Raw genomic sequence first — 60948 nt, 5'->3', positions numbered from 1 at the left:
AATATGAATAATAATAATAATAATAATAATAATAAAAAACCCGGTATAATATTTAACTACTTTTATTTTTGTATTTAAATTTGATCAGATGTAGACTACGTAAGTTGACAAAAGGCTCATTTGACTGCCTCAAACAAAGGTGTTCTTGTAGTCAAAAAGGTTAAGCACCCTTCTAGACAAGCAACTAACTTGTTACCAGCTTGTCATAGCAGTTTGAAGCTGTTTTTCCTGGACCAGAAAAAAATAATAATAATAAAATAGCAGCGACTACTATCGGACCAACTACCAACACTGACGCTCGTCTGTCTCGAGGCCAAATAAGCTTCACACATAGACCACACATCGACCGGAAATTCCGACAAAATGATGCTCACTTGTTAGATTACTTAATTTTAGACAAAACCTCTTTACTGGTCCAAGTGTTCGTAAACTGTGACGCAAAAATCCTCCCCGTCTCTCTCTCTCTCTCTCTCTCTCTCTCGTCATCTCCGTCCGAGCAGAGTCGCGCTGCCTCGCATGGACCCGAGATTTTAACATCGCATCAACACTCTCTCAGCAGTTGTTCCCTTTCGGAAAGACAAAAGAGAAGTTTGATCAGGTGTATCTCTATCTCTTCAGCAGGATCTTGCGTATGTGTTTTAGTAAAAGAACGAAGACAGCAGTTGGTTTGAGGATCGCAGACGAGTGCCATCCCACGAGTTCTTCGCAAAAGACTTCTTGAGGAATAATGAGGAACATTTGGATATTCCTGACACTTTCAGCAGCTGTCTGCTTGTCCGGCGACAAGGTGAGTTTGAGCAGAGTTAATGTTGATATTTGCGCAAATCTACTTTTGTGAAACACACCGCGCAGTGTTGTTTTGATGGACATATATGTTGTGTAATGCATCTTTTGGTTCAGCAAGTGTGACAGCTTGGTCCCATCATGATCATATAGTGATATGAATGTTATCAGATGCTCATCATTTTACAGGGCTGCGCAAACGGCTGGAAGATTTTTTATTTTTAAGAGATCCCTGAGACATGTGCACAATACTTCTAAGAGGATTCACTTGAAGTTTCATGTCACTGGACCGTCCTCCAGAGACACATTTTAGTCAGCCTTGAGGAAACCTGATCTCCTCCTGAGAGAACTTGAAGGTTTCTCAGCCATTTTTTAATGCTCTAAAAATTCATTATGGGTAGATTGTTCTGAAAATTGGCCATGAAAATATTCCACTCTGTTAGGGACATGACAATAGTTATGACAACATGTTAAAAATGTAAATGTTAAACAATAATGAGCTTTTCTTGGATAGTATATGTCCCTTATGTCATCAAATTATTTTTTATTTTAAAAACAATAACAAAACAATTATTGATGAATAGAATATTTCTTAATTATTAAGAACAGGTATACTTTTTGCCAATAGGGTTGTAAATTATAAACATTTTTGCTCAAAAACATAGCTGTTAGTGCTCCTCACCTCACAAAATAAGACAAAGTATGCCAAACATTTATTGTTGCTGTCGAATTATTATTTATAATGACATGTCTAACAGGGTGGAAAATCTTGTGCTAAGTTAGCCATAGCTCATTGAGTAATCAACATTTAGCTAGCTAACCTTCTACAGATTAACATAACTTTTATAACTATGTCTGATTTTTGATAGGACAAACATTCTCCATAATATAGCCTAACAGGCTCGAACTTTAAGGGTGGGACAATCAGGATAACATTTCATAAAACAAAACAAAAAAAGTTAGGAGGGAAAGTTGAAGCTTACTTCAGTTTGTACAGCTGAATTCCAGGGGGAAAAATAAATTATGTCACTTCTTAAAAATTAGAACAATGAAATTGCAGTCGGTTTTGGAAGGCGAGAAAGTATGTACTAACAGGGTGGAAAATGACTTCAGGGACACGGCAATTGAAGAAAATTGTAAAAATAATTACTATATTTTCACATGATTTATATGTATGATTAGAGGGTGTTCAGCCTAGTCTATAACATAATTAAAACATATTTTGATTTTTTTTTTTTAATCATTTCATGGTTTATATTTCTTGTGGAAGTTGATTACTTTGCACTGAGGACATAATAAAAATGAATTTATATATCAGTAAAAAGGTGTGTAAAATACAAAATATTATTTATAATTTCCATTCTTTCTGTTTAAGTGACAAAGAAGACCTAAATACACAATTTAAGCCATATCTTATAAATATGTGACTCATTTTAGAGAAAGTATGATTAAATAACTTATTGAGACATAAAAGTGCCTGTATAACAGGAATGACCCACTGAAAATGTTTTTTTCAGCATTGTGATTCTCTTATCTCAGTACAGTAACAATGTTTCATAGACATTCGTTTAAACCTGTTTTTATACTACATGGTTTAAAGTTAAACTCAATAAATAGCTATAAAACATATTATTCATGCATTTGACTTGCTCAACCAAGCTGCAACACATTTAAACACAACATCAAGCCTATTATTCTTGTTAAGCTATCACAAATATTTAAAATTAAAACTCACCACTGACAGTAACAGTCAGCTCTTGTGCCTTTTGCATTTAAATCTTTATCACAAGCGATCCCGCGGGTCTTAAAGAACTTTGTTTTTCTGCCTCCACAAGTGCATATGTTGATTGCCTTGTCTATCTAAAAGTGCACTTTTTCTTGTTTTAAACCTAGCCAAAAAGCCACGTGTTGACTGTGAAACACAGTGGACAGGCCTGTTTCACACATACTCAGTCTGGAGTGCGTATGCGTTGCGTATTTTTTTACTAACCCATGTTTACGGATTAGAGCGTTCACACTGCATGTGGTTGAGGTGCGTCTGCAGCAGTGCAGCGATCGTTTACGTACAGAGTCTATTTTTTCTGTGCTGCATGCACTGAATTAAAGTGACAGCGCATTGTTTGCGTTAAAAATGAATAGGGTTGACACGGAAATGCAGTAATTTCAAAATAAATTGATACAGTTAAAGCCTACTGTGTTTCACAGTCAACACGTGGCTTTTTGGCTAGGTTTAAAACAAGAAAAAGTGCACTTTTAGATAAACAAGGCAACATAATATATGCACTTTCACAGAGGCAGAAAAACAAAGTTCCTTAAGACCCATGGGATTGCTTGTAATAAAGAAAAGGCACAAGAATCGACTGTTTCTGTCAGTGGCAATGTTTGTGATAGCCCAACAAGAAAAGTAGGCTAATTGTTGTGTTTAAATGTTTTTGCGGCTTGTTTGGGCAACTTAATATACAAACCTAGAAGTCAAATGCAGTTTTTTATTTATTGAGTTTAAACTAATGTCTATAGATCACTGTCACTGTACTGTTATAATAGAGTATCACAATGCTAAAAAAAGCTTTTATTATTAGTATTTTTTTTACATGATTTGAAATCAAAATAATGGACAAATGTTTTGTTTGTGTTTGTTGTTCTACTTCTGCACCACATACATAATGCACACAGACTGCATACACACTGCAGACGGTGTATGTGTGAACAGGCTTTAGACTGCAAAGCAACGCAGTACATTGATTTCCGATAGCAACACTGCTTTCAAAGTGCTGTCAAGCAATTTGCAGGTTGCTTGAAGACACAGATTTGTATGTTAATCACCTTTAACTTTCAACTGTGATGAAGCCCATCAAGCCATCACAGTGTAATTTTACAGAAAGACATTTAAAGGTTGTTAAAAGCCTTTGTGCTGGCTGTGCTTGTTCATTGTTAATTGATTTGTTGTGCAAGTAAAGCAACTGCCCGCCTGTTTCAGAACATCCTGAAATAAGGTCTTTCTCTCTCATTTTAAGCCTTTAAGCGATGGTTTTACAAACTCTTTGTTTTGACCGTGAGTTCAAACAAGTTGCACCATCTACAGTTTTATCAGTGCTAATCATTCATGGTGAATAAATATGAACAACCATATTTAAGTATGAGCCAATCAGTTTCTAAAGGCGACATCTTATTTCTGCACTCTAAGTGGTATAGGAATTCTTTACCTCAATATGTTTTCATTGAAATGAGAAGTTAAAGGGTTATTTCCTGATTAGATTAGAGGTCATGAAATTAATATGAAAATGATACTAAGGGGCTCCTCACTGGTTTTCATTTAATGTTTCCTTTCTTTTCATTCAATTTTGAATGTATTTCATGTTTCAATTTCTTAACAGTGAGCCTTCTCATAATGGGAAGCCTCAAGCCCTCAAAGTAACAAACTGCACCAATTACTATTAAAGGGGCATTGCGTAGGTTCTGAAATTTCTAACCGTTACTGACACCAGTGGCCGTTAGAGGAACTGCAGCTAGTCTCATGCTTGTTCTCAGTGCGCACGCTCTTTTTTTTTTTTTTACTTACGGGGATTGTCCGTGGGTGTCTGAATTGTGCTGGAGGCTGGTCGCTTCTTTCCATCCGCAGAGTCCATTTGAAAACACTATTGCCGCTGCTTACTATAATGGCTGGCGTGCCATACGGTTGTAAGCCCAAGTAGACGAGAACGCGCATGACGTCACATTTTGTGAATTTTCGCGCCAATTCGGGCCTGACTCCTCCACACACAATTGAGCCTACTGGCTGATATAGGCAACCGTGGTGGACAGTCGAGGTGTCATTCTTTTTTTACATCATGGTTGGCTCATACATGTACAAATGAAAACTCTATCTTAAAGATTTTTTAAAGAAGTAAAAACCTCCACATAGCTCCTTTAAATAATTAATTTTTAAAAAATCAGCCACCTCTATTGCAAACAGCACTGGTGTAATATTAAGTGACTAAGTGTTGATGACAGATTATGCGAGTGACCTTTCTTGTTGTGCTGTTCCACAAAATAATGTCATCGTAACATGATGTAACCAAACATAAACCACATCCATTGCCAAGACAACATGTTATGACAGACGTATGACTGTGCTGATGCCTCATTCATGACCATAAACAGACTCCCACTCAGAACACCTGTGTGCACTTCTAGTAAAGCCAGTATCTGAACAATATTTGTGGGCTGATAGCATATACAATCCTGGGCAGAGGAAGTCGTGAAACAGGGATGTTGTCAAACAGTGTATGTGTGTATGTGTGTGGAAACCATAAGAGAATGGAATCTAATGAAGTCTGTTCTGAAATTCTGAACCCCTCAATTAGCTTAGCAAATGGTATATTTTTGAGGGAAAGCTTTTGTGGGGTAAGAGAAGCAGAGTTTTGTATTGGATTGAGAGAAAAATCTCTCTCTCTCTCTCTCTTTATATATATATAATTTTAGCTATCTGTCTGTCTATCTATCTGTCTGTTGGTTGGTCTGTCTGTCCAGCCTTGCTTATACATTTTTAGTAGTGAAAAGAATACATAGCTGGGGAAGGAACAAGTGAGAAAAACAGACAGAGAGAGGGAGAGAGGAAACTTTGTACAGAGGTGGTGGGCTGTGTGGTCTGATAGTGTGAATAACAAGTAGCACTAAAACCCCACAGTGCAAACTAAAAGAACCCTTAATAAACCTAGAGAGGTCAGTTTAGAGTTTACACCAGCGTTCTGGCCTCTTTGATTTAGGCTCATTTTAATTACAGTCAATTTACATTATTATAGCGTATATGAATACATGAATATCTGCAATGAGGTTACCAGTACAAAAGCTGTAATTGATAATTGCACGGTTTGGAACATTATTCTGTCACAATGTCGTGATATATTAATGTACAAGCTAAAAGAACATTGTAGGAAATGCGCCAACAGTCCAAGTGCTGTTTATCCTTACTGAAGACCAATTTAGCATCTGAAAAGAGCAGCGTGTCTGCCAGAGGCATGTGGTATTCTCATCTGTTGTGGGTGTGCTTTCGGAAACACATCTGTATTCAGTGTGTACAGAAATGTGTAATAGACATGTAACACTGGGTAAATTTGCTGTCTGTGCATGTCTGTCAACAGATTTATGTGGGTTCCACTCGCAGTTCTAAATCTGGAGCGTTGTCAGTCAGTGCTGTGTAGGTGTAATAGTTTGCAATTTATAAAAGTATTTGATCATACGGTTTTAAGAATTACGCTTGTATCAGCAGCAATAAGGAGATGGAACATATGTCAGTCGGTTCAAATGAAAGTGATGTTTTTTGTGCCTGTATTTGTCAGAGCTCATCTGATAAATCCAGATAGCATATTGTCCTGAAGTGATTTATGGTCCCAAAGGTGTTTCTGTCCATGGCATGCCAGTGAGTTGACATAGCAGAGCCTGCAGACAGATTAGGCCACTGTCTGCAGTTCTTTGGAGGTATGCGTCGACGTGAGAGTCCCCAGCCCTGCTTAAATCCCATAGATGGATGTGCTTCTTTTGTCCAGAATGCAGAAACATCCATGCCAGATGTTTTACGCACAAGATGCAGATGTTCCTGTGCTCTCTCCGTGGGAGTAGCTTGTGTTTCAGCAAATACTAGCAGTGAAAGCCGTAAACAGAGGAAGTGTGAGAACAGCTGGGTTATGGGGCATTTAGCCATTTGCTCATGCAGGGCTCCAAACAAAAAAATCGAGTAAGGAGCCATTGGCTCCTATAAGAAAAAAACTTAGGTGCCAAATTATTTTTTTAGGTGCCACAGAATAAACATGTTTTATGCGTTTTATTTCAATTATTTATTTTACATTTTAACTTTTTAATCATACTGACGTGTTTATGTCTCATCATTTCTTGACTTTATCAGCATTTTAATCCATCTTGTAGATGACCTGGGAATGAAGGTTCACTTAAAGTGGCAGCTAAATGTCTTTTCCAACTTGAAACATACAGTCATGCGTTGTTTATTACACAAAATCTGTACCAATATCATGGACCAAAAGCATCACTTGGCCCCTGAGTATAGTTTGGGGTCCGACCCAAAAATGCATCCTGTAAATGTTGTCATACTCTCTTAAAAATAAAAGTGCTTCATGAAACCATAGAAGAACCTTTTTTTCCTGTCTAAATGGTTTCATAAAGAACCTTTAACATTTGAAGACAATAACAGATTATGAAAAGGTCAGAAAGAGATTGTTCTTCAAAGAGCCTTTGACTAAATGGTTCTTTGTGGAACCAATATTGTTCTGTGAAGAACCTTTTAAGCTCCTTTATTTTTAAGAGTGCATGTCTTTCACACTTTCAGTCTGATTTTCTTAATTAGCCTAGTAAAATTAAATTTTATAGGAGGAGTTGAATCATGTAGACCACAGTTACTCATTGCGCGGCTCACGAGCCGCATGCGGCTCGTCAAGCTATAACTGTCGGCTCGCATAGTAGCTTACAGTATCACACTGCCACTTGCCTTCAGAGCATGTGAGGCGGGAGCGAGCGGGGAGCGCGAGCGGGCGGATCTTGGACAGAGCGCAGAGCGGCAATTTCAAAAGGACGGTGGACGGAGCATCGCATTTCCCGCTCCAATTTCGCTCTGCTCACACCACGAGTCTGAAGCATGCTTATTCAAGCCTGACCCTGAATCCATTAGTCTTGCACAGTCATCAACAGTAGACTATTTTCAAGCAAAACTCGGCTCAATAATGGAGTTCAAAAAGTAAAATGAGAATTCATACAGGTGTAGCTTATCACGCCTCAGTCAAAAAATGCGCCATGAAGAAGAAAAAACATGTAGGCCTAGCCTCGCACTGGACTATAAGTCGCATTTATTTAGAAATGTATAAAAAAAAAAAAAAAAATCTTATGGACGGGACAGTTCTCCGTTACGGACGTGAGCGCTCTGACAGCGGCACTAAGACTGCTTTAAAACTTTCACTGAGACCTCAAACAGAAAGCACAAAGCCTGTCTTTAAATTTGATTTCGTATTGTATTAATTGTATCTTAATTTTAATCAAGGTTTCATCAACCAATTGTCTGGATTTAATAAGAAGTTGGCCTAAATAGAAAATAGATAACCACGATACGAAGAAGCCGGTGTGAACCTGGAGTTTGTCTCATGAATGAACCGAAACTCAGCGTATAGCCTTACGAAGAAGCCGGTGTGAACCTGGAGTTTGTCTCATGAATGAACTGAAACTCAGCGTATAGCCTACTTGCCTCACAGACCCGACAAATATGCTATATATAAAGCTTGAAATGTCTACTTTTAAACAAAACAATTCAAAACGAAAGAAAACAGACTGCTCTCCCTCCCGTATGAAATGTGCATTTCTCTCAGGCGCGTTCACTACTGCGAAGATCACGAGTCAGGATAGGCTATTTCTAGCCGACAGACATAAAAAAATTAAATGTCTTCTGCTATATTTTACATATTCATAATCATTAATTTTGCCGGTTCGTTGTGACAGCTTTTAGGTGCCCTTAAATGTTACATGAATGCATCAGCACTGAAAACATAGAGATTTTTTTTTTTTTGGGGGCATTTTGTTTGACATGCATGCCAGCTTTCGCTCATCCCACTATTAAAGTAAATCTGTTCTTAAACGAGAATGTATTGGCCGTGTTATTTCTTTTTTGTGGGATGTCCAATTTATATGTAGAAATGCACATTTGCAAAGGTGACTTAGTATGTTGTCGTAAAAGTGGCTCGCCTTTTGATTTTGCTCTGCCAATGTGGCTCTTGTGAAAAAAATAGTGAGGATCACTGATGTAGACAACAGGTTAAGTAAAAATATTAAAATTCAATAGCTCATAAATATAGCAAAATGCTCCTCTTTATAGTTATTTTTCTAGCTGACTGATGAGCTTATGGACACCGAAAGGTTACTGAGGTTAATATTACGTTGCAATGTTTACAAGCTTTACACGTTTTCCGCAGTTTGAAAGTGTTGTACTGTAAAATCTCTTATAAAATAGCCTCCCTTTTGATGTTAATTCATGTTCATTATGTACTCTAGTATTAAAGAGTACATACCTGCCGTTCACATGTCCCGTCTTTTGCACGCTCAAGTTCGTTATTTCAAATGTAGGCGCGCGGTATGTGTGCGTGCTCATAATGGAAGCGACGCGCTCGTTTTTTTCCAGGTGCGCCCGCACCGCATCGAGTTAAAAACATCTCAACTTTTCAGTATCCTGCAAGCATACCGCGGGTCATGTGACAAGAACCAACCAATCAGCTTAATCCTTTCCAGTACCAACGTTGAAAGTCCAGCCAAGATGAAGGAACAGCTGATCATAGCTGTATATGGATAGCCATTTTTAAATAAATTTAGTAACAGAGCTACTGCAAGTGATTTTTAGTGCTGCAAATCCATTTATCCTTTGCTGAAATTTACGCGTCTTTATGGAGAGAGCAGGTCACGGTTGCTTAGCAACGGCAGACGCCTCAGGAGCACAAGAGCCCGAAGGCGTTTGGAAAAAAATCAGAAAGCGGCGCGCCTAGCGTTTTCCATGCGTTTTTAGGCGCGATATGTGAACGGCCCCTTAATGAGCACCAAAACTGTATTTATTGTTTGAATTTTGATATGAATTTTGAATAATTTTAAAGCTGATACTTTGTAAATTAAAAATTAACAAAGCACAAAGCTTTTTGCGATTACTGGACGGCAAGTGCACTTCAAATAATGAAGTTCATCCATTAACAGAACACAGCATGGACTAAGATCTTGTTAAGAAGAAGCCTTATGATTATAAACGAGAACTGTTAAGGATATTGCCAATATCCACACAGATGACAGCTTTACCTGTTGTAGTTTGTTCAAGTTATGAACGAAATAGACGCTGTTTTTCTGCACTTTCTCTTCAAGTCTCCATCATTTCTCTCTCTCGCGCGTTTATCAGGTGTGTGTCAGCGCTGCTGCGCGGCAGATGAGGACTGTTTAAAACTCTTTTTCCCACTAAAACTTTGATGCGCATTTTCTCAATGCGCGAACATAACAAAATATGTGAATGCAAAACAATCAGGAAAAAAGTCATTACATGCAATTTTTTAAGAGATAGCATGTAAACACATGGGCCTAGTCGCCAGTGGCGATCTCAGCAAAAACTTCACTCGCATTTTAATATTTATGGTCGCAAATGCGTTTTTGGGGAGTTGGACTACGCTTGAGATGATATCTGATATTTTAAGAGGCTTATTAACTATAACACAAAAAATCCACTCACCCAAAAGACCCTGAAAGAAAAACTGTGTGTGTGTGTGTTTAAAGCTTGATGATCAGATATGCACTGCATAGCAAAAGATGCATCATCAATGTATAACAGCTGTTAAGGACTCTTAATATGCATATTACCATATATTTCAAGCTATATTTGGAAATCTGTCATCTGCACAGAGGATTCTTTAAAACCTGCCTCCTTTAGATTGCCAGCAACACCCTTTATGAGCAACATCACTGAAAAAAAAAAAATACATGAAACATTTGCAACCCGTTTCACTTGTGTCATGTTTTCTAAGTTGGAATTGCATATTCAATAAAAAATGTAGGGTTTTTTTTTATTCTGAAAGATGGACATTCCATACCAGAAAGGAACATTTGTGCATTTGCTCAAATGATGTCAAAACATCTATTTGGTTATTCATTATCAAATAGTACACGCGACCAGGTGATGTCAGCGGTAAAGGAAAGTTGTTTTAGAGGAAAAGAAAGTTGTTACTGTACATTTTGATAAAAGATTGTAAAAATAAACTTCATAAAGGTCATAATAAGACCAGGAACCTGCATTATGAAAGCTAATATGGTCGGTTTTGGCTTCATTGTGTTTTAGGCCTTTTCTTTTTTGAGCATCATTCATCTGGAGACATTTTAACATGTCAAGTCCACATAGTGAGAATCTGATCACACAGAATTTCAGCCTCTGAAGGAACTTTGGGAAATATTTAACATATGGTACAACCACAGAGTAAGTCTAAAATTGGTAGACCATAGGCCTCTGGGTTCTGTGATGTTACACAGTCGCTTTTTTGCCTTTAGATTTGTTTTGGTGAACCTTATTTAGCTGAAAGCACCCTGCAGGCCAAGGGCATGACCACGCAAAGATACCCTAGATAGTGAGGCTTTCATGTGGCCGATCAGAGTTTAAGCTGACATAGTGCTTGATCTCTCACATCCTCACTCTCCCTCTTTCTCTCCACACTCTACGTTTATCTACCAAAGCAAAGTGTGTTTGGAGTTTGAGGTATATTTTTAGAAACCAGCCTCTTTGCTGGGCCAAGCGTTTGACATTTTATAATGTATTTTGAGGTTGGTTTTTATGTGAACTGATGGATTTTTCAAGCTTGTTCTGAGATTTCCATATAATCTTTCCCAAAGAACCAGTAAATTGTTAGAAATTAAATTAAATTAAGATTAAGTCATTAGTTGTAAAAAAAAATAATAATTATAAATAAATAACTGATAAATACCTGCATATTACTTTCCCCTTTTAGATAATAGATAGGAATGCGGAAAACAGTTTACAGTCTGCAAGATTCATGAAAGATTGTCTTGATATTGACTGTGTGACGGTGTTTCTTTGTAATAGCACAGAGAAAAGTCCACAAAAGACTCCACCAATGTCTGCTCAGTTTTTAGAAGTAAGCAGTAAATTTGAGCCTGGTTATCCCTCCAGAGGGAAAGGGTTTGGCCGGCCTCCAGCAGCACAGACAGAGGAACGCTGCTCAAAATGAGAGAGGCTCATGGCTCAGATTTGTCTTTTTTAAAGGTGCTGATCAACTGCATGATGTCAAGCCATGTTTTTGCACCAACTGCATTTTTTTTTTTTTTTTATTAAAATGTTACATTGATTAACACTGATTCAGTCCTTTGATAAAAACTAAATGAGAAGTACAATGAAGATGAATTTTAAGTTTCTTAAAAATTTTCTTTAATGTGGACACTCTTTTGTCTTTGACCCCACGACATCTGATCTCATAACTGATTTATACTACAGTATGTACTGATTTACCCTTCTGTCTGATTTAAGTCGCTGTATCAGTTCTCAGATTTCATTGTCCGCTCATGTGAACGGATTTACTGTATGTGAGAGCTCAGGTGTGTTTTGTGCTGTAAATCAGTGGTCTGAATAACCAGGTGTGCACTTCATGACCCAATGGGTTACCTGAGCTCCCCAGACGACTGTCAAATAAGAACCCACATGAGCCCCAGGTGTGCACTGACACAATGGGACATACTGTGTGGAGAAATGGGAAAACGAGGTATGAGGTTTTATGTTACTGAAAGACAGTATGCCATGACTTTCTAAAGGTTGTTAAAACGTACAGCCAGGCAATAACTTCAGGTGCTCCACATGATGTTAATTACGAGTTGAATAGACTGATTAGTGGTTAGTCTAACGCTCAGTAAATTCACTTTAATGAAGTGTACGATCATTAAAGAGAACTCTGGAAATCCAATTACTTTGGAATTCAGAGATGCCTTTGGGAAATGTCTTAAAATTGCTTCATTGTTATTACATGTTGCAAGAATGTAACTTTAAAACTGTACATAGACCAGGTCATGAGCTCTTAGTCCTTTGGAAAGACCCTGGACCATTCTCATATTCACACAGTATATCTTTATGACAGTATCTGTGTGTTTCCACCTGTCCTCCAGATGCAGAAGACCACACATGCTATTTAACTGTAATTTTTTCACTTTTCTTCAGTATAACTCAGCAGTCTAGATTAATATAGGGATATAAACTCATGCCATGTCGAGCTCATCCCACTTTCCACTAATAGAGTAAAGTTTGAGGTTCCATTACATTTTTAAGGCAATAGAGGCGCATATTCAAGGATTATTATTGTGATAACTACTAGAAACACTGCTCCAGTTAAAAGTTTGGGGTTGGTAAGATTTGAAAGTTTTAATGCATTTCTTTGTTCAAAAAGTAAAAACAGTAATATTGTGAAATATTATTACAATGTAAAATAACTGTTTTATGTTTAATATACGTTCAAATGTAATTTATTTCTGTGATGGCAAAGCAGCCATTACTTCAGTCTTCATTGTCACATGATTCATCAAAAATCATTTTATATGCTTATTTGTGTTCTGCTTAATATTTCTGTGGAAACAATGATACTTTTTTTCTTTGGAATCTTTCGTAGCATCATAAATGTCATTACTGTCTCTTTTGATCAATTTTAATCAAATACATCTTTGCTGAATAAAATATTACGTTCTTAAAACAAAACGCTGACCCCAAAACCAATAAACAATAGTGTATGTTAGATAAGCTATTATCTAATGTAAAATTAAACAATATCAATTCCTAAAAAAAAATATCCAAGTGATTTTGGTCTGTCCAATGCCAGAGGTCTTTACTGTCTTAGCTTAACCAACAGTCATGCAATGACATAATCTATTAAACTGACATTGAAAACAAAACTATGGAGCCCCACAAATGGCATGCAGAAAAAAAAAAAAAAAAAATTGTAGGCTAAATCGTATGCACAATTTACTATTACATTCCCTTGATTTATAAATTGTGCGCACAATTTACTAATTTATTCCCTCGATTTATAAATTGTGCACATGATGTATTAATTGTTACCTTGATTTGCTAAATCGTTCACACGATTTATAAATTGAGGGAACGAATTAGTAAATTGGTTGTACAATTTACTTGCATGTCATGTGCTGGGCTCCATACAAAACAATACAAATTTTTTTTATTAATCAATCTCCCACATTTTGCATGCAACCTTGTTTTTGTGTAAATTTTCCACAAACATTTTCTACATGTGTTGTAGTGTTGATTTCATCCATCAACCATTCAACCCTGTTAACCAAGTTTAATTATAAGCCATATATCCATTCAGTCAGTCATTCCCTGACCGTTTTTAAAATACAAAAAAAGACCTTATTTTAAAATTTTCCATTCTTTTTTGTGTACCCTCTATTTTTCCCTCTTTCTCCTACAGACCTTCTCTCCATCCCTTCATTTTTCTCGTTCTGTTTGCTTCACTCCTTTACCCCATCCACTCCCGACAGTACCTGTATTTGTGAAGGCATTTTAGGAATACCAGACATGTCTGCAGTCTGAATGGACGGTATTCATCCTGGTTCCCACTTTCCATCCAGCTTATTCTGGACAGCTATGGCAACCTGGTGAATGTTATTGTGTATGTGCGGTGAAGTGTGAGTGTTGTTACTCTGTAAGTTTAAATCTCTGCAGCTGGCCAGGCGTTATATCATTTGTGCGTTGAAAGCTCAGCCGGTTGGGGTTAATGTCACGGCCACAGCTGTGTTCTCACACTGTCCAGTAGACCTGATCATTACCGGAGCTCTGGATGCCTGACACATGCACACAGGCCACAAATCACCAGTCAGTCTTCAGGGGTGACAGCTACAGTAGTGTGAACAACAAGGTTTTAGTCCATGAAACACAGTAGCTATGTGTGGTTTATTGTATTGAATGTGCATTTTCAGACAATATAATATTAATATAATATTAATTTAATAAAGGGGCCACTTTAAGAATACTTTTGAAAAGTGCACTGTAATAATCTCAAATTAAGAATTTTACTTAAAAGTACTTTTGTTTAATACATCATCCGCTGGAACGCCACTATCTCTAAAGTTTTAAATATGGAAATTTCTCTAAGAAAAAAAACACATCAATTCACTTCAGGAGGCCTTTATTAACCCCCTGGAACCATGTGGGACTCTTTTTATGATGGATGGTTACGCATTATTGGACTTCTTTTGGACTATAAAAAAAAAAAAAAAAAGAAAAAAAAACACCCATTCACTGCCATTATAAATTTCGGAAGAGCAAGGGAATTTTTAATAAAACTATGATTGGAGTCGACTGAAAAAAGAAAGTTATATACATCTAGGATGGCTTGAGGGTGAGTAAATCATGGGGTAATTTCCATTTTTGGGTGAACTATCCCTTTAAATATATTCTCTTAAAGTATATTATTTTTCATTTTTGGAAATGAGGATTCATTTTTAAAATTATGTTGAAGTGCACTTCTTTTCACAAGGTGTACTTTTTTTTGTAACTTGTTTACTTTGTTCATTTTGTAAATTTGAATATAATAAGGTCTAAATGTAATAACAGGACTGTTCTTTGTCTTTTTACTGTTCATTAGCTTTTCAGCCAGTTATCATTTATTCGCCACAGAGAAACATTAAAACTGTTTTTTTTTCCTTTCCATTTCAAGGTTTCTTTCTCCTTTAATTTGGTGTCTTGTTGTTCAATTTTTTTTGTCTATGCACACATGAGCAGACAGAAAAACATCTGTATTTTTCAGCACATTCAGCTCGTTAGCCAATAGACATTACACAGTGTCTTATTATTTGCTCTTGATTTTTCTTCTTCTCTTCTTTCATATTTTTTCTTCTTCTGTAAAATTGATTCATATTCATTTTGAAACTTAATATAAAAGTGAATGCCTCAGATGTTTCTATTGAATGTCTTGTCCTTTAGTATCATCTTGCAGTTTGAATGTGACATTTAATGAAGAAATGGCTTGAAAAATGGAATACGCTGAGAATACTTTCTGAAAGAGAAATCTGGCAGTTAGATGAATAACATTACCACCACTTTTAAGCATGTAAAAAGCATGTATACATCTTCTAATACTTTAACTGAAGACTTTACACCTTTCTAACCTAGCATTATTTGCATATGAGGTCAATATCTGGCACTAACTGCTTGTCCATCTTAGGAAATTCCTATTTATAATTTGAGTTTTCCTTGATTGTTTCTCCTAGATGCTAAAACAAAAAATCAGTCTGAGGGAACTAACAATTGTTTAGTTTATAATCGGTTTTCTTGCATAACTAGACTATAACTGTGTTGAAAACTGACACAGTATACCGCAAACTGTATAGAGAACTTGCTTCTTGGTGTCACCTGTGTCAGTGTCCCTTAATATATATTGTGACGAGTCAGCTGCCTCCTCCCTGATTGGGACCGAATAGGGGAGTGCGTGCGGCCGCCGGACTCCGCCCCTTACCTGGACCCTTCCTCCATGAACACTGCCCGACCAACACGAACCCTAATAAAAGCCTCTCCGAGGCCTGACGCCACGCCCACTGTGTCTGTCTTGTGCTCCTCCCGTGACAATATGAACATAATGACATGACCTTTCTCAAATCGAGCCGATCTTAGGAAAGTGCTACAAAATTGCTTGCTCTGAAAAGAGCTGTTTTTGACCAGTGTTGGGAAGGTTACTTTGGAAATGTAATAGGTTACAGATTACAAGTTACCCTATTTAAAATGTAATAGTAGTGTAACTTTTTAATTACTTTAATAAAGTAATGTAACTAATTACTTTTGAGTTCTTTTTGATTACTTTTCTAAATTTCTAATGAATGTTTTTTTGCAACTGTAAGTCATTTTCAAACATTTAAACCATGCAGGTGTAACCTTAAATTAGTGCTCAATACTGTCAGACTTCCACCATCCTTCATCACTTGAACTAAGATTATCACATGTGAACACATCCACCACAAAATCACTTTAGTACTGCATTTTACTTTGTGATTGATCTGAAGTTCAATGCTGATTTAAAATCTAAAGAAATAGTTTATAGATAATGTTTTTGAAACCAAATCTTTGCGTACAGGAAACACTGTAATCTAACAATGGTTTGGGGAAAAAATTGTTAATAAAAAAATACAAGCATATACATCAACTCAAACACGGTTATCTAATAAGCATGTGTTATATTTTCTGTACTAAACTCCTGAAACGTTGGCGTCTTTGAAACACTGCTGTCTCTTTGTATGATGATAGTTTCTCAAAATAAGTAAAATGCTCATGAAGTGACTCACAGCTGTTCTAGAGATTATGTTTGTGTTCAAAAATTAGGCTGGGAAATCTCACACTCATACACCCACAACACATTGACAACCCTATTTTGTGTATGGACCTGACATGAAAAAGATTTAAATCCTTAGGTTGGGGACATGCAATATAATTTAGAGTTCTCTCCTGAACTGCACCTTCACTTCCATTATCCATCCATCCTCTCATGACTTTAATACTGAAGATTTTCGCTTCTCTGCTCCAGCTGTGTGCTTCCACAGTCCACTCTATTCTCTCTCTCTCTCTCTCGTATTGATTACTTGGAGTCTGATCCAAACCGTTTGGCGGAGGCGCGGAGAGCGCGCGCGCCCAACCATTGTCAGTCACGACTAACCGATCCATGATTTATTAGAAATTTATTTATTGAATGGCGGATTCGGAAATATTCACTTTAGTACATTTGGCGTGCAATACAATAACAATATTAAAATAGCGGGCCAAATCTGCCAGGCCACAGGGAATTGTCCTGGTTCTCCCGATGGCCAGTCAGTGCCAGGTTTCCACAGACACGCAGAAAGTGCTGGATTCATAGATTGTCATTTTGCAGCTCAATATTCACAGACACTCCCATATCGCATTTTGATTTAAGTGTAGCTACTGACCTACTTTTGATTTATTCTTCCAAAATGTGGCATATTCCGTCCGCGTTAGGCGTTCCGTTTTTATGACTGGATTCTACGAACCAGACTGTGTTTTCCGCATCGCGGAGATTATGGGCCATATGTCTTAGTGCAATTTGGGAAAGAAATAAGCTGTATGAGGATGTGTAAATATTCAAATGTAATCCCCTTTGTAATCGTTAAAATTTTCAAAAGTAACTGTAATTTAATTAATCATTTTTTCTTAGTAACTGTAACTAATTACAGTTACATTCATTTAGTAATTAAATTACGTAACGCCGTTTTTGTTATCTTGCATTGTAACACACAGCATTATTCTATGTGGTGAAAAAAACTGGAGAAGAAGAAGGGCAGATGAATACCGAAGCTAGAGAATCAGAAATATATTTCTCCATAGCCTCCCTCTCTGGAACAGAGAGTGAATATAATTCGCCCTTAGGCGGAGTCTTACCTGACAGTAAGTCTATGGCACAGTCATAGGGACGATGCGGAGGGAGAGAAGCAGCACAAGACTTACTGAACACTTCCTTCAGGTCGAGGTACTCCGCAGTCACGTTAGACAAATCCACTGCTTCCTCCTGAAACACAGACACAGAAACAGACGGACAGGCAGACACAAGACAAGACTCATGACATTTTTTACTCCAGGCCAAAACGGTACGCAGTTGCCAGTAGGGGTGCATCGAAATTTCGGCCGCCGAAAATTTTCGGCCGAAATAGCATTATCGGTTTCGGGCCGAAATAAAAAAAAAACAGCCGAAAACGTAAACCGAAAATGAATGTCACCCGCCCCTCCCATCCGTGAGCAAGCGCTTAGGTTTCACTCACGGTCGAGCTGTTATCACGCGTCTGCCTATCAAAGATTAAGCATGTCAAAGGGCTGTCACAATCAAAAAAAGCTTGTCACAAAAGCTGCACAATCGATCGGACCAACCAACACAAGTTTCGAAAACGAAAACAGGGAATCGATTTTAACGGCCTTCTCTCGGAGCGCGTCCAGCTCGTCACTATACGCTCGCAGCGAACGCGCATCACACAGCAACTGCAGGTTCTGACACACACACACACACACACACACACACACACACACACACACACACACACACACACACACACACACACACACACACAGAGCCTATTAGTGCATAATATCAATGTAGCCTTCAGTAATGTTTTTCATTGATGTTATGCCAGTCCACATTGCTGACTTGTGCGCGTCTCAAGCGTCCTCTTTACGTCCTCCTAATGCCTGTTTAGTTGTCGGTGGATTTGCCTATATTTGGCGTTGAAAAACGGATCAACGCCAAATATAGGCAATTTACTAACGATTCAATGAACACTTTGCCTATGTCTCAAAAATCGAACAGGATTTTTTTTTCACAAAAGTGACAGCCCTATACGAGAGGACACCAAAGTTGCAATATGTAACATTTGTTCTGCAAAAATCTCCAAAATTGTTGATTTTTTTTGCACAATTTTAAAAAAAACTATTTTATTTGATGGAACATAAAACTTGAAGAATAATTATTATTTATATTTATTGTAAAAAATATTTTATGTTTTGTTATGTAACTGTTAATAAAAGTTTGATTATTATATTGTGATTTTTCAATTCAGATCCATTAAATCCAAGCAATATATATATATATATATATATATATACGTTTTTAAAAGAAGCCATTTTCGGCTTCAGTTTCGGTTTTCGGCCAAGTGCATCCTAAATTTTCGGTTTCGGAGTGGTTGCCATACGTGATGAGGTTGATGTCTTCAGTCGTGAGTGAAATGACGGTTAGTCTTTGGCCATTGAGGGCGTGAACAGCGATCCTGTGTGTGAGTGGTTTGAAGTGAATCTGAAGTTGTTGTGCAAGTGCGTAGTCCATGAAATTACCCTCAGCCCGGGAGTCCAGAAGTGCTTGAGTGTCATGAGTGTGTGCTGACCATCTCAGTCTTATCGGGAGGAGGGAATATGTAGATGAGCTCTTCTCGGAGGAGATCCCACCCGATAGTAGCCTCATGCTTACTACCGGGCTTGGCCTTTTAGCGGACAGATGTAGGCGTGATGAACGGCCCCCCCGCAGTAGAGGCAAAGGCCCAGGGATCTCCGGCATTCTTTCTCCTCCCGGGAAAGCCGAGCTCGCCCTACCTGCATGGGCTCATGATCGTAGAGGGGGCTGGGCTCATCTACCCTGAGTGCTAGCTCGATGAGTCCGTTGAGCGAGGTCGGAAGGTCCATGGCGTAGATCTCCTTCTGGACGTGGTCAGCCAGCCCATGCAGGAATATGTCCCACTGTGCCTCCTCGTTCCAATGACACTCTACTGCTAGGGTGCGGAGCTCAATGGAGAAGTCCGACACAGATCCCTCTCCTTGCCGCAGTTCAGCCAGCTTTCTAGCCGCCTCTCTCCCGGCGACGGCCCGATCGAACACCCGCTTCATCTCCGTGGCGAGTGTCTGGAACGAGGCACAGCATGGATCTTGGTTCTCCCACACCGCCGTTCCCCATAATGCCGCCCTCCCAGTGAGCCACGACAAGACGAAATTTTACATTTAGCTGACGCTTTAATCCAAAGCGACTTACAATTGCCACATATGTCAGAGGTCACACACCTCTGGAGCAACTAGGGGGTTAAGTGTCTTGCTCAGGGACACATTGGTGTCTCACAGTGGATTTGAACCCAGGTCTCTCACACCAAAGGCATGTGTCTTATCCACTGTGCCAACACCACCCCCATTTTAATTACAGTTGGTCTGTTTTCTTCTGCAGTTTTCCTCGTGCAACTAAATTTGTGAAAAAAAAACAGTTTGTATTTCTCTCGATTTGTGCTTATATGACAAAAAATAAATAAATAATTGAAATGACAATAATCGTGATTAATAATTGTAATTATATATGTATTAAAAAAAAACTAATTATTGTGATCAATCATTTGAACATTGCCATGCATCCCTAAGTAACAGTGTGGATTTAGTGCACTGCTTACACATACAGTACATGTAGATTGATTATCGGTATAAAGTCTGGTTCACTTTGCAATTTATTATTTTCCTGTCTTCCTGCTGTCTAGAGCAATCAGACTGACATGGAGAACAACCAAACACAGTTTGTTTTGTTTGCACAGTTTGAAGCATTTAGGTGCATGTTTGTTTGAAATATCAGAAAACCTAGAAGAAACATCGAAAACTCTGCAAAAATGCGCATGCATAAAACCTCACAAATGCTCACTGAGATGATACAGAAGGAACAGACACAATACGTTTTCATGAAATTCTTCTGGCAGGATAATTTTTATTTATTAAAATATCTCACAGTTCACTGATGCATTCATTATATGTTTAGCTGCAGGACTACACTACTTTGCACTACATTTTCCGGCATCTTTGCAGAATTGCAGTATGAAGAGTGTAAAAAGTAACACATCTTTAGCAACAGTGTGAAAGTGAATAGCACAACACCAGTATAGTGTGGACAAGACTCCTATTTCAGGTATTTAACAAAAAACTCATTCATAAAACCCACTGATTTCCAGGACGATGGAACTAAAAGTTCAATAATTCAAACTTATTTCCAGTTTTTAAGGCTTAAAGGCTTATCAAGGCTTCATTACCCAGAGGAAAAACCAGTGCTAAGCCCCATTCAGTATTAAAAGTGTGAAAGATTGCTTAACCCAAGGTTAAAAGTGGCCTGGGGGTAAAAAACAGTGTTAACCCAGGGTTAATCGCAGTGGGTAAAACCTTTAAAGAGGACATCGGATGGCCACTTTCCACTTGTTGGTATGATTCTTTAGAGGCTTGAAATGTCTGCAAAATATTTTGGTTAAAATTCCTCTGTGGTCATGTAAAACAACACCCTTTTTACCTTGTCAAACACAGCTCTGAACACAGCAAACCGTTTCGGTGCATGTCTCTTTAAATGCTAATGAGCTCTGCTCTCCCCAAGACTGATTTCTTCTTGAGGTGCAGCTGGATCATGAACATCCTTGAATTTGAAGTTTTTAGTCAGTGGTCGTTGGCAGGGATTGTGCAATTTGACGTCATATTACTCAGAAAATCAAAACAGTTTGATAATTGAGACTGTTAAAGTTTTTTGGGGATTAAAGAGAAAGTAGTGAATTAATTTTTATCAATGTAGTGTGGTTGTGTTCACACACTGCTAAGACACATTAAATGCAAAGTGAATTTTGCATCTGATGTCCCCTTTAAGTATATTTTCAGCTAATTAGCTATTACAGACTGCAATATGCAACTTACAGGTTAAATGCAACCTCATAGGTCAATCTTGAAGTACAGTACTGTAGAGCTGAAGATCTTTGCCTGAACCCGACGGGATGAACTGAACCCGATGTTACGATTTCACAGAGGAATTATTTTATTTCTTTATTCCAACTTCCAAGTGGTCTAGTCTACGTTAGTTATGAATAAATTATGTTAAAACATGTATAAATGACTCATTCTTGACAAAAGGCAAAAGAGCTGTGTGCGCGCGCACATTTGAATAATGTCGGGCTGTAAACGGGTTCAGGCTTTTAAAAAGCTGTCAATCAAAATGTACTTGTCGGGCTCGGGCCAAAACCTGTCAGGCTCGGGTCCTGTCGGGCCTAACTTTTAAGGCCCGATTACAGCTCTAAAGTACTGTATGTCAGTTCATTAAAGTGAAGCAGACAACTGAGGTCACACTGGATTTAGCTTTGTGTCGACAGGTAATCTGCTCTGTACCTCTGATCAGAGAGAACCACAGCAGATGTAGGCTCTGTCTGTGTTTTCCATCAGGAAAGATGGTGGCCTTATGGCATCATTGTGCAATAGGTGTCAGTCTGAACTAGGAAAGCACACCACATTTTCCTGCAGCTGGACCGGAGCAGCAGACTATGTGAAATTACACAGCCAGGCCTCAAGGGCATGGAGAGGAATTTCAAAAGAAACACAGCAGTATGCTTCATATTGAGATTATATTAAGGGAACCGAATGCAGTCGGGAATGTGTAAAGGGGCCGTTCGGAGTGTAAAAATCATATAAGGCTGGCAGTGTAAGCTTCAGCTTTACCAGCAGCAAAAAAAACCCTGCTTTGTCTTGCGTATTCAATGTCTTCAATTCAGTCTCTAAACTGGTAGTTTTTTCTCTTCTTTGCTGTATCTTCTTTGCTTATAAGCCTGTTAGACTCTATAGCCAGTGCTCTTTTATGTTAGGCAGTTTATGTGCATTCCTGACTTACTATTTTTATGATAATTAAGACCACCACAATGATATACCCTGCTTTTAAACAAACACTCTTAACCCCTGGAAAATGTTAGTTCATGTTGTAAAATTTCATGTAGTGTGACTCCTGCAAATTGAATCCATTTAAAAATAATAAAACAAATTTTTTATATAAAATATATACACACACAGACACACGCTCATATATATATATATATATGAGCGGGTGTATAAAGATGTGTACACTCAAGACCCTGATATACTCACTGCAAAGTTATGTTTTTTCTTACACACACACACACACAAAATTTTGACATGGAAAAGAGAGGTTAAGAAAACATCTTATTGTAGCGATATAGTATTTGTATATTTTTGATTTCAGCTCTGGAATTCGGCATTCCAGTCAAGTAAAGTCATGTCATGTTTAATTATATACCATTTTATACAAAAGATTGCTTTAAAAGCAGCTTTACAGTATTTGGCATGAAAAAATGATGTCTGTGATGCTTTCAATTAGAATGACAACTTCAGTTTCTATAAAGCAGCTCTCCAGCAAACTTTTCCTGGAAAGTTTGCTTTGGCAAGATGTTTCAAATTTTGTTCTAAATGATGTCACACTTTTTCTTTTTGTTTGAGGTATAACCGGCTCTTTACGTGTATTTAAAGTGCACAGCCACTCAGTTACTTATACAGCCACTTATACAGTTTATTTATGACTTCATAAGATTCATCAGATTAACATTTTTACTATTAAGACTAACATTAGTGATTTAGACAAACAGAAAGAGCTGCTTTTCAGTCCAGACTGAGTCTGTCTATGAATATACCACCCATTCTACAAGAGGTTGTTGACTTGAGAGAAAAATAGCTGCATTTACAATCACTAGCTCAGTTTATCATATTTGTGTATTTTGCCCTGTGTCTCTTGTGGTAAGATTGTGAGGGAAGCCTGACTAGACTTAATTAATTGAGTTTTCACAGGGTGTGGAAACAGACAGAGCCACCTGGAAGACTAGCATTTAGCCTCTATCACTGTCATTCTCCATGTGAAGGGCAAATTAAATCATATTAAATTACAATATAGATTTAGACCTTTTAATGCTGCCATGGACAGCATTCTAATTTCTTAGCCTCTTTGCTTCCTGTCTTTGAATCATTCACCTCAATTTCAGTCAGCAGTAAATGTTTTCCTTTTATGTACTTAAGACCTCTGCTTGCCAAATCCAGCATATGTGTCAGTACTTTCTCTCTGCTTTCAACTCTGTGACTTGGCAGCTGCGTACAGCTGGCAGTACACTGTTTGTAACATACGAGTTGGTGACGGTGTGCTGAGAGAGAGAGACACAGTGTGCTTGGCTGCTTGGCAAGCCTGTTAGAGTGAGAAGAGTGAGTTGGTTGGGAGTTTCAGAGTTTCCTGTCCAGCTGTATCATTGGCACGGGCTGAAAGAGGGGGACTCAGACCCTCGCACAATACAGCACTTGTGTTGCAGTCCGGGAACTTAGGAATGCGGCTCTCGCCTTCATATGGCTTACAGGAGTTTGTTTTGGAATGAGAGATATTATCCAACACACTCTAAACTTCACTCGCTCACTCCTTCTCTTTTCCTCACTTATGTCTCTCTCACTCTTTCATGGCTGTCCTCAAAGTAAAGAAAATACAGTGACTTCAGCCTGAAATCTGAGATCTGACTGCTCCACCTGCAGTAGTGTCTTTTAGTTCGTGACTTTTTAGTCCCTTCATCCCTTTAGCAATTTTGACTGAAGCTTTTCCAAGCATTCCCATGCTATTAAATGCCAGGAATTTCCAGATACCTTCCTAAATCACGTTACCCATTCATTAAACTAGTTTTCATTAAACTCAGGGGCGTGAAAATCACAGGGATCAAAATCGTTCTCGCTGGAAGATGGATTAAGCAACAGAGACCCTCACTTTGATATGATAGAAAAATGAGAAAAAAATGTATGCTGGAAATATTTTAGGATTTGATATGGTGGTTGAATTTGACCTTAAAAAAATATAAATGTGCTATTGTTATGAATCAAATGTTGCTCTGGCAATTATACTTTTGTACCATCTATACAGTTATTGTATTGTTAACAATTTAGTATAGGGACCAATTCTCACTATTTAAGTTATGCCTTTTATTAATATATTGGCTGTTTATTAGTACTTACAGTATAAAGCACATATTCTGCATGACCATATTCTACATCCCTAATCCTACCCAAGACCTAAATTTAACAACAACCTAAACTACAACTATTAATAAGCAGCAAATTAGGAGTTTATCCAAGGCAAAAGTCATAGTTAATGGTTTGTTAATAGCAAGAACTGGACCTTAAAATAAAGTGTGAGCTTTATATTTAGATATTTGTGTGTGATTAGCTAAAATAGGCAGTAGTCGTAATGTAACAGAAGTAATAATGTTCTATATTGTTTTGTACATTCAGCTGAAACTGATTTTTTTAAATAAAGGCTCCAAAAGTAATTCTAAATAGATGCCTTTTATTATTGGTGTGAAGAACATTTTAATAATCTTGAATAAAGAACCTTTAATAAAGAACCTTTTCCACTATGAAGAACTTGCAATGGAAAGGTTCCCTAGATATTATATGTTCTTCATGGAACAATAGATGCCAATAAAGAGTGAGTGCTTGGTGGGGACTCGGTTCTATAAACATATAGGTCAACCAATAATAAACATTAGATTTAATGGCAACTTAAAGTTGAAACTTCATTGGTTCACATTCCACTCTGGTTCACATGGCGGTGACTTTCAGACAAGCTGAATTACCATGTTTAATATTAAGTTCTAAATGTGGAATAAAAGAAAGAGAAAGTGAAAAGGAAAAAAATGTGCTTTCAACGGTACTATTGTAAAATGTGCTTCATATGAAGCTGAAAATGTGCTTAATGTTGTAACATCTGAATGAACTGGAATATTATTCACATGATTGATTCAACTGACAACATTAAAGGTACAATAGGAGATCTTTGAAAATCAGCCTGATAGCACTGAAAGGGAACCTCCCAACCTCCCTGCAATCGCTGTCCAAAGCCACGCCCCCCTGAATACATTTATGCTCACAGATCAGAATACCAGAGACAACATTACTACAATAGGCTACATCAGCGGTTCACAATTCCAGTCCATGTTCTGAAGTGAAGGAAACCCCTGCTCAGGGAGTAGGGAGAAATGAACACGGTGTAGGGATCACATGGATTGGACACAGTTCATTCACGTAGCTCGAGTTGGTCATCTGAATCAGGTGTGTTAACTAAGTGAGACATGTAAAATATGTGAGCGAGCACTGGAATTGGGAACCGCTGGGCTACATCATGTGTCATTAACCAGCGAGAAAACTTTAAAAGTACTACAATGCCAAGAAGGAAGACCGGGTTGTTGATGTTTGTCTGCCATTCTAGCTCTGTTTGCACAGCATGCGTGAATGTGGTAATGACGTCTTCTGTCTGCGCAAACAGGGTGCGCAGAAGTATGCAGATACATACGTTGACAGGCAGGTAGTAAAGCTATTTAAAATGCTTGGACCGAGCGTTTTGATTGGACGTACATTTCTTGGTCCTATGCCTTCCACAGAATATATAAATACAGATAAATAAATTTAAACTACTTAACTTAATGATTGCTATTTGGATGTGAAGAGACTTTCAACCAGTATAACAAAAAAAATATTTTGAGAAATGTACGTTTTTCTTGTCCATTCAATCGAAGTCAATGGGGTCCAATGTTGCTTTGTTCTCTGCATTCTTTAAAATTTTTATTTTATGTTCCAAAGAAGAAAGAAAGTCATACAGGTTTTGAACAACATGAGGGTGAATAAATGATGACAGAGTTTTCATTTTGAGTGAATTATCTGGATCAGGTAGAAATAGCTCCTTACGGACTGTCCAGACTAACATCAATGCACATTAAAATCCACTGTTAGTGCAACCTGTCTACTAAAAAAAAAAAAAAAAAAAAATTAATTATAAAAATATAATGTAATCATTATATATTTGCAGATATGTCTAAAGCTCACATGAATATGTTCTAGATCACTGAGATGACATTTAGCTTAGCTTTCACACACAGCCCTTACGTCACTCAAGTTCAGTTATTGTAAGCTGTCGAGGTTAAACAGGGTTTTTGTATCCCGTCTTCCTGTGTGTTCTCTTTCACGGTGAGCGATGATGCCTAATGAAAGCCTATGCTTTGTCAGGAGACTATGAAAAATGTGAAGAGTCAAACAGAGGCTGATGTATGTTTGAGATGTCCTAAACGGTACCCACGGCTGATCACAGGCTCTGGCTCTTCTATGGCTTTATTTAGTCTTCCATTGGCTTTCAAGTCCCATTTAATCTCCCCCTCAGTGCCTCTGAAAACAACACCCGCTCCAGCCTCCTGTTATTCTACAGGCTTTGAATTCGAACTCTTCGTTCTTTCTGGGTTTTTATCCTGCATGAGTAACCGCTATAAATTTTAACCTTATCACCTGAGTGCCATTATTTATCATCCGGGTGAATAAGAGGTTTCGGATTACACACAAAGGTTCTTGGAGTATTATCCAATCTCATTGTCGGATCCATTGGCGCTTTTGTCGACTTTAATCAAGTACACACACTTACAGACAATATCCATGCTTCAATTCAGTGTTTGCCTTCTACAATATAAGAAATACAATCTCACATAGGTGCTCAAAGTGTGGCCCGCTGTTAATGTGACTGGTCCTGTTGGTGATGATTTGTGATTTGCTGAAGGTTTAATATGGATGGAAAAGTTCAAGGCTGAGCTCGAGCAAGTGTGAATGTCTGTGGGACATGACAAGGTCACTGGAGGATGTGATACCAACAAGGCGAAAAATAAAGGGTCATAGATAGTTTGGAAATATTCAGTATTCCATTGGCCATCTCTCTTGACAACAGTGATAGACTCTTGCATTTGTTTGCTGACCGTGTCTGTCCATTTGAACCACCTCAACCTTAAAGTATTACTTCAGAATGATAAACCTTTTGTAACCTCCACAATGTGTAGAGAAATGACAGATGCTGACTTTTAGATTGGTTTTTAGCGCGGTTTTAGTGGGTCATAGAGCTTCCAGAGAGTTTTCTCCTGAGGAAGAGAATCAAACATTACTTTCCTTTGAGGTTGTTTCCAAGGAAACAGAAGTGGGAGGAACCTTGGGCAGGAGTTTTTTTTTTGTTTATGTCTTCAGCATAAACCAAAGTCAGTGAAGATTTTCTTCTGTGTTGTTTAGAAATGGGAAAAAATAAGTTTTTATTTGATATGTTAATGGTACTTGAGTGGTGTACCTTTTTTGTAACTGTGATGATTTCTTTGAGGTCATTTCATATGTATGTGAATGACTAAACATTTTTCTTTCAAGCAGGCTCATTAGATTTTCAGATACTTTTGTGATTAAATTGGACGTTTTGGCTCTGAATGTTTTGCTTGTGTTTACCTGTGCAGGTACTGGTCTCTGGTAAGTCCACTGCCTTAAATGATGACATCTATTTGGATGACCAGCAGTCTGGTGACTATCCTTTAGATGATGATGACTTCACTTCTGGTTCAGGATCTGGTAAGGATTGATTGTATAACTCCCAATGATTCTAAAATAGTCAATTTTATTACTATTTTGAGGCATCTCCTATCTCAAGAGACTACGATTATGATATTATGATTATTATTTAACAAACCCCTAACATTGGGGTGGAAATGGTCTCTACAAACAACTTAGTCTCAAACTGATTGGCAAAGCAGCACAGATCATCAGACATACAGTACACAAACCCTGGACCATGACACCTTGTGTTCCTCCTCAAAATCCACACTTTGACGACAAAGTGGCACTAATGCAGGGTAGTAGTCTGCTTTGGACCCTTCTGAAACCTAAAATGACAAATGCAATATCATTAATAAAAAAAGACTGGACACTAGCATGCAACCGACACCACCTCAAGTCCACAAATACACACTAAATGTGCCATTTGTAACAGGGCTATCGAAACCCATGGAATGGCTATTTTAACTTGGTCAGGTATCTGTAGGCAATCCAATCAAAACCTTAGCAATTGCATAGAAATGTCCTGGCAACCACCCAGAACACACGTGCATTGTGCCAGTGAGTAATACTTCATAAAAAAAAATCAAACAAGCCTAGTCTAATTAAAGTAGTAATGTTTATTATATCATTATTAAAGACAAAATGCTATTACGATGCTACTAAAGCTGCAATTTGGTACATTTTCTCAGTCATCTTACTAGTGTACAAAGTTATGGACTTCTAGGAGAGCACCTCATCACCTCATTACCTATTAAGTTATGGACTATAAAATCATTAAATAATATTTATAATCAACCCACAGAGCCAGTGTTGTTGTGTCTAAAGGTTGTGTGATATGTTGTTAATAGAAGGGCTGCTAGGTGGTTGCTAGACAATGTTGCCCACCCTGTGAGCAGACAGATGTTTCACCTGCAGTCAAACGCGCTCAGCCAAGACCACCATGGTCACTCAGCAGATGTCTGCTCCATACAGAAACTCTGCATTATTAATAAGTCATTTCTCTACCTCTTACTGCTGTACCACAGTGCCTTGTACCTGGCACAATTACAGTGCAAAATTGAGAGAACGGTTGAAATATTTATAAATGTTATATATTTCATCTGTCTCTCCTGGAAACACTTTAAGCACAATTGTGCTGATCGTGCATATTCATTCTGCATGGTTATATTTATACAGAACTGAAATTCCAAGAAAGAGAGAAGTTTGGAGCATTGAAACTAACGCTCAGGCCATTATAGTCCCATCAGACCATAACGTCATAAATGAGCAAGATCTCATATTTTCAAAATTGACTTACAAATGACTAGTTGCATAATGATCTCAAGAGAACCCTGTATGATCAGGCTGGTTTTAGGTTTACTAGACATGTTGCTAGAGGCCATTCAAACAGAATGCATTTTTGCATTTAAAAAAGAGAGATGCAGGGTTGTGAAATGAAAATAAAGCAATATCTAGAGATGCTTTTTAATGTGATACCGTTTTTAATGTGATTGGTACAAAATATGCAAAGTGCGAACACAGTGCCCAAACATGTTCATCTGGTGCATGTAAAATCAGCACAGAGGAACACAAAAACACATGTGTGAATGGGAATCAATGTAAAAAAAGTCCTTATGTTTAAGACCTCCAGATAAAACTAAAGATATAAGATATAGGCCTATGCACTCTTTAAGCAACATCATACAAGTAAAAGTGCTGTCAAAAATAAGCATTGTCTTGCACAGTATTGCCAGTGACTTTTTGCTGTGTCAGAATGAACAGTTTTGCATCCCAGAGCAATAGACAATAGTTCCCATTCTGAATGAAACAGTTAAGTGAATTATTCAGTGACTCTCTCATGAAGTGAGATGTTCATGAATGATGTTCAACTTCACTTTTAGACCCACACTCACACTTCTGCCATTCTGCAGTGCGTTCCACTTCATGAAGTGGACGAGGAAAGCTTATATGGGCAGACCCTCGACCCCTTGATTTTGACAGAAGGAGCATGTCTACTTCACGTGTACTGTACACTTCAGGCCGCTCAATATACCACAATGCAGTTTGATTGTGGTCGTCACCATATATTGCGTTTTATTTACTCCCATCCCAAACATCTCATCTCAACTCTGATATATGAATTCTTTTTTAAACATTCTTTAAAACAGATTCTTTAAAACAGTCCTAGCATATCTGTATACAGAATGCTGCATTAAAAAGATGAAGTGGAACATAGCTCTAGTCAATTAAGTAAACGATTCCAATAACTCACTCATAAATAGTGTCACCTGTCGTCACCTACTGGCACTCAAGTGTAGCTCCAAGAAAGAGTAAATTACCAACCCCCCCCAAAAAAGACAAGCTGACTTATATGTGAAAAGACAGTGCTCTGCCAATCAAATGCTTGGAAAATAAGGAAAACTTTATTTTGTTTAATTCTAATCAAAATTTTTTATTTCTCACGCATCTCTTTAGGTTCTAGTGACACAGATGATGATGAAGACACTTCCACGGTAATTGTGCGGTACCCAGAATTCAAAGCAGGGTCCACTCAGGAGCCCGTCTACAGCAGCAGCCCCAGCTTGGAGTCATCCATCAGCATAGACACATTCATTGATTCAGACTTCGGACCAGAGGTGCAATTGCTCGTCCATTTCAGTCATAAAGATTCTGACACTATCAAAGCTTTTGCTGACTTCCACTGCTCCGAAAACCTGCACAGCCTGCAAAACTGTGACAACTTGTGATAATTTTGATATTGCCCCTTTTTGACGCTTACACTGACCTGCTGTCCCTCACAGTTCTACTGAACATCACTGTTATGTTGAATCCTTTAGTCTCGTTATTGAATCTCTTCACTTTTTCCGACACTATCTACAAGCTGAACTGTTTTTTTTTTTTAAGTGTCAGCAGTTTGGATATTAAGCTGTCTTTCTCTCTCTGCCTCTTTCACTGTTTATTAGATCTCTGTCTATCAGACAGAAAAGCCTCAGGTCACTGTTGAAGCCACCAGCTCACCGAGTGCTGTACAAGATGCTGACCCGCTTCATGAGGTTCGCACAGAAAATCTCTTCCAAAGGACAGAAGTGTTGGCAGGTATGTTCAAAATGAACAACATGTAAGAGTGATTCTTCAATTAGGGGAACTTTTTAGCTGCCTATTAAGATAAAAAAATGCTTTAAAAATGTAATAATTAAAATTTTCACAATTATTATAGTTTTAATTGATCTCATTTTATGGACTATTTAAATGTTAATTTGCTATAGGGTCTCAGTATTGGGCTCATCCTCAGTCCAGACCAACTAAAATATCAAAAAATCAAGAAAATTCTGCTTTGTACATTTGTCTTAGACCTTAGACCTTAAAGCAATTAAGTTTTAATATTAAGTATTTTTTATATATTTAGTATTTATGTGTAGAACCATTAAAAAAAAAAAAAAAAAATCATGGCATGCATTTTACAGAATAATTGTAATTTTTTTCCAAAATAAGTTTACTTTCGGTTATGATGGAAATGAGAAGTGATGAGTTCATATTTCTGCAAAAGCAGCAGAGTGCCAGTTTAAAAACTAGAAATATAATAAACTGAAAAATTTCTCAAAATTACAATTTATAAATATTGACCAATTTGGTAAATAACTAGTTTATTTATTTTTAACGTACCGCTATTTGTCTTGTTGTGTTAGAAGGTTCAAAGCTTATCCATGATTTAATATTATTGATATTATTATTTGTCATAAAAAATAATAGATTAGAATAGAATAGTATAATATAGATCAAATAGATTTTTCACCTCTGAAGTAAGCAAAAGTACCTATTATTGTAGTATCACCCCAAACCATTCAGCTATTTTTAATAAATTATGTAAGCTGACAGACCATTGTTGTCACATTTCACTGATATTTTGATTCATTTGATTTGCTTCTGTGAGTTTTTGTTGAAGCATTTGAATATGATGTGTACTTGAATATGACTTTACAATAGACATTTTTTGACATGGTCTCTTTTTTCTTGTTGCAGCTGTTATAGCCGGCGGAGTGATTGGCTTCCTGTTTGCCATCTTCCTCATCCTCCTTCTGGTTTACCGTATGAGAAAGAAGGACGAAGGGAGCTACGACCTTGGAGAGCGCAAGCCTCCTAGCTCTGCCTACCAGAAGGCTCAGAGTAAAGAGTTCTACGCCTGAATGACCAATCATTGCCAACATTAACATTGTTATGACAACCAACTCCTCTAGAAGAGTAATGGTGGATCTGTAGCTCATCAAGGGGACACATTTTTATGGGGGAACCTTTACTTATTTGAAAATGTAACATAAAGTCATTTTGCTTCAGAACGCCAACCGGGGCTTGTACAGTATTTTCTTTTTTTGGAATCAAAAACATCAAAGATTGTTTCTCTATGGTTTTTGAAAACAGTTGTCAGTGGATGAAGGTAAATCATTGCTCACAGGTTTTAGTCATTGACTAGTTTGTAACAGTAGAGGTACGTTTTATTAAAGAACAAGACAAATCCAGGGTATAAATCCTGGGTTAAATCTGATACCTTTAATTTCCCACTGATTACATTTCAGTAACATATCTCAGTGTGGACTTTAGAAGTAACTTAATTTTCATCTCATCATTTTTGTAAAGGGTTTTTTCTCCCTTTGATTGTGCCATTATGTTCTTTAGTCAAAATGAATGTTTGTATTTCCATCTGGCTGATATCGAATCACTTAAAGATCACATTTTTAGTTTTTTTTTTTTTTTTGGAATGTTTAAATGTATTTTGTTATATCATGTTTCTTATGTAGTCGGTTCAGTGTTAAGTCCCTGAAAGTTCAAATTCTAATTTGCCTGAAGCCAAGAACACATTGTTCTATACTTGTACTCGTTTATTTTCTCTCTTTTCAGGTCAAACACTCATGCAGGTTAAAGGCTCTTAGTAAAATCAGTTGTACTTGAATGCACTTGGCTGAAAGTCTGCAGCATTACAATTCATAAAATTGCAGTAATTTACTTAAATGATTAAAATAACTTAAATGATAAAATAAGTTTGTATTGCACAAAACAGCTGATCAAGGTCAAGAACGTTTTGTTTGTTGAAACTATTCCCACTTACCCAATGCTTGAAAAAAAAGAAAGAAATGTCATTAGAATAAGATCTTCTATGACAGGTTAACATCATTTACCCAGTAAAAGTCATCAGTATCACTGATTTTATGCCCACACTGTTCTCAATCAGCACATTTTCAACGTTCACTGTTGACTGGAACCATAATGAAGACCATTTTTCTTTATTTCATAATATTATCCCTCATGCGGAAGCAGCTTTTGCAAAGATTTCTCCCATTGTTCTGACTCAAGCATATTCTGCTGAATGTCTCTGACTTTCCAAAGACTCAAACTGTGTTGTTAACAGAGAAGGTGATTAATAACGTGAATCACATCTGCTCATTTTTACTCTTCTTTTCATGTGCATTTCCATTGTTTCTTTGAAAGACCTGACCATTTAGAGTCAATGACGTCCCTGTATATGTTAAATATACAATAATTTATAGAATATAATTATTTATATACTACATATTATATATAATATGTTTGTTTAAAAAAAAATCTTTGAAAATGTATATTCAAAAATGTTTTAGAAACCCTTGAAGTGCCTATACTGTTCTGAAACAGTTCTACAGGGATTTGGGGACATTTGTGCATTGGAATGATGTTAACATTTGGAACTGGAGAAATGTGATGAGTGGTAATGTCACAAACAAACAAACAAAAAAACACTACTGAATAAACATTTTCTCAATGGTATTTTAATTACTTTTCTTGTACATTGACCTGGATTCAGCCTGTGCACTACTCTTTGGAGAAATGCTCAATATATGCATATATATATATATATGCATACCGAGTGGCTCTCTTTGGACCATCAAACACACTTTGGGATTCGTCCTTAGATGTTAAAGCTCTGACAGGAAAACATATTAAATGCTCAAGCTGCCACAAAGGATGTTTCCAAAGGAATCTCACACTTCGTAGACACAACACCTGTCCACAGTATAACTGTTCTAGAAAATATACCAGAAACATAAGAGGAATTGCACTAGTCAAAATTAACATGTATTTATTCTTAAATTTACTTAATGACTAATTCGCCATGGGTTTCAAAGTTGTATCATCAAATCAAACTATTGGGAGGAATTTTTTGTAAATCAATATCAATAAATTTATCAATGAGTATCTGCAAATAATGTTCATAGCCTATAAGCACACATTCACTCTGAATCCTATGTCTAATCTAAAGCCTTTGTAAAGCCAAATCACATTCAATAATAAATTACATGAATTTCTTAAATGATAGTGAAATTTGACTTAAAATGTTGAGTAGTTTATGTTAGTCATTTTCTTAGGCTCTGTTGTAAAACAGTTGTCAAACAGGCTATAAGGCCTACATGTTTAGCAATAGAACAAAGAGTTTTACAAAGTAAATCTTAGGGAAATTCCTGTGTTTAAAAAAACAAAACAAAACAAACTGTTTTTAATATGGTTAACAGACTTTTACATTCTGATCTACATAAATGAAATAAAGTAATAAACTGTGTTTTTAAAACATAGATGTAGGTGATTTGATTTCTTCAGTAGAACACAAACCAAGATTTTTAGCTCAAACCGTTGCAGTCTATCAGTCTTAACAGTCTTGTGAAGATACATTGATGTGTAAAGACAAAGCAATTGGTCTGTGCAAGTAGACTATTGACACTCTTATTTGAGATTGTAGATAGAGTGTCAAAGGTAAATTTGAGAGATAGGTGGCAGTAATGCACCTATAAGTCTGCGATCTGCCGTAAAGCAAGAAGAAGAAGAAGACACCTCACACATAGTCTCGCGTAGCCAGACCTTCAGGCTGAAGGTCTGGAATTCATGGCAGCTTTCATTGGCCAAGGCTTGACCGACATGTCCAACAACCAGAGGTGGAAAGAGTACAAAAATATTCTACTTAAGTAAAAGTACCATTACATTAATGAAATTTTACTTAAGTACAAGTAAAAGTACCAGTCTAAAAATCTACTCAAGTAAAAGAAAAAAGTAGCTCATTTAAAATTTACTCAGAGTAAAAATTACTTTGTTACATTTTAACAGTGGGAGGGAGTCAAAAATGGGACAGGCCAAGGTTGTCAAACTCAGTTCCTGGAGGGCCACAGTCCTGCACAGTTTAGATATAACCCTAATTAAACACACCTGTTCCAGCTAATCTAATCATTTAGGTTTATTTGAAAACTACATGATATGTGTGCTGGAGCAGGGTTAGAACTAAACTCTGCAGGGCTATGGCCCTCCAGGAACTGAGTTTGACACCCCTGGGATAGGTCTATTAATCTCAAACTAGTTGTTTTTAATTAAAGGAATCAGTTATTTAGAATAATAAAACATTTGGGCTGTTACCAGGCAAATCAGTATCAACAAACTCATCTTTTAATGCAGAGGAAATGCAGAAGATTCATTGGAAGTGGCATTTAGATGTTTTACACTGTTTAGTGCAGGACAAGAATGCATTTAACCTGCAGTTACAAATGCATGAATAATGTTTTGATATACAAGACATAAAATGTTGAATACTCATTTGAAATGATAAGAAATTAATTATATAAAAAAATCAAAAGATACTTTAAATGTGAAATTAAAATGGCCAGTATGTGTCAGCAAGTCACTGTTAATAAGTGAGTCATTGCGATTGAACCGAATCATTTAAACGGTTGATTCATTCAGGAACGAAACACTGTCACGTTGCTCAGAGACGCAAAACTGTGCTTTGGAATTATTTTCTGTTGTTGAAATAGAGCTAAAAAAGGCAATATGGTGTCTAAAACGCTAGTCTCTTAATTAACTTGTTTACTGAACTGTTATATATATATATGTATATATTCATGATGATTTTTGGAGGAAAAGATGGCATTCTTTGTGTGTTTTTGATTTAATATATGAAATTATATAAACATGTGAATTTTCTGCCGCTATATCTTCAATTTTGTGATCATTCTAAATGGATTTTAGGAGACTGAATCACACAGTAAAAGAACGCACTATAAATGCGCGCGCACATCATTAAAACAAAAATAGCACACTCCTCACCATTGTCTTTTTGGCTAATTTGTGCTAAACCTTTTGCTAAAATGTCAAAGCTTCATTTTAACCACCAATGCAACGACGCAATTATTTAGCTTACCTCTACATTCTTGCAAAGGGTTGATGTCTTGTCGAGATTTTATAAGCTGCTAGTTTGGTCTTCCTAGGCAAGTACAGCTTACACTGCATAATCGAGCATACATATGGCCAGGGGTTCACTTCATTTCCTTCGAGTTCAACTTCAGAATATGACGGGGTTTCGTTTTCAGCGGTGTCTGCACCACTAACGCCTGTTTTGTCCGTCTGCATCTTTCTTGTGATTTTAGCGCCAGTTTTCCCTCCTGCCCATTATTTACTGCCGTAGTTTCCAGGGAGCGATTTATTTTTTTTATTTTTATTTTTTTTACTCAGTAATTAATGTGTTTTAAAATGTAGCGAAGTACAATACTTCAAACAAAATATACTTAAGTAAAAGTAAAATTACAGATTTAAAAAATTACTTTAAAAAGTATTAGTACACAAAAAAGCTACTCAATTACAGTAACGCGAGTACATGTAATTCGTTACTTTCCACCTCTGCCAACAACCAATCACAGTTCGTTTCGCTCATCGCCACTTTTTGCGGCATGGAAATGTTACCACAATAACAGACCGGTGTGTAAAACTCTCAGACGTTATTTTAAAGATTCTATGCCACAAACGTTGAATATTTCACATACTTTTGAAAATCCAGCGTTTAGTTGATCCTGATAAGCGCTGTTCATCACAGTTATAAACAAGACGGCTTTATACTTTCGTGAGGGGGTTTGGTGTTATGGTATCTTTGTTTCCAGGCGGAACATTAAAGAACGCGACACACGTCTCGCAGAAATTCTGTAGAATTCAACCAATCCGATAACGACTTTGACATTCCTGAAGTGTCCATTATGCATCAGACGTTTAGCCAACGGTCTGTGGGCGTGACGTCTGAGGCTGAGACTACCTCACGTGCCTGCTGCTGAGAACACGCACAACAGGACGTGCTTAGGAGAGTTTTAACAGTAAGGACATCAGAGGTAAAAAAAAAAAAAAAAAACTGATATAAATATTGTTCAGTTTCTTGCACAGACTAATTGTTTTGTGTCTTTGCACATCAATGTATCGTCACAAGCTGCAGGGTTTAATTTGGTTTTGTTTGTGTATGTTATTTGTTTTGTTTTATTGTATGTTTTAGCCATGTTTCCCATTCACTTACATTATAAGACTGATAGACTACAATGGTTTGATCTCAAAATCTTGGTTTGTGTTCTACTGAAAAAGTCAAGTCAAGTCAAGTCACCTTTATTTATATAGCGCTTTAAACAAAATACATTGCGTCAAAGCAACTGAACAACATTCATTAGGAAAACAGTGTGTCAAAAATTGCAAAATGACAGTTAAAGGCAGTTCATCATTGAATTCAGTAATGTGATCTCTGTTCAGTTTAAAAAGTGTCTGTGCATTCATTTGCGATCAAGTCAACGATATCGCTGTGGATGAAGTGACCCCAACTAAGCAAGACAGAAAAAATAACAACAAAAAACAAAGTTACCTAAATCTTGGATGTCCTGGGGGGTAAGCAAATAAACATTCCGATTTTATTTGTGGGTGAACTATCCCTTAGCGTTTTGGTGTTAACATGGTTTCTACAAAACAAAACCAGAAATGTAGGGGTTATGACGTCATTGGCAGGCAACACAATGACACTTTGTACACCATAGATAAATATACAAAGATGTCTCATTAGCGAATGTTTCTATGGGCTGCTATAGATAAGCTGTACGCTATATTTTCATGTTCAACTTGACGTCATTCACCATAGTAATCACTGAATATTCTAAAGATGCCACAATCTTGCACAGAACGGCTCAATGGCTCTGTGAGAACCTACAGTATGGTGAATGACGTCAAGTTGACCATTCCAAGATGGCAGCCACATGCTGTACGTGCCTGTAGCAGTCAAATGGGGCATCTATACATATATATGACCCTGGAGTAAAAAAACTGTCAAAAGGGTACTTTTTTCAAAATTGAGATTTATACATCATCTGAAAGCTATAATAACACTGTTTAAGTGGTTTTTGGATATTTTAATAAAAATATCTTACATATTGTGCCTTTAATATGAAAATCAACCAGGAAAAAACAACCTTGAAAAGTTGAAAACATAATAATTTATTACCAGTTTGAACCGCATCTCTACCATTTCAGAGATTTGCTTTATATCAATTTTACAATTATTTTGTCATATTTAACTCATTAAATTCTATTGTATTGATAAATAAGCAAATAATCTTTTTAAAATATGACTGGCAATAAAAGCAGGGGTCAAAACTCCATTAATCAGGTGCCTCAAATCCCCACGCCTGCATCACTGTCGAGGATGTCCAGATAATGGCCAGAATGGCCCGCTAGGGGCCAGAGGATTGAGGTGTGTCTTACTATAGGAGCCCAAACACTGCCAGATGTTGACTCATACAACACTGTGGCTGAAATCACAGACAGTGAGTGTCCTAAACAGGTAGGGGACATTAATGTGCTTTATTGTACTGATATCACAAAGCACACAATGCTTTTAAAGACTCCCTTGCAATTATTACTAATAGCTTGCAACTGGCTGTTGACTTATGTGCTCTTGTAAATCCTGTACAGCTTGTTTTATTCAGCCAAAAACAGAAGTTGTTTTACAAGTAGAGCTAGTTATTTATTTTGCTGAAAGCTAATGAAGGCAACATGTATTTATTTATTTATTTATTTTGGAATTACATGCACTAATGAATAATGTGCAGTAAGGCCAGGATGTATATATATAAATTAAACAGGGTTCTGATTCATTTTGCACTTCTGCACACACACACACACACACACACACACACACACACACACACACACACACACACACAAAAGGTTAAAAAAGTGCCACGCTTCGGGACTCCACTCCAATGGCTTCACCTCATCATACCATCCCTCTGGCTCTGTCAAGCTCCTCCTTCCCTCCGGCTCCACCTCCATCCTCAGTCGCTCCGACTCCGCAGCGGGCTTCCAGAGCCCCGCTTCCGCCTCGGTTGCTGGTGCTTTCAGCGCTGCCTTGGACCTCCGGACCCTCTGAATCACCCTGGCTCTGTGGCTGCTCCATCTTGGGCTCCTCACCCACCGGCGCAGTCTCCGTCAGTCGGCCCCCTGGTGTCGTTGGCTCCTCCTCCACCATGGCTCCTCCCGCCGTCTGAACACCATAAACACTTTTTATACAGACCTCTCATTAGCCTGTGTGTATCTGCGTAGGAACCTCACACATTTTCACACACTGTATAAAATCCAACCTTAACATGTTTAAAAGACCACACAAAATGTATAAATTGTGTACTGCTTTTAGTATTACATTTTTATATTTGGACTAAAGTATTGTATGAAAGAAGGATATTTTAGGGAAAATGTTTGTACACCCAGATCAGTGAATGAGACGCACTTAACAAAGCGATTTTGGTGAAAGCTTGCAGTTTATCAAATAACTGACTAACATGTTTTCAGAACGTTTTTAAATGCTGTGTCATATGCAAAAGACAAACATGTGCATGAGTCAGACATGTCCGTCTAGTGCAACAGAAATGTAATTTAAACGGGCCGTTAAATGCAAAAACATGTTCTGTGTAAACTACCCCTTAGAATTCTTCAAGGGCTGATTGACACTGACCACACAGGGTCAGACTGAGATGAATGTGATTGTCTCAAATGTCTTAAAACCTAGTGTGCTGCCACTGCTGCCCTCCTGACATAAAGGCTGTTCCAAAGATAGGAATAATTATGCTGCTTCCAGAGATACCTTGCCTTGGCCGAATCCTTGAATTGTGTCCTTTGTGGAGAATGCCATTGACATAATACCCAGTTCAAAAAGAAAATACATCTAAGATGACTGACAAAGTGAGAAAGATGCCAATTAGAGATGTATTTCATATTCAGTACTAAAAATCATCTGTAAAAATAGTTCATGTAGTTGCTGCATAATGAGACGGCTGGAGGTTTCACGTCGGTTAGAATGATGTCTAGGTAGACAGTAGACCATGAAGCAGTTTTCTAGGTTATGGAACAGAACCGTTATCTGTGTGGTCTCCTCTGCCGATTCCCTACAGTCACGATGAGCCATTTAATGGTCATTCTATGGGTTGTTTGCACTGTTGCTCTGCAGGACATCAGGGAAACAAAAACAGAGATCTGTTTCTTGCTCATGCTTGTGTTTATGGAAAGGAGTCTGTTAGAGAGGAGTCAGAGGTATAAGGTATCTACAGCCTTAGCCCCAATATCTCAGCTTCCCAGCTAGCACTGTAGCCCCGTTAACTGATCATCATACATCTGTCCAGCATCCACTGCCAACTTATATCTAATTAGAGACTTGTTAGGGAAAGTTTTCTGCTCCTATTAGTGTGCTGCCCTCTCTGTCAGTTCCACAGCAATGTGTCATATTTTCAGCACTCGTCCCTGTTAATATTGTCTGTGGGAGGTGGTGAAAGATTCAGTGTGATTAAGTGTGAAGGGGAAAAGAACCATTCTGCAGTCTTAAATTTTAATAGAAGTTCTCAGCTTGAGTGGTCTGTTATCCCTCACACTCGGATGCATGACCACAGCCACGTGAGAATGAGAGAGAGAGAGAGATAATTAAATTTGAGGAACTGAAGCCTCAGACAGAAACTGATATTTAATTGTTTTCTAGAAGTTCATTCATCAGGGGAATCTCCCAAAGCTGGTCAAGAACATGACGGGATCGTATTTCACCCCAAAATCTAATCAAAAAAACAAACAAAAAAAAAATTGATAAATTATGTTTTACTTAAGGAAAATAAAGTCTGAGATTAATGTTTTCATAGCAGTATAGTAATTATTATTCAAGTTACTAAGGTATATTCATATGGTCACCAAGTCTGCATTTATTTGATTTGAAGACATATATTTAAAAGGAGCAATTCTGTTAAATATTAATTGCTGTCTGTTTAAAAATGTATTTCTCCCCTCTGATGGCAAAGCTCTATTACTCCAGTCCACAGCGTTACATGATCTTTAAGAAATCATTTTAATATGCTGATTTGATTCTCAAGAACCCTTTCTTATTATCACAAAATGATTGGGCTGCTTAATGTACTGTGGAAACTGTGATAAAATATGTGTTTTGCAGGATTCTTTTATGAACAGAATCTTAGAAAGAACAGCATTTGAAGTATAGATCATTTTAATGCCTTTCATGTCTTTTATGATCAGTTTAATGAAATAAAATCATCAATTCATCATTGTGATCCCAAATTTTCAATGAATGGAAGTGTGTGTGTGTGTGTGTGTACATATATATATATATATATATATATATATATACATAAAATTCTGTAGCCTGTTACAGTAATGGTCATTTAATGAGAATCACCAACCGAAGGGGGAAATTTGATTCATTCAATGAAATGAGAACAAGATGTTCTGTACTTTCTCATTCATGTACAGAAGTCCTCAGAAAGCTGGTTTGTTCCTCTTTCGTCCTCTGAACTCCTCCATGATCTCAGCAGGACAGAATGCTGTAAGACTGCTGACTAAATGGGTTTCTAGTGCCTCATTTGGTTTTTCAATTATATAATAACTTGACTAAGAGGAAACAGGTCTGTAACCTTGGAAAAGTGGTGAAGCTGGTCTTGTAAGCTTCCTCATACTATAGTCCAAATGTATGAAAGAATATGAAATTAGGAAGTAGATTAAGAACCTCATGTTGAGCAAGAAACATCCTTCTTTCGTGAATTCTCTTTTCCATGTAATAAAAAATACTTTTTCTCTCTAGTGCTGCAATAGTAACTTGAGGTTACTTTGGGTGAAATGGTCAATGTTGTTCTGAACTGGCATTTGTTTAGCATTGTTGTTCTAATAAACTGTAATTAGAGATAATGGTGTTGGTACTGAGACTTTCATTCTGGTCTATCAGGTCATGGGAGTGAATGGCAAGAATAACGTGATGTCTTCTGACACACATACAGGTCATGCGCAATCACTATGCATCATATAACCTTTCAGTTTGTCTTTACTTGAGAATTTCCTCCTTTTGTTAAAATCAGAAGCAGCATAAATGGCATTTTCTGTGCAATCAAGTCGACGAAACCTCTGGATATTAAGTGTTTCCTACTAAGCAAGCCAGAGGCGACAGTGGCAAGGAACCAAAACTCCATCGATGACAGAATTGGAGAAAAAACCTTGGGAGAAACCAGACTCAGTCAAGGGTCCAGTTCTCCTCTGACCAGACGAAACCAGCAGTTCAATTCCAGGCTGCAGCAAAGTCAGATTATGCAGAAGAATCATCTGTTTCCTGTGATCTTGTCCTGGTGATCATCTGAGACACTGTGGATCTGTCTCTGGGACTCATCTAGTTGTCCTGGTCTCCGCTGACTTTCAGGGCTGTTGAGGTCATCTCAAGGTGCTGATCCACCATCTGGGCTGGAGATGTACCGGATCCGGGTGACTGTGTTAAGTGTAGGAAAGAGTTTAATATCTTGTGCAAACCGTGATGCAGGATTCTTTGATGAATAGAAAGATCAAAAGAACGGCATTTATTTGAATGTTTTGTAAGGTTATAATGTCACTTCAGATAAATTAAATCCTTGCTGAATAGAAGCATTATTATTTTTATTTTATATTTCTTTAAATCTTAATAGTGTAGCTGATTTACATAAAATGAACTTAAAGTCAACTTGAAATGCTATTTTATTATCATAATGTTGCATATTTGCAGGTAAAGTGGGACATTTAATGAGAAAAAAAAAACAAAAAAAAACAAAAAAAGTTTTTACTGTGTTTTCACCTCTGATGACGTTGATTAGGGCCCCACAGTGTGTTTATGTGTGTGTTTGATAGAAAGAGAGGGCAGAGAGCTACAAGTGACAGTTTTGTGTGTGTGTGTGTGTGTGTGTGCGTGGGTTGCTCTGATTGAAGGCAACCATAATGATAATGTGACAGGTTGTGTGTGCACATGTCTGCCTAATGCCTGACTGCAGGGGAAACATTTTTACTTGTTATTAAAAAAAGCTTTCCCACACACATTGTGTTGCTGCCCACATTATGAGCAGCTTATACACACTGATTTCTCATAAAAAAAAAAAAAAATAAATAAAAAATTGCTAAAAGAAAACATCTGACATTATACACATGTACACTCTGCCCTTAACCAGAATGAATGAGCTCCCCACTAAATACCTTCTCTTGTTATTGGTTAACAGTATTTGGGACTCATGAAGGGCATGTTTAATTAGTGTTCATTTAAATGAAAAAAAAAAACTTCTGTAACACTTTTGATTAGGGAACACATATTCACTATTAACTAAGAGTTTTCCCTCGATAAAATCCTAATTTGCTGCTTTATTAATACTAAGTTAGTTGTTAAGTTTAGGTAGCCTGTGGGATCGGGTTAAGTGGTCTATTATATGGTAATTGAGAATAAGGCTTTAAGGCTTTTTTATGGGCAAGTCGTGGCCTGATGGTTAGAGAGTATGACTCCTAACACTAAGGCTGTGGGTTCGAGTCTTGGGCCAGCAATACCAAGACTGAGGTCCTCTTGAGCAAGACACTGAACCCCCAACTGCTCCCCGGGCGCTGCAGCATAAATGGCTGCCCACTGCTCCAGGTATGTGTCTGCACTTTGGATGGGTTAAATGCAGAGGACGAATTATGAGTATGGGTCACCATACTTTACACATCTACTTGTGCCTAATAATAGCCAATATGTTAGTAATATGCATGCTAATAAGCTACTAGTTAATAGTGAGAATTGGTCCTAAAACTGAAGTGTTACCAAAACTCCATGGGGTTCCAGCCTGTATAGAAGATCACTTTTCAAACCAATAAACAAACCTGTACAGATCTATTAATTTAATAATAATAATAATAATAATAATAATAATAATAATAATAATAATAATAATAATAATAATATTTTTTAAAAAATTCATACACACAACAACTTGACACATTTTCTATTATGTGAATGTTTTTACATTTTTTTTTTACTTTGTTATTATTTTTTTTTGGGGGGGGGGGGGGGCAAAATGTGCACATGTTGCAACATTTTTCATATGTTGCAAACAAAGCAGGAAAATATATATCTCTACAGTACAGTATAGACCAAAAGTTTGGACACACCTTCTCATTTAAAGAGTTTTCTTTATTTTCATGACTATGAAAATTGTAGATTCACACTGAAGGCATCAAAACTATGAATTAACACATGTGGAATTATATATGGAATTATATACATAACAAAAAAGTGTGAAACAACTGAAAATCTGTCATATTCTAGGTTCTTCAAAGTAGCTACCTTTTGCTTTGATTACTGCTTTGCACACTCTTGGCATTCTCTTGATGAGCTTCAAGAGGTAGTCACCTGAAATGGTCTTCCAACAGTCTTGAAGGAGTTCCCCGAGAGATGCTTAGCACTTGTTGGCCCTTTTGCCTTCTGTCTGCGGTCCAGCTCACCCCTAAACCATCTCGATTGGGTTCAGGTCCGGTGACAGTGGAGGCCAGGTCATCTGGCGCAGCACCCCATCACTCTCCTTCTTGGTCAAATAGCCCTTGATGCCTTCAGTGTGACTCTACAATTTTCATAGTCATGAAAATAAAGAAAACTCTTTGAATGAGAAGGTGTGTCAAAACTTTTGGTTTATACTGTATATAAAATGTCATTTGGTGCAACAAATTATTTAGTTGGTAAAAATTATTAACATGTAGACTCGCTTGTTTTTATTTTAAAGAAAAATGTTTTTTTCCTTTATCTAAATAGTTACACCACATGATATTTTTAAAAGGATTACATTTTGAAAAAAAATGCTAAAAACCACATGAAACCAATGTGAATACAAAAAGTGTATATATATCTAAAACATTTGAAGGAGACATCCTTGTGGAGTAAGCAACTTACTTGGGTCAGTAAGCAACACTCCACTCCAATAGCCGAACCACCACATAGAATTTCCCTGATAACCACCCACAACTCGCTAGAATCACAGTGTTTAACACGGACGAGCACTGCTCACAAGTCAAGTTCCTCATACAATACAACACTTTTACAAAACAAATGTCTTTTTCTCTTGGTGTAAATTGTGGTAAATGGAATATTGGTGATTCTGTTTGCCTTTCTCTAAGCCACTGTTGCCGTCACTGAATTTTAAATGACAACACCCTTGCAATGTCTCACTGTGCCTGTACCTCTATAGTTAGGCAGTCGTGCAACGGTGTTGTTGTGTAGGATGTTTACTGGGGTTACACCGTGTCATGAGTCACGACCCATTCTGTTTTAATTAGCATTGATGCATTACAGCATTCCTTTGTGCTGTACTGCACTGCACTGTGTCACAATGTTGTCCTCTGCTGTGCTGGACTGGGTGTAGCTGGTCCTGTCTGCAGTAATTACACATCCAGTGTCATCCTCCCCCACAGTGGCAAAGTTGGAACATGTCTTAGAAAAGAGCTAGTTCATTAAACGTGTCCATGACTTGGCTGCCTGAAGCAGGAGAACACACACTTTTATACCCTGATCCACTTATAATGGGGGTCTTTGGTAAAATGAGTTGGTTCATTTTCCAACCAAACACAGGGAACATGGGAAAATTGAGTAAGGATTTTTGTAGTTTTCTTCATATGTTAAAATTTTGGTTGAAATGCCAATAAGCTGATAATTATTTTTATGATATTGTCGTTAACTGCTAAATTGCCAACATTACAATTCTATACTGTTTTTTTAATTATAATGGATTTGGAATTTATTAAAACTTCAGTATGTCAATGTCAAAGTCACCTTTATTTATATAGCGCTTTAAACAAAATACATTGCGTCAAAGCAACTGAACAACATTCATTAGGAAAACAGTGTCAATAATGCAAAAATGATAGTTAAAGGCAGTTCATCATTGGATTCAGTTATGTCATCTCTGTTCAGTTAAATAGTGTCTGTGCATTTATTTGCAATCAAGTCAACGATATCGCTGTAGATGAAGTGTCCCCAACTAAGCAAGCCAGAGGCGACAGCGGCAAGGAACCGAAACTCCATCGGTGACAGAATGGAGAAAAAAACCTTGGGAGAAACCAGGCTCAGTTGGGGGGCCAGTTCTCCTCTGACCAGACGAAACCAGTAGTTCAATTCCAGGCTGCAGCAAAGTCAGATTGTGCAGAAGAATCATCTGTTTCCTGTGGTCTTGTCCTGGTGCTCCTCTGAGACAAATATAAATATATAATTATAGTTATCATCATTGTTGTGAAGAGATTACATTTGATATGACATTTAACCTTCTGGTGCATAGACCAGGTGTGGAAAAGTGAGAAAAAAAAGTTAGTTTATTATCAAAAAAAGAAAAAAAATCCTTTTCTTTTATTTATGTGCAATATATATTTTGCAAAACATGTTTTACTCTTAAACTGTAGGAAATTCAAATCTTATTATGTCCCAAATTTGAGGTTGAGTTTGAGGTTTGAGGCTTTCAGTAAGATTTTGTGGGAACACTTTAGAATAGGGAACACTCATTCACTATTAACTACGAATTTTCTCTCAATAAATTCCTAATTTGCTGCTTATTAATAGTTCATAAGGCAGTTGTTAAATTTAGGTATTGGGTAGAATTAGGGATGTAGAATATGGTCATGTAGAATAAGGCATTAATATGTGCTTAATTACTACTAATAAATGGCTAATATTCTAGTAACATGCATGCTAATAAGCAACTAGTTGAGAGACCCTAAAATAAAGTGTTACCTTTATTGTTTGGGCACAGCAAACGTTTCCAATAGATGAAATTAGTTTCCAAACCAATGATTTTTGAATGGGAGTACAAGTGTATTTTTTTTCAGGACCATTTAACCTTTTCAAATCATGTCTGTAATTATTAATATTATTATTATTAGTAGTAGTAGTAGAAGAAGTAGTAGCATTAGTAGTTGTAGTTTTTGTTTTGATTTTCTTTTTTTTTATTTAGCAACTGCCAAAGCCTTTACAAAGTTTTGTACCATAAAAAAAAAAAAAAAAAAAAAAAATTGGGGGTCAAAAATGATCAAACAGCACCAGAGGGTTAATAGTACTAATAAATGATTAGTATTTCAAGATTCTTAAATGACCATAAATATCACAAAAGAGAAATGAACATACAAACTAAATTATCTAATTACTGATAAATTAAAACATTTCTTATATCGCCTGGTAACACTGCAGTTAAATAATCAGTATCTATTAAGCAGAGATTCTCAATTGTTCTGGTATTTTCTGCACAACCACTGATACAGAAGAGACTTTACACTGGTATATAATAATAAAATCAATTTCGGTTACACTTTATTTTAAAGGTGTCCTTATTACAGTGTAATTATACATTTAAGTACTGATTAATACTAATTAAATACATGTTTTATATGGTTTCGGTTAGGATTAGGGTTTGGTTTAGGGTTACTTGCATGCAATTATGCATAATTAATTGTTATTACAACAGTAAGTACATGTAACGTGTAACAAGGACACCTTAAAATGAAGTGTTACCTCAATTTCAAATACACATAGCCTTAAACATCACATAAAAACAAAACAAACTGCGGTTTGGTTGTTTTACATGTTGGTGGAACTATCTTTTCCTGTCTAAACTGGTGGAGCTTGCACACTAAAGAAGCTGCAGTGTGGAATTTTCATGAAGAGACAGATCTGATGGAATTGAAAGCCATGATGTCAAAAAGCCTAACTGAATTCCCCACTTTGTGAATGTCATTCAGTCTCATTCAGAATTAGAACATATTTAACCCCACCGGAGTGAAGGAGATGAGACCACCAGTGAATCACCAGACATCATAACAGACTGTGTTTGCTCTACTTTCGGTCTCCTATTAATCCCAGCAATACTCAAATGAGTCTTTCTGGGGGGGGGGGGGGGTTTTCTCTCTTTTGATTCCTTCTTCCCTCTGCTTTTGATCTCTTTGTAATACAGCAGATGGTGTGCGTGGTTATGGGCTTTTATATTTCCCCAGAAATAACCTTGGAGACTATCCTCATCATCGTCATCATCATCATCAGCCTCAATATCATCTGTAGTCTGAGAAGAAAAACACAGTTGTCTAAATAAACATCTAAAAGCAGGCCTGTTCCGCTGAATTTCACAAAAGGCTTTGAAATGCAACTTTAAATGTGATTTTTTTCACATTGAATCACATTTATTATCTCCAATGAATGTTTAGCATCTGTTCATTATAGCCATTGCCAGCTTTTTTATTGAGATTAATTTTATGTTGTAAGATAAATTATACCATGAGTTATATATGCAGTTTAATATTCTGGTAAAGCTACTCAAGAAATATTAACTGCCAAATATAGAAACAGTGAGGAATATAATTGCGTGTGGGAAGAATGTAAGTTGAATTGAAAGTTTATATATAGGCCGTTTATAAGAGTGTGCTGTTGGTCAGATTGTCAGTGTGTTGAAATGACATTCACCCAGTGATAGATCCATTATTCGTTATTTACTCACCCTCATAATTGTGCATGACTTTTTTTTCTTCCATGGAACACAAAAGAGGATATTATGAATTGTTTTTGTCCTAACAATGAGAGTCATTGGGGTCCTCAGTAATTTTGAACTCCACTGACTTTTTATCGTATGGACAAAAAAAAAAAAAAAATTCAAAATATCTTTAGTCTTCAACAGAATATTTTTTAAGTATACATGTCTGGAACAACATGACAGATTTTCATTTAATTGTAAATTAACTTCCTGTTCCACAAAATCCTTGGATTGTTTCTGCAATAAAGATATTCCATTAGAAAGGCAATTTTTTTGTGTGTGTTTTAACATCTATTATTGACAAATAAATAATGCATTGTCATAAAAATACAATCAAATTTCCTAGATGCGATACCATATTGTTTCCCAGAAACAGCAGAGAGTTGGCTTTCAGTAACTTTGAAAGCTGGCCTCAACTAATGCCTGAAAAGGCATCTTGTAGGGTTTACTCTGTCATAAACATTAATTTCTCCTTCTCCAGGGCCCAGGCTTCTGCCTTATTAATAATTCATTGAGCTGTGATAAAACCTTGTGGCACCCAGAATAGCTGCTTCATACCATCAAGCAGAGGACAGGGAACTCGAATAACTCTCTGCATCTACTGTACACTGTGTTCATCTTAACCTTTAGTGTTTCCTGTTATTTAACAGCATGAGACCATTAATGCAGTTCTCTTACGAGAGCTCTCTCGTACTGCGTCTTAGCTAAGACGCTACGGGAAAAGTCTCTTTTCACGAAATACTGAAGCAAAAAATTATCCTTAATTTTGTATTTTTGTAAAGCGCATTTGCAGCAGTACACAGCCATAGGCGAGACGGCTCGTTCGCTCATTGACTTGTTCTGCGCAACTGCACAGCCTATCGAGCGCCCTTCTTGCCACTTCCCGCCGAAACGGGTGTGGCCCAACTTATAAAAGGAGCTCGAAAAGGCTGACTCACCTGATTTTTCATCTCTTCAGCGAAGCTCACGCATCACTGGATCACGAAGGAAGCAAGTGCCATCTGAGAAGCATATCAGCGGGACGGGCCATTCTGAAGCTGCTGGCCTCGCCGCCTTCCACTGCCGTTCCTGCTGCGCTGTCCGGCGCCTATATCCTGTCAGTTCTGTTATATCCAACTGTTCTTTATGTGTGTGTGTTCACCCTGCGACACACACTCGTAAAAGAGCTCGCGTGTTTTTTAAGATGCCTTCCTGCGGCTCGTCAGAGCCCCACTCAGCGAGGGAGACCGGTACGTCATCTGTGTCTCTTGCCTGGGTGAAGATCATGCAGCGCTCGCGCTCGCTGACGGCGGATGCCCTCACTACGAGCTGTTGCCATGGTGACTCTGAGGACTCGCCTGGCCTTTTTCTCTGAGCCTGCATTCTCCGCTGCACTGAGGCGCCGTAAAAGTGTCGCTTCCAGCGGATTCCGGAACCATCTTCAGCTCAACTGAGCTCGCCGGTTCACCCTGCTTCACCGGCCCCCCCCTGCATCGCTTCCCGGTGGGCAGCGCCCGCTGTTTGCCGGCGCGTCGTCCGAGGAAGTCGATCTCAGGGCCGCGTCGGGGGAAGAGGACACGCGCTCTCTGCTAGCTTCGGGCAGTGAGGGCTGGGCGAGCTCCGAGGATCTCGCGCCTTCTGCTCAGAAGCCCAGCAGACGAGCTGACATCGAGAAGGAGCCGGGGCGAGTGCTCACGTTGGCCGCGACGGGTCTTGGCCGCGAGTGGTCTGCACCAGCGCCCCCCCTCTCGTTCCCGGCTGGATGGTATTTTCCTTTCGGATGAGCGTACTTCTCAAAGCCCGCCTCATTTCTTCCTGAGCTTCACGAAGAGGTGGCGAAGGCTTGGAACGCTCCATATTCAGCGCGAACTCGTTCGTCTGTCTCACTAGCATTCTCCACACTGGATGATGCTAAAAACAGGAACTACCAGTCACTTCCGCCGGTGGAACAGGTGATAGCGACGCACCTTTGTCCGCCCTCTGCTGGACGGCTGCAAAAGCGGTGTTGCCATCTAAAGCCTGCTGTGTGACACTGTGGCTGCACTACTCGCGATGGCTGCTTCATCGAAGCGCAGGTGTATGAGTTCCGCTGTGGCCGAGCTCTCACCCAAGCGCGCCGCTGTTTCAGTTCCAGGAATTGTGACTGTCTCAGCGTTTTCTGCAACGCGCAAGCCTGCACAGTTGCCCGCTTGCCTGCACACAAAAGCCGTTATCACAACAGCTTCAGCAACGCAGCTCGAGACCCCCGTTCTCACTCTACCGGCCGTCGCCCCGCGCCGTGGGGACCGCGGCAGAGGATTACGGTGAGGCCGGGAGCCCCGAAGCCATCCTAGGAAAGCCATCTATGCCTGCTGCATGACGCTGCGTCTGCACTACACACGATGGCTGCTTCATCGAAGCGCCGGTGTACGAGTTCCGCTGTGGCGGGCTCTCACCTAAGCGCGCCGCTGTTTCAGTTCCAGGGATTGTGACTGTTTCAGCGTCTTTTGCAATGCGCAAGCCTGTACGGTTGCCCGCTTGCCTGCACACAAAACCGTTATCACGGCTACCCAGATATTTCCCGAAAAAGGTGTAATTTCTGGTGTCCCGGCCACGGCCGATGGTGCTATAAATGTAGTGACGATGCCCACTGCTCAGTGCCCATCTCCACATATAAGCACAGCCCTTCATACAGGGCCCGCGCCCATAAAAGTGACTCAAGTCGATCACGCGCATTACATAGTAAACGTGCCCACTCCTCAGTGCCCACAATCACTATGTCACACGCGTCATGTGGTTTCTGTAAAAACGAAACCCGTGCACGTTTGTCCGGCCACGGCCGATGGTGCTATAAATGTAGTGAAGATGCCCACTCCTCAGTGCCCATCTCCACATGTAAGCACAGCCCTGCACACAGGGCTCGCGCACATAAGATCGGCTCAGATCGGTCACGCACACAGTTTTTTTCGACGTCCTCCGCACTTTTTAGCGCGCGTCGAAACTACGGTCAAAGCAGAAGTAGCACACATACTTCGGGCCGAAATATCAAAACTGTTTAGCAAAGGGGCTGTAGAGCCTGTGTCTCGAGCTCAAAGTGAGGGGGGGCTGTACAACAGATACTTTCTGGTGCCCAAGAGAGACGGGGGTCTCAGGCCCATACTGGATCTAAGACAGCTGAACAAGGCATTGATGAAACGCAGTTTCAGAATGCTTACGACCAGGAAGCTCCTCGTGCAGATTCGCAAAGGGGACTGGTTCATGTCAACAGATCTGAAGGACGCGTATTTTCAAATATTTAATATTCAAGTATTTTCGATATTTGAGATTCGCCTTCGGGGGCCAGGCATACCAGTTTACAGTCCTGCCGTTCGGCTTGTCCGGGCTCCTCGTATGTTTACGAGGTGCATGGATGCAGCGCTCGCTCCTATTAGACTCAGAGGCATGCGAGTGCTGAATTATTTGGACGACTGGCTGATTCTGGCTCGATCACAAGCGGAGCTCGTGGAGCACAGGGCCGTTTTACTCGATCACCTCGAGAAGCTCGGTCTCAGTGTCAATTGGGCGAAGAGTTCGCTGAACCCCAGTCAGAATATTCTGTTTTTGGGTATAGTTCTGAACTCGTGTTCCATGACGGCGTGGCTGTCACCACAGCGCGCGTTGGGCATTCAGCGCGCAGCGAGTTCTTTCCGCTGCGGCGCGACCGTTTCGCTCAAACACTGTCAGAAGGTGCTAGGCCTCATGGCCTCAGCATCTCCAGTTCTGCAGCTGGGCCTGCTCCGCATGCGCCCCCTGCAGCTCTGGCTGAAGGCGCGGGTGCCGCGCAGAGTGTGGGTGTCTGACTGACTGCGTCTCAAGGTCAATCAGAGCTGTGTCACAGCCCTGAAACCCTGGACAGCATACGGCTGGTACCAATCAGGTGTAAGCCTGGGGACTTCCCCGAATGTGAAGATGGTGTCGACAGACTCCTCCACTTCGGGATGGGGAGCGCTGCTCGAGGGCAGACCGTCCTTTGGCCTGTGCTGCTGGCAGTGGAGAACGCGCTGATGCGCTTTTGTCCTCAAATCAAGGACCACCACGTCTTAGTCCGTTCGGACAACATGTCTGTGGTGTCCTACATAAATTGCCAGGGTGGTCTCGGGCGCCGAAACCTGTACAGGCTGGCGGAACGCCTCCTGGTTTGGGCTCGACGTAACGTGCGTTCGCTGAGGGCAGTGCATGTGCCTGGGCTACAGAATCTGGGTCCAGACAGGCTGTCCAGAGGCAATGTTCCTACGGGCGAATGGTCTCTACACCCGCAAACAGTCCGGCTGTTGTGGGAGAGATTTGGCAGGGCGGAGGTGGACCTCTTCACGACCCACGAAAACGCTCACTGCCCAGCGTTCTTTTCCAAGAACGAAAGCGTGCTGTCACGGAAATGGCCGTGCTGCCCGCTTTATGCTTTCCCTCCCGTCTCCCTCCTTCCGCAGGTGATGGAACGGGTGAGAGAAACGAGATGTTCAATACTGCTTGTAGCACCTCTTTGGAAGAACCAACAATGGGTCCCAGATTTGATGCAGTTAGCAGATGACACCCCTTGGCAAGTACCGTTGAGGAGGGACCTCCTCTCGCAGGCCAGGGGTTCGATTTGGCACCCTCAACCGGAGTGGTGGTCCCTCCATGTGTGGGCGCTCAACGGTTACCCGCTGGTCTCGCAGTGGGAGTGCTAAATACCATCACTCAGGCTAGAGCTCCGTCGACACGACGTCTGTATGCCTCGAAGTGGTCGGTGTTCTCCAGCTGGTGCACAGCTCGAGGATGTTCACCCCTTAGTTGTGAGGTGACGGAGGTTCTCTCCTTCCTACAGGAGCTGTTGGATAAGGGCAGAGCCCCATCCACGCTCAAAGTTTATGTGGCGGCCATCGCAGCGTTTTCTGAAACAGCGCTCGGTCAGTCAATACGAAGGAATGATTTGGTCATCCGCTTCCTTAGAGAGGCTAGGAGGCTGAATCCTCCCAGACCTCCGTCAGTCCCTATGTGGGACCTCGCGGCGGTTTTGGAGGCCATGAAGGGTTCCCCTTTTGAGCCTATCCAATCAATTAGCCTTCAGCATCTGTCGTTCAAGACAGTATTCGTGTTGGCTCTCGCTTCAGTGAAGCGTGTGGGTGACCTGCACGCGCTCTCGGTGAGCCAGTCGTGCTTGGAGTTTGGGCCTAATGACTCAAAGGTCATACTCGAACCTAGGCACGGTTATGTGCCGAAATCCCTCAACACGCCGTGTCGGGCTCAGGTTATTGCCCTGTCTGCCCTGCCGGTGTCAGGAGAGGATGGAGACTTGAGTCTTCTTTGCCCTGTCAGGGTTTTAAGAGCTTATGTGTCTCGCTCTGCTGCCTTTCAACAGACTGAGCAGCTGTTTGTCTCGTCCGGTGGACGTTCCAAGGGAATGGCTGTTTCAAGACAGACTCTATCCAGATGGATAGTTGACGCTATAGCGTTAGCTTACGCCTCCAGGGGCCTTCAGTGCCCGCTGGGCGTCAGAGCACACTCCACAAGGGGCGTCGCCTCGTCATGGGCGTGGTCTACTGGGATCTCCTTGCAGGATATATGTATGGCGGCAGGTTGGGCCTCGCCGTCTACATTTATCAGGTTCTATAACCTGGAGGTTCCCGCCTTGCAAGCAAGGCTGCTGTCGGTATAGTCGAATCAGGGCCCTGAAGGGAACTCTGAGTTCGTGAGCGTTATGTGCTGCCGACTGTTATATGGGCAGTATTGTGTAAGACCCGCATTGCCACATTGGTCAGGCCTTGCCTCTGCTGTGTGATGTCATATTGCCACATCTACGGATGCTGCTAGATATGGGACGGAGGGCTTCCCCCCTTCCTGTCCTGGACTCTCTGTGAGTCCCTCAGGTGACTGTGCACTGTAAATCCTGGGCGTTGCTTCAGGTTTATTGGTCTGTGATCCCTGCGCGCATGGCGTTTTACATTGGGTTCCCGTAGCGTCTTAGCTAAGACGCAGTACGAGAGAGCTCTCGTAAGAGAACGTACTCGGTTACTAAACGTAACCTCGGTTCTCTCTAGAAGAGCGAACGAGTACTGCGTTCTCTGCCGTGCGTACGATTCACTCTGGTTCGCTTCGGTGATGAAATAAATCAGGTGAGTCAGCCTTTTCGAGCTCCTTTTATAGGTTGGGCCACACCCGTTTCGGCGGGAAGTGGCAAGAAGGGCGCGAAGCCCTATTGGTCTGATGTTGCATCAGCCTGTGCTCGATAGGCTGTGCAGTTGTCGCAGAACAAGCCAATCAGCGAACGAGCCGTCTCGCCTATGGCTGTGTACTGCTGCAAATGCGCTTTACAAAAATACAAAATTAAGGATAATTTTTTGCTTCAGTATTTCGTGAAAAGAGAATTTTCCCGTAGCGTCTTAGCTAAGACGCAGTACTCGTTCGCTCTTCTAGAGAGAACCGAGGTTACGTTTAGTAACCGAGTACGTTTTGTATACACTGCTCTGTAATGAATGACAGGAATAATTCAGATTATTGTAATAAAAATGTAAGTGATATCCAGGACATAACAATAAGGATGCCAGTAATATTGTGAAATATTTTTAGGATAAGAAATCTATTTGATTAAAAATATATATTTTCTGTCTTCAGTGATCTTTACATGATCTTTCAGAATACATTCTAATATTCAAATTTAATTCATGATTGAATTTAATTCAATTAAATAATTCATTAAGTAACAGTTCTTATTATCACAGCTGAAAAACGTTCTGCATATATATATATATATATATATATTATTATTATTTTTTTTTTTTGGAAAACGTGAATTCTTTTCAGGATTCTTTGATGAACAGAAAGTTCAAAAGAACAGCATTTATTTGATAAATGGATGGTATGCCATGTTACATCTGCTTTTCCATGCCTCTTTGCAACATATGTAATATAGAAATATATATATAATTTATAATATAATAATCTATATATAATATAGCATATAAAATAGACTTATTTATTTAATTATGCATTTATGCAATCAATATTGGCAAATAAATGTAAAAAAAATATATACAATCTGAAGTACTGTGTCAGTGGGAAAAAATATCCTAATTGCTGAGTATTTGAGATTGGTATAACCTTTTTTTTCTGGCAAAACCAGATCAATCTGGGTAATCAAAAGTTTGGTTGGATTACTGTTTGCAGACTCAGTTGACTTAAATGTTTGGTCAATTAGAAAACAAAATGGAATAAAGGTAATAGTGTGAAAAGTGTTGGTGTTTTTATGTTCCCATAAATTTAACTGCCTTTTAAAATGAAATTATGGAATGCGTAGTCAGTTTACTGATTCAGCATTTATTGATACACAAAATCAAAATTTTTCGAAACATGTCCTGTCTCTGTAATAGACCCAGTCCATTCAGGCAAAGTTCAGCTTGCCCAAACTATATTTCCACAAACCTAAAATCTGTACGTTCCTCTATAACGACCAGTTTCTCATTTCCAGAACATTCTTGTATGAAGCAATGAGTAGAACAATTGCAGTTTCCTCATCTTTATTTGGGTTTGGCTTGTTGTTTTTGTCTCCTAATCCACTCTGTCCAACATCCCACTGCCTTCTTACAATTTTGGGCCCATCAACTGGTCTTTTAGACCCAGAACGAGGCTGAGATGTTTATATCCTCTGATAACACCAGAGTGAATTTAACCTCCTCAGGATCGGCTGTTTGTTGTTTCTGGCCTGTGATGTATGCGGGGGACTCCACAGGAGAAACCAGAGTTTATACTGCTCTCCACACTCCATCAGTACAAGGATGACAGGAGGCCATAACGTTCATGACATTTGGGGTTCAGAGAGGGCAACAGTGGTTTTTAAACTGCCCTCATATTTAATGGGAGGGGACAGTGTCATTACTGATTGGTTTACTGCACCTCTTGCATCGTTGAACAATTTATTATGAAGTTTGGCAAAGGGTTTCGTTTTTGGAATGGGTAATTTGACTCGTTTCTGTTTTTCCATTTTCCATCCTCAAGATTTTTTTCTTGTAGAATCAGAATGGGATTTACTGACCACTTTTTGAAATCTTTACCAAATTTCAACATTTTTTGGAAGATAGTTATTACTTTCTAAAGACGTTTGACCTTATGTGTTCCCTCCCACTTTTTTTAAGTTCTTACACCCTACATTTTTGCTGTTAGCTGTAGGTAGCCTATTGTTTTTAAGGTGAAAAAAAATACTTCCATTTCTTTCAAGTTCTCAGAAGCATGACCATTCAGATGACAGCACATTTTTTCTCATATTTGTAAATGAAGTGGATTTGGAATTGGAAACTGTTGTTTATTTTGTTTTATTTTATTTGTGTGTGTGTATGTTTTAAGTTATTATTATTTATTTAAAAACAAAAAAACAAAAGATACATCATGCATGCAAGGTCAAAAAACGCTGGGTAACTGCTGGAAGTGGTTATTGTCTGTCAGCCGCCAGAACGAGCCCCAGATTGTGGCAGTGGCAAAGGGACTCCGCCCCCTGAACGTAGCATAGTCTGGTTCGCAGCTCTGAGATGGTCATCTTCCCACAGTGGGAACATGACTCATCCACGAAGGCCACCTCAGCGTGCTTGATGCCCAGACACATAAGGCAACGATCGTGACCATCACCCGGTGCCAGGTAACGACCAAACCCAGAAACGTATGGGTGAAACGGCAAACTTATAAGGACAATCCGCCGACTTTATAAAGACGCACCAGTGGATCTTTTTTAGATAAATATGCTCTTTAGGAAATGCTCTTTTAGTTTTGAGGTGCACAGAGGAGATGGCCGCATGAAACACCATCAAAAAGGCGAGTCTGGTTGCCATCCAGGTCGCTCTGCTTAGATTATGTTTTTATTTACTTTTTTACCTACATTTGCTTTCTCTTTTTACACACATAACCTCTGAACTTATCATTTGCTACAAAGAAACACTTTTGGACATTGGACACTGCTTCACTGACCTGTTTCAGGACACTTTATCCTCCAACCAATCGTGGCCATCTGAGATTCTCCGGAACGCTGAGATGAACAATGGCCACCTGAATAACCACCCGAGGCAACGGATCAAGAAACACAGCTGGAAACGTGCTGGGATTCGCAACAGACTGAGGAAAAGAGCACACAACCCTCCTCTACCGAGCATTCTGCTCACCAATGTCCAGTCTCGCCTCATCTGGAACATTTATCCATTATTTGCCGCCCATTCTATCTGCCATGGGAGTTTTCATCGATCATCATCACTGCTGTATATATCCCACCACAAGCAGACACCGGTTTGGCTTTGTCTGAGCTTCACGATGCGCTCAGCGGCAACAAACATCCTGACGCTGCTATTATGATCGCTGGGGACTTTAATAAAGCCAAACTCAGGCAAGTTATGCCTAATTTTTATCAACATGTATCCTGTCCAACCAGAGGACCGAATACACTGGATCATTACTACACTCAGTTTAAAAATGCCTACAAAGCTCGCTCACTACCGGCTTTTGGCAAATCGGACCATGCCGACATTTTCCTCACACCGGAATTTAAACAAAGGCTCGTTCAAGATCCCCCGGTGCAGAGGGTGGTGACGCGATGGTCCGCCCAATCAGAAGCCATGCTACAGGCTGCTCTTGATGATGTAGACGAGTTCACAGATGTAGCAGCGAGTTCACAGATGTAGCATTAAGCTTTGTAAACACGCTAGCCGAACAAGCTACGGATATTTATAAGGACATTCTCAAATCGGGAACCGTGGGTGGACAGATCAATCCGTGCAGCAGTAAACAAACGCACTGCTGCTTACAACGTCAGTCTTCTGTCAGGAAACATGAGCGAGTACAAAGCATCGTGCTATGCTCTCTGACGCGCAGTAAGAGCCACCAAACACAGATACAGGGAACACATAGAGTCACATTTCCAGCTAAATGACTCCCAACGCATGTGGCAAGGACTAAGGACCATCTGTGCCTTTGGAAACAAATCCTCTGCAGAGGTGAGAGCAGATCCGTCGCTGGCTGACTAGCTAAACACTTTCTACGGCTGCTTTGAAAGCAATCTAAGCAGTGCAAGTCTGCCGATCACCACGTCAGGAAGCAGCAGTCAGATCAGCGATCATTATGTGATCACCGTGTCGGAGGACAAGGTTCAGAGGGCTCTAAAGTGAGTGAATGTAAGCAAAGCAGCTGGACCTGATGGGATTTCTGGCCATGTTCTGCGGTCCTGCGCTGATCAGCTCGCTGGTTTTTTTACATCCATTTTTAATGAGTCTCTTGCTACATCGGTGGTTCCCACCTCATTCAAAAAAACTGTCATCATCCCTTTGCCTAAGAACAATAAACCCTCTGGTCTGAATGACTATCGTCCAGTTGCCCTCACATCAATAGTCATGAAGGTCTTTGAGGGACTGGTTAAAAACCTCATCTGCTCCTCCATCCTGGATACTTTGGACCCTCTTTAGTTTGCCTATCGCCCAAACAGATCCACCGATGATGCCATCTCTCACATCCTGCACTTTTCTCTCACGCACATTGACAGCAATAACAGGAACTATGTAAGGCTGCTATTTATTGACTATACAGTAGCTCAGCTTTTAATACTATAGTCCCCTTAAAGCTAGCTTCTAAACTTATAGACCTCGGCCTGAATTCTTCACTCTGCAACTAGATTCTTGATTTCCTCCCCGGCAGACCTCAAGTGGTGAAACTAGGCCAGTAAAACTCCAGCTCCATCACCCTGAACACAGGAGCCCCACAGGGCTGTGTCCTAAGTCCCCTGCTCTACTCTCTCTATACACATGACTGCGTGTCTTCGCACAGCTCCACATCTATAATCAAATTTGCTGAAGATACTGTGGTTCTGGGCCTCATTCACAACAATAATGAGACCGCATACTTGGATGAAGAACTGATTGTGGACTTCAGGAAGAGACAGCAGCAGCCCTATACTCTTCTTATGATCAGTGGGACCCCTGTGGAGAGGGTGAGCAGCTTCAAGTACCTTGGTGTAAACATCTCAGAGGACCTGACTTGGACTACTCACATTCAAACACAGGTTAATAAAGCCAGGCAAAGACTGTACTATCTGCAACAGCTGAGGAAATTCAGGGTCTCACCAGCAATCCTGAAAACGTTCTATTCAGGGGCTATAGAAAGTGTATTGACTCAGTGTATCTCAGTGTGGTATGGGAACAGCTCCAGTCAAGACTGCAAAGCCCTGCAGAGAGTTGTGCGCTTAGCTGAGCGCATCTCCGGGTCTGCTTTTCCCTCTCTGCAGGACATCTACCTCAAACGCTTCAAAAGCAGAGCTGTTAAAATCATCAAAGACTCCACCCACCCCAGTAACCATATTTTCATTTTGCTGCTATCTGGTAAGCGCTTCCGTAGCCTGATGGCAAAAACTGAGAGACTCAGGAGGAGTTTCTTCCCCCAGGCCATCAGGCTCCTAAACTCAAAACCAGCCTCTTAACATTTTCATGTCTCCACTTAATGTTCACTTTATCAGTAAGATATTCATCATTCACTACCTCACATTGACACACTGACAGTGTCAACCTGTTTGCACATTTGCCTCTTGTACATTCCTGTGTATCTTAATATTTAAGACTACAGTATAATGCACATATGCACATAGTACATCCCTGTGTATCTTAATATATAAGACTACAGTTTACTTTCATGCACATTATTTTGCATTCTATATTTAATTCTACAATATAAATTTTATTCTAATTTTTTATTGTTTACTTTTATTTCATTCTTACATAGCTATATTTATGTATATTTTCATCTGTGTTGTTTTCTTTAATAATTGCACTGTCCATAGAGCGGACCTGACTCACATTTCACTGCTGGTTATATATGCTGTATATAATTTTGTATGTGACGAATAAAAATCTTGAATCTTGAATCTTGAATCTTGAACACGACAGGGGGTAGTGCAGCCTGAAGTGCGCAACCCATTCGACTCAACACCAAACCCACTGGAACAACCACCACTGAAGCGCCGTCTTGCCAACACAGCATGAACAAGCTACAATGTTCGAGGGTGAGTGAACTTGTTCTCAGCTGGCCAATGAAGAACATAAACTGGCATTATGCAAATGTGTCAACCCGTGATATGTAGCCATAATGGAAGTGGGATTTTAATTACTGACAACTCGTTTCGGGTGTTCAGAGTCGATTCTTTCTTTTGGGAGACAATGACCTTATTTATTGTGCACTTTTGGCTATATAACTTTGCAGATCACTTACATTCACAAAGAGTACAGCTACATTACACACTGCTAGAAAGGCAATATTCTGAACTGCATAATAGGGGCACTG

At 39.1% G+C, this 60948-nt stretch overlaps 1 protein-coding gene across 1 annotated transcript; it reads left to right on the top strand.

The window, feature by feature from the left end:
* Nucleotides 1-472: 472 nt before the first annotated feature.
* On the top strand, nucleotides 473-33153 carry LOC132102782 (syndecan-2-A-like). The gene is made up of 5 exons (XM_059507429.1): nucleotides 473-787; nucleotides 27937-28048; nucleotides 30488-30648; nucleotides 30976-31108; nucleotides 32033-33153. The coding sequence occupies exons 1-5, from the start codon at nucleotides 728-730 to the stop codon at nucleotides 32194-32196; spliced, it is 630 nt and encodes a 209-aa protein (XP_059363412.1). The 5' UTR covers nucleotides 473-727; the 3' UTR covers nucleotides 32197-33153.
* The last annotated feature ends 27795 nt before the right edge of the window (nucleotides 33154-60948 follow it).

Source organism: Carassius carassius, chromosome 24 (genome assembly GCF_963082965.1).
Source record: "Carassius carassius chromosome 24, fCarCar2.1, whole genome shotgun sequence".
Lineage (NCBI taxonomy): Eukaryota > Metazoa > Chordata > Actinopteri > Cypriniformes > Cyprinidae > Carassius > Carassius carassius.
Note: the sequence above shows the minus strand (reverse complement) of the source record. Positions and strands in the feature narration are given on the sequence as shown.

Bases quoted from the DNA above. Each gene is read 5' to 3' on its own strand.
- LOC132102782 (XM_059507429.1), top strand. From the start codon at position 728: ATGAGGAACATTTGGATATTCCTGACACTTTCAGCAGCTGTCTGCTTG. The intron at 788-27,936 runs GTGAGTTTGAGC...TTACCTGTGCAG, and splicing joins TCTGCTTGTCCGGCGACAAG to GTACTGGTCTCTGGTAAGTC. The intron at 28,049-30,487 runs GTAAGGATTGAT...GCATCTCTTTAG, and splicing joins CACTTCTGGTTCAGGATCTG to GTTCTAGTGACACAGATGAT.